This window comes from Monodelphis domestica, chromosome 3 (genome assembly GCF_027887165.1).
Source record: "Monodelphis domestica isolate mMonDom1 chromosome 3, mMonDom1.pri, whole genome shotgun sequence".
Taxonomy (NCBI): domain Eukaryota; kingdom Metazoa; phylum Chordata; class Mammalia; order Didelphimorphia; family Didelphidae; genus Monodelphis; species Monodelphis domestica.
The window spans coordinates 519,578,986-519,646,613 of NC_077229.1; the positions used below are offsets into that span (position 1 = coordinate 519,578,986).

General features: G+C 39.7%; 1 protein-coding gene and 1 long non-coding RNA gene across 5 annotated transcripts; one reads left to right on the forward strand and one right to left on the reverse strand.

The window, feature by feature from the left end:
* Nucleotides 1-569: 569 nt before the first annotated feature.
* OCLN (occludin) lies at nt 570-60,372 on the forward strand. Of its 4 annotated transcripts, none has more exons than XM_007486267.3 (9): nt 570-1,536; nt 10,268-10,392; nt 12,112-12,802; nt 14,704-14,865; nt 37,815-37,960; nt 48,117-48,323; nt 52,287-52,458; nt 53,021-53,062; nt 59,106-60,372. In XM_007486267.3, the coding sequence occupies exons 2-9, from the start codon at nt 10,343-10,345 to the stop codon at nt 59,205-59,207; spliced, it is 1,572 nt and encodes a 523-aa protein (XP_007486329.1). In that variant the 5' UTR covers nt 570-1,536; nt 10,268-10,342; the 3' UTR covers nt 59,208-60,372. The 4 variants fall into 4 exon arrangements, with proteins under 4 accessions (XP_007486329.1, XP_007486327.1, XP_007486328.1 ...); XM_007486265.3 differs by lacking the exon at nt 570-1,536 and adding an exon at nt 1,550-1,873; XM_007486266.3 differs by lacking the exon at nt 570-1,536 and adding an exon at nt 1,950-2,065.
* Nucleotides 15,346-22,738, reverse strand: LOC103104144 (uncharacterized). The gene is made up of 3 exons (XR_463705.2): nt 22,622-22,738; nt 17,924-18,092; nt 15,346-15,736 (listed from the first exon to the last, which is right to left on the reverse strand). It is a non-coding gene; the product is annotated as an uncharacterized LOC103104144 (long non-coding RNA).
* Nucleotides 60,373-67,628: the final 7,256 nt, after the last annotated feature.

Here is a 67,628-nt window from a genome sequence, read left to right on the forward strand (position 1 = left end):
ATGGTCCAACCCCCATATTTTCTAGATGAGGACCCTTAGTTCCAGAGAAGTTAAATGACTTCCAAGGTCATGCAGATAGTAAGTTGCTGAGTGAGGATTTAAATTCTGGTCCTGTGACAGTTTTTCCACTGTATATTTTAACAAGTACAAGGCTGGGCAGAATGAATTGGGGTTAGGGGTGGGGCAGGGAAAGGTTTTTTAAAAATTGACTTGGAAGACTGCAGGAAGGGATCAGGACCAGTTTATGGACTGCAGAATGTCTGAATGTTAAGTGAAAAAAAAAATGATGGAAGAATAGGTTGGAATCAGACTTTAAAGAGTCTTAAAAGCCAGCGTGAGAGATAGATAAAGGGAAACCAAGGAAGGATGTTGAATCAAGGGAATCTCAAAATCAGAACTCTGAATGTGGAAGGTAAATTTGACAATAAGGTAAAGAATGGGGTGGAGAGGACAGAGAGTTGAGGAAAAGAGACAGCATCCTAAAACAGAAGACAAAATATAGTGGAAAGATCCCTGGATTTGGGGTTCAAATACCTGGTTTTGAGTTCTGGCTCCTCTTTTGCTACTCTGAGGGTACTAGACAGGTAACTCAAGAACTGTTTCTTCATCTATAAAATGAGCCGATTGGTGAATAGATAGATGATTTCTAAGGTCCTTTCTGTTTCTAAATCTTATGCTTTATGAGCTCAGAAGGCTATCAGAACAGTCCAGAAAAAGCACTAAAGAGAGACCTTGAGCTGGAGTGAAATTGGGTTTGTAAAGAAGGAACAGATGAGAAAGAGCTAGTATTAGTAGAAATCTCCAGAACATGGCAAGTCATTGGATAGGAGAGGATGGGAGAATCAACTCCTGGGATTTGCAGCCTAGGAAGAAACGTGGTGCCACCAACAAAAACTGGAGAGATGGGAGGACGTGCACCCGATGACTTCACTTTTAGAGTAGCATAATAATCTACACTCCTGCCTTTCCCCCTAAAGTCCTCAAAACAACTATCTCCCTTAGACAAACCCAAACGTTTTTATTTCCTAAGTTCCGAAAACGCACAACTCTGTCGGTGCAATAATTCACTACAAAGTCATATCAAACACCACAGGATCTTGGTCTTAGAAATGAGATCGTGAAGAAAATTTAGCTTAAACGATCCCTTCGCGTTACAGATTATTAAAGGGAGTCGCAGATAAATGCAGTGACTTGCCTAAAGCCTCACAGCAAGAGGCAGAAAAACGGACCCTCACAACACCGCGATCTCACCCTCGTTTTTAAGAATAATCTCCTGCAAAATTCTTCAGCGATTTGGTGCGTCACCCTCACACACTTGGCTTCCAGTTCAACAGTTTCTTCGTGGCCACCAATTCTTTGACCACACTTCGGGGAAGGTTGGGGAGAAGCAGCCCTTTTCCAACCGAATTGCATAACGAACTCGACCCGAGTGAATTCTGGAGGCTCACACCCTTCCAGGAAAACTAGGGCTCCTGGGGAGATCACGCCTACAGCTCACCAAGCCCCCTTTCAGAGCGCAACAAGACTCCGCCTTAGGTAAGGAGCTTCTACGGCCGCCCCAATCCCACCAAAGCGCTCAAACCTGGAGGGGGATTCGTTCCGCCAGGCGAAACCGAGTCCTGTCTCTTTAAGCTCTCTGGACTGATGTACAGAGAGAATTACCTGTTTGTTCCCGCCCGCCTCCTCCTTCTCCTCCTTTCCCCCTCCTCCCTCGAGTTTCAGGTGAATGGGTCACAGGAGGCGGCGGCGGCGGCGCCACACCTGCTCCTTCTCGCCCCCTCCCCTTCCCCTTTCCTTCTCTTCCTTCTTCCCCTTGCAATATTCGCCGCGAAGGTCCCTCGAACCTCGCGCACGCCAGAAGGCTGCGGCACAGGTGGGAACTGCCTTGCGGAGGGAAAAGGGCTGGCTGGGTTACAGCCAGGGGGAAACCCCAGTTTAGGAACTGGAGCTGCGCATGCCCAAGGGCTGGGTGTGGGGACTGGGGAGTTGGAGGAGGTGGTTGTAGCCTAGCCTATTCTCCCGCCGCCTGCTCGCGGGAAGAGGACCCAGGGAGAACAGGAGTCAGGTGCGCGGGGGGCAAGTCAGCTCGCTCTCCTGGTGCGCTGCTAGTGCGCCCAGCGCGGGAACTGTGAAGACGGGAGGGGTGGGAGTGGGTCGTATGTGCGAACCTCCCTCTTGGAGGTGGGAAGGACTGAGCCTGCTTCCCCTAGGGAGCTGGATCGGCGGAAAGGAGGGGAGGGGGGATTTTTGTGCCTTGGTTTCAGCCCTGGCCTGAGACTGCAGAGGAGGGGGTGTTGGACCGGGATTTAGGGGAGCTGAGGTGGCTGGGGGCTTGAAAAGGAGCCGGAAGGGGATGGTGGGAGAGTCTCTGGGAAGTGGAGGGCTGGGTTGAGGAAGCCCACCCATCCGTCCAGAGCTAACTTACCCCTGCGGTTCTGGGTGAGTGTGTGTGTTTAAGCGAAAACTCTGTGTGTGTGTGTGTGTGTGAGTGTGTGTGTTTAAGCGAAAACTCTGTGTGTGTGTGTGTGTGTGTGTGTGTGTGTGTGTGTGCGGTTCTGGGTGAGTGTGTGTGTTTAAGCGAAAACTCTGTGTGTGTGTGTGTGTGTGTGTGTTTAAGTGAAAACTTTTCACTTTCCTGGATTCTTGTTGTGGTTTTCTTGCAACAATAAGACTTGTTTGGGAGACTTCGCAGGAAGAGGCCTCTGTCCAACGGGGTGCAGCGTAGGACTCATGGGGAGCAGGGGTGAATTGGCGGACTTCTTTCAGTCCTTGTTGGGACTCAAACGAAAGCCGTGGAAAGGAGACCCAGAGGGGTTTGCAGAACCCGAGGAAAGTCCTGAATGTTTGGTCTGGTTTTCGTTTTGGGGAGGCGCAGTTCCTGGGCTCTATACTTGTAGCAGCGGAGGTGGCGGCGCGCTTCGCCCCTAGAAATGTACCACAGAAACACTGAATCAGGATTTTGACTAGTTATTCAGTGTTTGAGTCGTTGCAGTTTCTTGTTACTGAAGCCCAACGAGGTTATGGTTTGGGGTTGTTTTTTTTGTTTTTTGTTTTTTGTTCTTTTGTTAATTTGTGTGAAAAGAGATTTAATTTATGTTTACATAGCTGATCAATTGAGTGTAGATACTGTTTCACTTTGGGGGTGTAGACACTGTCCTCAGCGCCTGACTCTCAGAAAGTGCTTATAAATGCATGATTGCCTGGGTCGGGTAGAGAGAACATCTGTGAATGGGACTTGGGAATCTCCACTTATTATTCCCAAGATGCTCACCTTTTCTCTTATTTTACAAACGGTTAAAATTACGTTTCTCTCTGTAACAGGGGTGATTCTTTTAAACCAAAATTGACTTGACATAAAAATAGCTGTATTGGTAGAAAGCCAGGTCCCAAATGTACCAGTGTAGCACTTGAGTTATATTCTGTGCTAATTTTTCAGGATATTCACATGTGCTTTTCTTTCTTTTTTTTTTCGATTTAGAGATATAGCTAGTATTGAGTAGTGGTTTATATGCTTCCATATAATACTGTGATATATAGTGTTTTCACTGTAATTTTCACAGAAGATTTGAATTGGCATTTTAAAAGTACTAGGCAATTCCCCCTCCACCCCCCCAAAAAAAAACCTCAGGCACTTAAAAGATTGTAACCATAGTTTATGATAGAATCAAGAAATCACTCACTGATCACTCAGCCAGGATTTTATTGAGCACCTACTGTGTGTCAGGTATGTGAGGATACAAAGAAGGGAAAATAGTCATTGTTCTCCAAGAGTTTACAATTGTAATGGGGCAGACACATGCAAATGACTAGATATTTACAAGACTTATATATTGTATGCATAGTATATGAAAAAGGTACTCTCTGAGGGAAGGCATTTAATTGATGGGCACAACAGAAAAGGCCACCTGCAGAAGGTGACAGTTTTACTGAGTCTTGAAAGAAGTCATAAAAAACAAGAGGTAGAAATGAATTAATGAGAGTCTTCCAGGCCTGGGAGACATTGGGTACAAAGGTAGAAAGGGGAAATAGGTGTGTCCTGTTCCAGGAAGAGCTAAGTTAGCCATTGAGACTAGATTGTAGTATGTGTGAAGGGGACTGAAGTCTTAAGATTTTAAAGCTAGAGAGGGTCCAAGTTGTGAAGACCTTTAGATAATTGAATACATTATATTTGATTATGGAAGTAATGGAGAATTACTGGAGTTTATTAAGTGCTGTGAATCAGACCTACACTTTAGGGAAGTACTTGTGGCAAATGAATGAAAAATGAGTTGGAGTGGATCAAGAAAGATGCAAGATGCAATGAGAAGGCAATTACTATAGTGTAGGTGGGAGGTGATAGGGCCTGAACCAGGAAATTTGGGGTGTGAAGGTTGAAACAAGATTGGGCAGTCAATTGGATGTCTGAGATGAGTGAGAAGTTGAGAATATCAAAGCTTTGAGCTGGAGGGATGAGGGAAGGCAGAGGAACTGAAGTGATCTCAATGGGTTAAAAAAATTGGAAAAGTATTCATCTCTGGCAGGAATCCTTTTCCTTAAATAAACAAACAAATGCCTATTAAATATCTTTTTGGAATCAACCCACTCTTCTAGCCTGAAAATATCTTTTGGATCCTGACTATCCTCTAGGATTTTAACTGTCCCTCTTAGCTTTGTGTCACCCATAAATTTGATAAGTTTATTTATCAAATTCTATTAATCATTGATAAAAAATAATAGACATTCCAGGGGCAGGCACTGATACTTGATATTCCACTGGAGATGTCAGGTTAACATCAAACCATTTGTTTATTACTCCTTGAATCCATCTCTTCAATCATTTCTCTCTTGTCATTCTCCTATTTAGCCTGTATCTCTCCGTTTGTTTGTTTTTTCACCAGAATAGTGTGACGTAGTTTTAAAAAAACACTTTGTTGAAATCTAGGTAAATTCTATCAAAAGCATGCCCAGATCTACTGATTTAGCAATTGTGTTGAAAAATGTTGGTCTAGCATGAACCATTCTGGACAAAACAAAAGAGTCTTTTATGATCATGCTTCCTTTTCTAGATATTAACTATCCAATTATCCAGTAATACATTCTACAGTTTTTCTTAAAATCAAACTTTTAGCTTTTAGTTTAAAGATCCCATTTTCTCTTTTTAAAATTGGGACATTGTGATGCCTCTACTTTGCTCTATGAGTTTTTCAATAAATATCATTTGCAATGATTCAGTTGGCACATTTGCTAGTTATTTTAGAACCAGGAATGTAATTCGTCTGGACCAGATGACTTGAATTCATCAAAGGCAGCCAAGTGATTTTTCTTATCTTTTTAGATCAGCTGTCAAAGTGATCTTCCTAAAGCCCTGCTCTGACTATGGCAATCCTACTTCCTATTGGCTCCCTATTACCCCAACGATCAAATAAACCCCTTCATTTCACTTTTAAAACCCCTTGAAGCACCTGACCTTTTCTTACCTTTCCAGGCTTCTTACACTTTACTCTCCTACATGTATGGTTTGGTCAAGTGACACTGGCCTACCTTGCTATTCCTCATATGAGATATTACATTTCTCTAATTTCTCAACTCCATGGGTTGTCTAACTTTCCTTGCTTCCTTGCTTCCTTGCTTCCTTGCTTGCTTGCTTGCTTGTTTGCTTGCTTGTTTCCTTCCTTCCTTCCTTCCTTCCTTCCTTCCTTCCTTCCTTCCTTCCTTCCTTCCTTCCTTCCTTCCTTCCTTCCTTCCTTCCTTCCTTCCTTAATTGGGGTTAAGTGACTTGCTGAGGGTCACACAACTAGGAAGTATCTGAGGCCACATTTGAACCTAGGACCTCTCATCTCTAGGCTTGGCTCTATCTACTGAACCTACTTAGCTGCCTTTCCTTTCTGTCTTAGTATCATTTCTAAGAAAGAAAAGTGGCAAGGGCTAGGCAATTTGGGGTTAAGTGACTTGCCCAGGTACACAAAGCTGGAAAGTGTCTGAGGTTAGATTTCAACACAGGTTCTCCTGAACCCAGACTTGGTACTCTATCCACTGCCCTATCTAGCTGCCTTTTTTTTTTTAATGGTACCCATTTAAAATGGATTTTTATTTTTCAGGACAAAAATTTCATTTCTACTTGTCTACCATACTGATTAAGTACAATGTTGTTGACTTCCTTCCATATGCACACATTCACATATTCAGAAGGTCCACATTTACATAGTAACTCACAAGTTAGACTATCATTGTACTAATCCTCTAGTATAGGTTTGAGTCAGTTTTGAAAAAGATGGATTTGGAAGGATCAGCTCTCTCTGGAATGCTCTGCCACCTGGGTATTTACCAGGCATGCCTTCTGGCATGCTCTCTGAACTCTTTCACAAAGCTTAGTAATGATGGGATACAGGACATTTTCCATTTTTCTCTGCTAATGCTCAAATCCTTCCCTCTCAGCAGTCAGACTCTTATGGAGCTAGTTGGTTATTTAGTTACTGTTTTGCATTTTGTCTCTGTTTTGCTTACCTTCCTCACCATTTCTGCCTTGGGGTTTCTCAGCCTCTACTGTACTCTTTATGTTGACAGCATAAATTTCAAGGGAGTTTTGGGAAGATACCTTGTTTCTCTACTCCTCATCTTCACCCCTGTCTTTCTCAGCTTTTGTAACCATATATGCTCAAGCTTGTTTACTTAAATGGTCTTTGTCTACAATGATCATGCTCTTATCCATGAAGATGCCATTTGCATCAGTGCCAAAGAGTATTTCAATCTAAGAGACAGCCTTGGGGAAAGAGAAGTTTCTGTGAACTCAGATTTGCTTAGGCTTTGTCATTGTTCTCTCTGAATAAGTACACCAAGCTGGGAGTCTGAGTAAAGGTCTATGTCTGCTTGGTAGGATTGGTGGCAGGGATGTGTTGCACTGGGCTCAAGTCAGCTTTCAGGACCTCATTGTTAAAGCATCAAATGCTACAACTTAGGGCTTGATTCATTGTTTTATTGATTGTCTGCACTTAAGAAAATCAGGAAAATCGCAGATCAAACTTAAAAATGTGTTGTGGACATACTGTGGGTTGTTGTTTTTTTTTTCCTGAAGAACTAGTAGTTAATCATTTACCTGTATACCCCTAGATGGTGGATTATATTTCTACCAGCAGTTTCAAAACCAAGGAAAAGAGTGACAGCTATAGCATGTCCTGGACAGCTACCCTGTAAACAACAGCCTTATCAGGACTGATACTCTTTTGTTAGGGTTCTGGCCATTGAAAATATAGAAGTTTCTGAGTCTTGGGGATGTAAATGGAACCACCCATTAAGATAATGTTTTGGATCTATGACAGGGTTTGGCTTCCCTTAGGACTTTTTTCGATGTTCCACGGAAGAGTTTAGTATCTCAAAATGGGCACAGGTGATAGAGGTATAAAAGTTGATACCTTTCATAGAGGGAGTCAATCTCAATGTTGACCTTGGTTCTGGAAGAAAGAGTACTTACTGCAGGTTCACAAACTGTGCTCTTGTTCTCATTGATTTCTTTCTGATGCCGGTACTTGAACTCAGCAATGCAATGGTTGACCATGTGGGAGACCAAAGGCTCTCTACCTAAATAAATGTCCCCAACTGTGAATTTGACCTCAAAGATTCTGTTTTCATTGAAAGTGCCACCACCACAAGTCAAATATTAATATATTTCTCTTGGCTCCAAGCTTTGTGACCAACTTAAAAGCAGTAGCGACAGCAGCTAGCTCATTGATGAATGATTCAAAAACCCTTTGAGACCAGCAATAGTTCTAGTATCTTTGGTGGATTGATATTGGGAGTCGTTGAAGTAGGCTGATATTGTGAACACCTTATTTGTATTCAGCTCCTATTCTTATAATTAATTTTTTTTGATTCTGCTTTTTTTCTACTCTTCTGCTTTATATACTGACTCTTCTTTCTTGGACTCCGAAGCTCTGTTCCTTTTATACTTTTTCTTTGAGAGAGTTCTTTTATTTTTATATGTTTAATTTATCTCTACTGCTTCTCAAATCTATATCTTATATATAGTCTTCTTACCTTAAGTTCATATCCTCATCTGCCTTTTGGACATTTCCAACTATTACCTTAAACCGAACGTCTAAAATTAAATTTGTTTCCTTCAATGAAGCAATTCCCTCCCCTTCCTAATTGCTTGGATATTATCAATGACATTGCCATTCTCCCAGACCCTTGGAAGTGTAATTGTCATCTCTGATTTAAACTTTTAATCCTTTGTCCCCAGCTAGGTACCAAATCCTAATGATTTTTGTTTGATTTTTTTCTCAAAAGTTTCTTGGAGCATTTTTTTTCTCATTGCTAGTTCTTTTTTCTCTGCACCTTGAACCTTTTAACACTTCAGAATGATTGGGGCAGCAGCCTCTTGACCTCTTTCAGTCATAGTCTCAATGCTTTCATCATACCATGTCAGCCTAATTTTCCTTAATCACTACTTTCCTTAAGCCCTTCCCTTCCTCTAAAACCTTCCTTTCCTTATTTCCTATTGCATCATCTTTGACGTCTTGTTCCTAATTTTTTGAACTCACCCTTTTTTTTTAAAAAATAAACCCTTACCTTCCATCTTGGAGTCAATACAGTGTATTAGCTTCAAAGTAGAAGAGTAGTAAGGGCTAGGAAATGGGGGTCAAGTGACTTGCCCAGGGTCATACAGCTGGGAAGTGTCTGAGGTCAGATTTGAACCTAGGACCTCCCATCTCTAGGCCTGGCTCTCAACCCACTGAGCTACTCAGCTGCCCCCTTGAACTCACCTTTTTTATCCAACCTTCCTCCCTACTATTCCTAACATGTGCCCTTGCCTTTTTCAGACTAGTCTCCTATTGACCCACAAACCATCCTCACTGTTTCTGCTCGGGCCACAAATGTTCTCTCTTCCTCATGTCTAAATCTTCCCTAAGTTTTTAGACTGAGTTGTGGTTCTAGTTTATCCTTAGTAATTCTAAACTTCATTTACTTGGTTTTGTTGTGATCTCCCATTACCTTTAAGAATCTGCATCATGCCATTTAAATATTTATATATTACTTTCTGGTTTTCCCAACAGTGCTTATTGAATTTAAGTCATCCTCTCAGCGGTTTGAGTTATTGAGTTTATTGAACATTGCCTGTATTGCAGTTGCTTCTTGTTCTTGCTTAACTTAGAACTCTTCAAGAAAAGACCACTCTTCTGGGTATTGTAGAAGGAGCTAATTTCTTAGATTGAAATTACACTAGATGTTCTTTAAGGTCATTTCCCTCTCTGACATTCCATTACTGCCTTGTATTATTTATTCCTGGTTCATATGTGAATTAGTTTTGTCTTTGCCACTGGAATGGAAGTTATTTGAGGAGTAGCAGCCCAACAGACCTTAGCTCTTTTCTAGGGACATATCCTAGGCTTCCAATAAATGAATGATAATTAACTGAAAAATTAAAATTCCTTTCATTATGTGTGGGCCCCTCTACACTGTGTACTCTCTTCTCTCATGCTTCCTCTTTATGTAAGTCTCCATGCATGTTCCCTATGTGTATTTGTGGGATAAACCTCAGATTAATGGGGAAATGGTTCATTGTTCTCTTAAAAAAAAAAAACAACCACGAAAGAACAGATCATTTCCTTTGCTCAGGAAAAAATTACTTCTATTGTAGAATTCTGCTATAGAGATTTTTAGGATAAAGCCAAGCAATCCCTATATCAAAAGGAGTATATATTTTTGAAAACAAATGACTATAGGAAAATACATGCATAACTGAAAGTGTACATTTTATCTATTGGAAAAATTTATACTTTTAAGGAATTTTCATACCCATCTTTCTTTCTAATAATCGAATACAAAATAATTCTCACATATTTTGATATAGCCTAAATTCTCTGTGGGTGGATGAGGGACTGTGGAATGCTTGACCTAGGGTTGTAATTTACCATTCCAACCTATGGCAAAATGGGAAATGGGAATACTTTATTACCGCTCTCACCGGGTTGTTGCTGGGAAAATGATTTAAAATATGGTATAAACATGTGGGATTGTTAATATCATTAGTAAAGCGTGAAGTAAAACAATTCCCCTAGACTTTGCCATTTGAATTGTTAGTAATAGTTGAAGAAAGTAAATGATGAATTACATTTTCAAGAAATTTAGATCTAGAATACTTGGTTACTTGGCCCTTATCTTCGGGGATGGGCATGTAGCTAAGCTTCTAGTATTAAAGTAATGTAAGTCTGTGAAAGAAATCCATTTTAAAATGTATTCATTCATTTATTGACTCATTTGCTTATTTGTTCCTTTTTCTTTTTCTTTCCAGATTGTTTGTCTTCTCTTGGAGGAGGTTAAGAAGAAATCTTCATTTTGAAATTTTTCGAGACCCTTGATTTTCACAATGTCGTCCAGACCATTTGAAAGTCCTCCTCCATACAGGCCAGATGAATTGTAAATATCTCCTGACATTTTTCTTAATAATTTAGCTCTCCACAGTCAGGGAGGATAGGTAGTTCTTTATGTAGTGAGTAACAGTTTGTCAGTGGAGTGTGGCTACTGCACTTAAGGTTTTTGACAATTGGCACACTGTAATACCTTTAATAACTTTGCTATTAAAGGTTAATATGAATTTACTGAGTGACATTATTTGTGTTTTCTACTATTTGTGTCTTATTCACTGCATAGGTTTACTACAAAAAAATTTTAATGGAAACTGGAGGAACAACAAGTCTGACAATGCCCTAAATTATTTCCAAAAATATATAGTTGGGGATTTGTGCTGACCATTTAGCATGTGGAATTTTCCTTGTTTCTGTTGGTATTGTTTTTCCTTTGGATGGATTCATTAAAAGATCATAGCACTGTGTGACCCTGGGCAAGTCACTTAACCCTCATTGCCTAACCCTTATCACTTTTCTGCCTTGGAGCCAATACACAGTATTGGCTCCAAGGTGAGGGTTTAAAAAAAAAAAAGATCATAGCATCATGATTTAGAGTTGGAAGAAGCTTCTCATGCCATGTAGACCAACCTTCTCATTTAATGTATGTGTGTAATATGATCAGCTTCGGATTCAGAAAGATGGTCTGTTTATATGAAAATTAAACCCTTGGGAGATAGTGGTAAGGAGGCCTGGAATTGTCTTAAGACTTGATTTCTAGTCCTAGTTCTGCCATTTAATGGCTGTGACCTTGGTAGGTAAGCCTCAGTTTCCTCATTTTTAAAATAGAGGTTTGAAAAAAATTTTAATTTAATTAAATAAATCAAAATTTTAATTCATAAAAATCCATTTCCTCTCCTCATCGGAAAAAAGGAATTCAAAGAATCTTGTAACAAATATGCATCCAAAAATCATACGTGTCAATCTGCACCCTGAATCTGTCACCTTACTTTTTGTCCTCTAAAGCCATGGTTGGTCATTGCATTGATCAGTTAAGTCTTTCAAGGTTATTTGACTTTACAATGTAGTTACTATATAAATAGATCTGGTTTTGTTCATTTCATTCCCTACAAATCTTTCCAGGGTTTCTTTAAAACCATTCTCTTCATCATTTCTTTTTTTTTTTAAACCCTTACCTTCGATCTTGGAATCAATTGTGTATTGGTTCCTAGGCAGAAGAGTGGTAAGGGCTAGGCAATGGGGGTCAAGTGACTTGCCCAGGGTCACACAGCTAGGAAGTGTCTGAGGCCAAATTTGAACCCAGGACTTCCCCTCTCTAGGCCTGGCTCTCAATCCCCTGAGCCACCCAGCTGCCCCCTTTATCATTTCTTATAGCACTTTAGTATTCCATAATTTGCTTATTTATTTATTCCTCAAAAAATTGATATCCCATTAGTTTCCATCCTCTTCTACTACAAAAAAGAGCCACAATAGATTTTTCTGTATGCATAAATCTTTTTCTTCTTTCTTTAGTGTAATCTTTTTAGAGTAATAGGGAAGTTCTAATGCATGGCCTGCTTCACAGATATGGTTAACGGGGGGTGGGGGGGGTGGCTCATAACTAATTAATTCTACAGAATGATTTTTAAAATAAAATACTGTAATCTTATATGATAAGCTTTATCTGGGATTGTATTTGGTGTTCCTTCTAGTCCCTCCATCCTGTGTGATTTAACTGGGATCTTGCCAAAATCTCAGGAATGAAAGTGTTTTTTAACCAATTTTATTGCAGCAAACCATCTCATTATGCACCAAGCAATGATTTATACAACGGAGAGATGCATGTCCGGCCAATGCTTTCTCAGCCAGCCTACTCTTACTATCCCGAGGATGAGCTGCTTCATTTCTACAAGTGGACTTCTCCTCCAGGCGTGATCCGGATTTTGTCAGTCCTCATTATTGTCATGTGCATCGCCATCTTTGCCTGTGTGGCTTCTACACTTGCCTGGGACAGTGGATATGGAAGCCCCTTTCTGGGAGGCGGTCTAGGAGGCTACCCTTACGGAGGAAGTAGTGGCTTTGGAGGCTTTGGTAGCAGCTATTCCTATGGCTATGGCGGCTATGGCAGCTATGGCTATGGAAGTTACACTGACCCAAGGGCTGCAAAAGGCTTCTTCCTGGCCATGACGGCATTTTGTTTCATTGCTGCACTGGTGATATTTGTGACCAGTGTTATGCGGTCGGGAATATCCAGATCAAGAATGTACTTCTTAGTGGTGATCATTATCAGCGCCATCCTCGGCATTCTAGTATTTATTGCCACCATCGTCTACATAATGGGAGTCAATCCGACGGCACAGGCTTCTGGGTCGATGTACTCAGCTCAGATATATGCTCTCTGCAACCAATTTTATGCACCCACGACAACTGGACTCTATGTGGATCAATATCTTTATCACTTCTGTGTGGTGGATCCCCAAGAGGTATGGCTACAGATAAGTGTATTTTTTTTAAACTACGAGTCATTCATTATTGGCAAGTTGACATGAATGTTTTTGGAGTGATGGGTCGTGTTGGGTTTTGTTTTTTTTAACTTAGAAATTCCCTACCTTTCAATCTTTTATTCATTTGGAGTTTTGAGGGAGGGGAATACAAACATGTAAAAGTTGTTTTTTGTCTGTATTCTGCCCATTTTAAAAAACATTACTTATACGTAAAAACAATTTTTAACATTTTGAGTTCCAAATTCTTTCCACTTTCCATCTTTTCCCCTTCCCTGAGATGGAAAGCAATCAGATGTAGATTTTAGAAAACATATAGAACCTTGTACAATATCAATCTATTGTTTTCAACAATAGAATGTTTGTGCAAATAGGGGTTTTATTTCTGCTGCTCAACAAACAGGAATAGATCTGCTCTAGCAGAGCAGCTGGAGGTTTGGATGTGCCAGAAACATCTCAACACCCCTTCCTCCTGCCCAGAGGTTTTCATGGCCGAGCCCCCCTCTGTTTGACAGATAATACTGTAAAATGGAAAAGGATCTTTGCTTTCACCAATGGGGTGAACTCTCAGGTGAGGGAAACTGTGCACCACCTTCTTCTTTCTGTAGATTAAGATCTTAGAGAATTACCCAGCATGCTGACCCTTTCAAGAACTTGCCCAGGCTGGCACAGCCAGTATGTGTCATAGGTATGCCTGGAACCTCAGATTTCATGGCTTGGAGGCCAGCTCTCTCCCCCCAAGGCAACCCTGACACTGAATTCTGGCTCTCTTGCTTAGTATTTCTAAGAGCTTGGGGGAGTTATTCCTTCTACAGCAAAATGAAGCGATTCAGTGAGAGGATCTCTGAGACCTAGTTACAGATCAGGCATGTAGAAAGACTGGCTCTAGCTCCCTTAGGCACTAAAAAGCACTGTGGATGCCACAGCAGTGGCATGACCAGGTGCTCTCCGCAGTATGAGACCACTTCTTTATGGTGCTGCTTTTTGAGTGGAAACTTGGTACTCTTCATCTGTTGTTTGTTGTAAACTGTGGTAGCCTGTGTCTTCTGTGTGAGAAGACCCTGTATTTCTCCTTGTAGGATCCCTGCCATAGGAGGAATGGTGGTATAGGAAGATTATCCCAACTGGACACTCTTTCTATCAGGGGAAAACCGAAAAGCCCTACCATTAAGAATGGAGGCAGATTTGTTCTCTCCATTTTGTGAATTTGGGTCTTCGTTTAATAGACTGTCCCCTTATTAATTAATTAGCAAGACCAAATGAAATTACACTGTTGGGGAAGTTTTGATCATTCACATATACACTTTTGTGCCATCTATGAAGAATGACTTTGTTAAGGGAATAGTATAAATAAGATTATATGGGTATAGTATAAACAAGATTATAATGCTTACTTTTCCTAGAAAGATAAGCTTTAGAAGTATATATACAGAGGGCAGCTGGGTAGCTCAGTGAATTGAAAGCCAGATTAGAGATGGGAGGTCCTGGTTTAAAATCTGGCCTCAGACACTTCCTATCAGTGTGACCCTGGGCAAGTCACTTAACCTCTTTTGCTTAACCCTTACCTCTTCTGTCTTGGACCCAATATATAGTATTGATTCTGAGGTAAAAGGTAAGTTTTTAAAATATAAGTGAATGACAGATGATTAAAGGACTAATTGCATACATAGTCTTATGCAGTCATTAAAGCAGGTCCTATGAATTATTATATGTAGGTGAAATAAATAAAAACATTTAGTAAATATGAATTAATAGTCTTTTAATATTGTTCTTAGCATATCAATAAAGTTGGATTTTCGTATTTTATGGAAAGTAAATAGATTATTTTAAATCTTCCAAACAGCCAAACAGATTAATGTTTGACTTTCTTTTAACCCTTTTAGGCCATTGCCATTGTACTGGGATTTTTGGTTATTGTGGCTTTTGCTTTAATGATATTCTTTGCTGTGAGAACCCGAAGTAAGATGGAGAGATATGACAAATCCAACATTCTATGGGACAAGGAAAATGTCTATGAAGAGCAGCCTCCGAATGTAGAGGAATGGGTAAGTGTAAATGAAAATTAGCACATTTTTGACCCTGTTGACTTCTTTGTTATATTTGATTCAGTGCTGTTTTGTTTTCCTTTGTTCTCAAAATTGAGATCAATTTCTCTTACAAACATACCTTTATTTTTATCATTTGAAAAGGAAATGAGGGGGCAGCTGCAGGGCTCAGTGGATTGAGAGCCAGGCTGAGAGGGGAGGTTCTGGGTTCAAATTTGGCATCAGACACTTCTTGGCTTTGTGGCCCTGGGCAAGTCACTTAACCCCCTTTGCCTAGTCCTTACCACTTTACTTCCTTACACAGTATTGACTCTAAGCCAGAAGGTAAAGGTTTAAAAAAAAATGGTTAATATCAAGTGGCAACTGCCTCAACATAGCATGATAATCCAGATTCCCATTTCCTTTTTGTAAAGGAATAGATCTGTAAGCAGATTAGAAAATGGCATCCAAATGAATGTAACAGAAATGATTTCAATTTATTTGAACATTGCAGAAAATGTCATTTTTTTCTCTTTCTTTATTTGTAAAAATGTTTGCAAAATGCATTTGTGGAACATAATTTTACATGTACATTTTCGACACAAAACCATAACAATATTAAAAAATAGTACATGTCCGTGGCTGTGATTGTGGAGAGATGGTGTTGGGCAGGATGGGTTTTGAGGGTAGGAAGGGCTTCGCTATTTCCCTAGGTGTAGAGAAGGACTGCAGTCCTTGTGGCATGTGCGGGCGGTCTTCCTTTCCCCCAAACCCTTTGATGCCGGAAATCTGACCTCGAGACAGTATTTCTTAGGAACTCCAGCTCTGATGGTCTAGATCCACAAGCTAAAAATAGACGTCGTGGGATTCAAATGTGAACGTTTGCTCCTACCTGGTGGAAACAAAGAGGCATTCAGGAGAAGTGGGTTTCCATAGGGGCGTAAAGAGAGAAGAAAGATTTGAAGAACAAGATACAGTTGGCCCTCGCTATATTGTGCTTCATTTACTGAGGCTTCACTGTAGCGCAGGGTTTTAAAAAATATGTATCTAATTCTGTATAGTGGAGTTACACTTACTGTGGCGCACTATTGGCTGATGGAATGAAAGGTGACCAAGCGCAGTGCTGTGTTCCGTATTCTGGGCACTGGTTGGCTCAGTGACTAGGTTAATAAGAGTGTGGAAAAGGTTTAGAGGAGAGTGGGAGGGGTTGATAAAGCCTTAAAAATATATAAATAATAAAATAAATATAACACTGTTACTTCATGGATTTTCCGCTATCTTGGGGGTCTCTGGAACATAACTCCTCCCCCCGGCCCCCAGATAGGTGAGGGATCACTGTATTTACGCAAGAGTGTAGACCCAGGTAGAACCTTAGCAGAATGAGAAAACTGGGCAGCTCAGGGAGTGCCAAGAGTTGGGAAGGCGCTAATAAAAGGGAGGTAGTAGGGATGGTCAGAAACCAAACCCAGGATGGACTGGGAAGCTGACAAGATACCTTAGAAAGAATCTAAAAGTCCAGAGATTCAAGATCTTGTCCCTCCCTGCTACTAGCTCTGTGTATGATCTTTTTTCCCCCCTAGTCTGTTTCATTTTTATTTTTATTTTTGTTTTTTTTTTAAAACTCTTACCTTCCGTCTTGGAGTCAATACTGTGTATTGGCTCCAAGGCAGAAGAGCGGTAAGGGCTAGGCAATGGGGGTCAAGTGACTTGCCCAGGGTCACACAGCTGGGAAGTGTCTCAGGCCAGATTTGAACCTAGGACCTCCCGTCTCTAGGACTGGCTCTCAATCCACTGAGCTACAAAAGGAAAGCTGCCCCCTATTTTTAGTTTTTATATATATATATTTTTTTAAAATATATTTTTATATATATATTTTATATTTTATATATATATTTATTTATATATATTTATATTTTATATATATTTTTTAATATATTTTTAATATATTTTTAAAATATATTATATATATATTTATATTTTATATATATATATTTTTCCATTTGAATTAGTTTATTTTCTGTGTATGATCTTGAAGAAGACATTCCTCTACTCTGGGACTCCTTTCCTTCCTCTTTAATGAGCGAATTGCGCTTAGGGAATCTTACAGCTCCAAAAATCTTTGATTCTGGAGGCTTTTTTCCCCTTAAAGAAAGACTAAAACCTAGATGGGGAGACTGCCAATTTGTGGTACGGCATGAATGAGGAAGTCTTCTAAGGTCCTCGTGTGTGTGGGGCCCTTCCCCTACTCCCTCTCCTAGAGCTCTTTTCTCTTTTTTTATTCTTGGGTTTGTTCTGTATCTTTTATCATAAGTGCTCCACTGTGGGTTCATCCCTCTGTCCAGCCCTTTGTTATTTTTTTGCACCTTTAGAATTTCATTCCTGCTATAAAAAGTCATCTTGTTTTATAGAGAAACTAGTATAAAGCTAGTAGGGAGTGTTTTCTTTTGACCTTTAGCTCTAGGCAAGGCCTCTGTAGGTGGAATAGGACCAGCTATTGTGAACTGCCTGGAGAGGGATGAAGTAAAGGTTTCTGCCCGAGAGTTTCTGGGTGTGTCTTGTATTTGTTTACTGGTGGCTGGTTTCAGGAGGTATGGGAGGCCAGTTCCAATGGAGGAGCAGCATGGAAGTCCCAGTGAACTTTGTGCTGTCATCTGGTTTACTGTCAGGAGAGTTTAATCAATTATTAGAACTTGAGAGAGTGGAGGGAAAGATGGCCGTGGTAAGAGAGAACATTTCAGATGATAACAGGTTACTTTTAACTGTGATATGATGGAGAATGCGTCGTGTGCTTTACAATTCCTTGCTATTGGATTTATAGAATAATGTCTTTACCACTACTGGGAGCTTGGGTGGTGTAGACAGATGCTGATAATTCTCATTTTAAGCAGGAGGACGGACAGGAATGTGTCATTTTGCCTAAGCTTGCCCACAAAGATGGTCATTTCCAGTTAGGTCACTGGGACCTTTCCTCCCCCCCCCCCCCCCCCCCCCCCCCCCGCTCTCTCTCCTAGGCCCCTTCCTCTTTATTTTTGGCTTGGTTCTGTATCTTGTATTATAATGCCCCAATGACTGCACTCACAAAAGGTTCTTTGAAATCAACATTTTCGTCTCTGCAGCTTTGATGTCAGGTGTCTTGATTTGCAGTAGATGTTGCCATTTCCCCGAATTCAAGGCTTTTGTTGGTTGATTTGCTTCTGTGTAAGTTTGTCTTTTCTTCCTTGTTAAGGTGATCTACTCTTCATTTAGTCCTAATATTACAAAAGATCAAGAGAACGTGTCAGTTTCTGAAGGGAAAATAATACTTCATTCAGGAAATATCTTTGGTGCTTGTTCAGTCATTTTTCTGTTGTGTTGAGGGCAGAAATGTCTTACTTTTTTAATTAAAAATCTTTATCTTTGTTTTATTCCAATAACAGATTTACACCAAAGTTTTCCAAAGTTACCTGACTCCTATTGTCTTCTTTCCCTCTTCTCTCTCCCCTTCTGGAGTTGACAAGCAATTCCTCTGGGTTATACATCTATTATCACTCAAAATATATTTCCATAATATTCCATATTATTTTGTAAGAGAATCATCTTATAAAAGCAAAACCCCAAATCATATACCCAAATAAACAAGGGATAAAATGTTCTCACTCGACTTTGCGTCTCCCAGGCACTTAGCACAGGACACCACTTAATAAAGAGTTGCTGAATTGAATCAGAGATATCCTGTTCAGTCATTTTCAGTCAGGGATGACTCTGTGTGATCCCATTGGGGGTTTTCTTGGCAGAGATACTGGAGCGGTTTGCCATTTACTTTGTCTAGCTTATTTTACAGATGAGGAAACTGAGGCAAACAGTTTACATGACTTGTTCAGAATCACACAGTTGGTAATTATCTGAGGCCAGATTTGAACTCAGGAAGAGGAGTCTTCAGACTTTAGCCCTACCATTCTATCCACTACACCAATTAACAACAACTATTTTCAGCTAGTCTACTATGAGCAGGGTAGTATACGAGGTCCTGGGAATATAAACAGGAACTGAGATGGCAACGCTACTTAATTCTTGGGAATATGATATGAGAATATTGGAAAGGTAGCTCTTGGCTCACAGATTTGTATAGCTTCATTATTTATAGTAACAGCAACTGGAAGCAAACTAAATGTCCAACAATGGAAGGGATGATTACTTTGTGGTATTTTAATGTAATAAAACTATAATGTAGTTAAAATGAGCAAGTATAAGAATATAAAAAATAAGGAAAGGTTTATGGAAAGACCTGAATGAAATAAGAATATACTTTTTAGGTTCACATATAAGGAAAAGCGAATGGGAAGGAATGGACAAATTACACTGTTGGAAACTTAGAAAATGATTGAAAAGTTAGTAAAATTTACTTATTGAAATTCTTTCACTTAAATGAAAATTGTTGTAAAGCAAGTTTAATTGGTCATAATGGTATTGAAAATTATTTGTAATCTTTAAAAAATAAAGACAAGAACCCCCATACCATCCTCTGAGAGAGGCAGTGTGTTATTTAGTGGATAGAATATTGAACTTGGGAGTCAGGATGACCTAGATAATTAGTAGCTGTGACCCTGAGACAGTCATTTAATGTCTTGAGTGTCAGTTTTCTCATCCATAAAATGGGTATAATAACAACACTTACCCAACAGAGTTGTCATCATCAAAATAAGCAACATATATATGTATGTATGTATTGTGTTTTGTAAATGTTTCTATGTTGTATGTATATTACTTCCCACCCCCCCACATTTATCTTCTGTCTTGGAATCAATACAGGTATTACTTTCAAGGCAGAATAATGGTAAGGGCTAGGTAATTGGGGTTAAGTGATTTGCCCTGGCCAGGATCACATAGCTAGGACATGCCTGAGGTCACATTTGAACCCAGGATCTCCCATCTTTGGAATTGATACTCTATCCACTGAGTCACCTTGCTGCCCCTGATTGGGACTTAATATCTATGTTTTAGGAAGAATAATCTTTGAGTAATTTCTAGGTCATATTGGAAAGGAAAAAAAGACTGGTGACATTATTGAAAGAGTAAATTAATAGAGGTGACACTCAAATACTATTTGCAAAGTCTTTTACACAAATTTTCTCATTTAAGCCTCACGGCCGCTCTCTGAGAAACTTTCTAGTGATTTTACCTACTTTATAAATGAGGGCATGGAGCCCCAGGGCGAGGTTGTGAGCTTCTCATGGTCACCCTGTCAGGTGGCATGTGGACTTTGATTTTCCCTGCTCCAAGACCAGCACTCCTAAATAGTTCACATGAGTAGTCATGACTGCCTTTGGGGAAGTTGAGGGACTAGAGAACAAAGAACAGGTGACACTGAAGTAACCCAAATTTTAACCAGTAGTCTATGGAAATTATGGTAAGAATAATCAAGGATGACTCCAGTGTTGTGAGCATGGGCAATAAGACAGCATCATGATTAACAAAAGTCATTAAAACTGAAGATAGCGATGGTTTTGAGTGGAACCAATCAAATAGAAAACATTAAAAAAACTGATATCCTCTTTTATTTTCAGTTATTATAATTTAATTTTTCTCAATCGTATGTAAAAAAAACAACTTAAAGATTCATATTCTACAATTTTGAGTTCCAAATTCTCTTCTCTGCCTTTCCCCTCTCTGAGATATAAGCAAAACTGGTCTAGGTTGTACATGTGGGATCACGAAAAGCCTTTCTCTATGGGTCTTGTTGAATCAGCAAATATTTTTTAAGCCCTTCCTGTGCTGTGCCAGGGCTATAAAGATAAGACAGAAATAGTCCCTTGGAGTTTATATTCTATGGGGGAAGCCAACATATACATGTGTTACTGGTTACTGATATCCATCAGTATTCTTAAGTATACTTATACAAAGTGGATACGGAGCTCCCCTTGGAGGGGAGCATTCAGAGAGTCAGAGGTAAAGAGAAAGAATATTTCAGACAATTAGTCTGGTAGGAGTGCACTATAAAGTTCATGAAGGAAGTTAATGTATAAGAAGACCAGAAAGACTGGAAGGGGTCACTTCAGTTCAGTTCAAAGGGTTAGGCTTAAGGAATTTATAGTTACTCCTAAAAGTAAAAGGGAGTCAGCAATGTTTCGGAGAGAGGGATGACATGATCAGAAGTCTGATTAGCATCTATTTAGAGGATGGATCTGAGCAGAGAAATGTTTGAAGCAGGAAGATCAGTTTAAGAGGCTGTTGATTCAGACAAGAGGTGTTGAAGACTTGCTCATGGTGATGGCTATGTTAGCATCAAGAAGAAAATGTCCAGAATTGGTAAGGGGTGGAGGATGATGCAGACATCTACTAGAAGACTTCTGGTACCCTACTGCTTCTGTTTTTGGAAGTGACATTCAGGTGTAGTTGTCCGTCAATAGAACTAGAGAGCTATAGAAATAGAAATAGAAACAGAAAGAGATGGAGAGTGGGAAAAGGGAAAGAGTAAAAAGGAAAATTTGGATACTAATCCTTCTCCCTATTTATTGTAAGGAGAGTGTTTATGAATCATAAGCCATCCCACAAATAAAAGCTATTTGTTATTCTTATAAAAAGGTCACACAGATGATTTGTGGCAAAATAGGTACTTTGATCCAGGTCCTCTGACTCCAAATCTTCCACTCTTTCCACTATGCTATCCTGATGCTAAATTAACTTTATATATAATGTCGGGTTTTGGCCAATTACTCATTTTTTTCTGGGCAAAAAGAATTCAATGTGTTTGCATCCAGTTAGAGAAGTAAGACTGATTATAAAAAGAATCTATCAATTCTTTCTTCTTTTTGCCCTTGAAATTTATTATTTCCCCTCTGTATGGTGCTTTTAAATGTTTTCCAAGTTAATATCTATATATTCATTTCATATTTACAGCATAGACAGATGTGAGATTTCGTTCACTGACGTAGGGTTGAATTCTCAAAAGTCACTTCCTAGAATCCCCAGTTTTTCCTGGGACTCTAAAATATACATTTTGGATAGCTGCCACTAAAGTTCTAAGTAGTGTGACCCTACTATTTAGAATATCCCTATCTAGGGATAATTTAGGAAAATGATTAATATGAATTAGTGATTGATGTCCCAGATCAAAATGTGACTTTAATTAAAATAGTAGTATGAAGTTATTAAATTCGATACCTCTTTATTAAGCATCTGCTATGCGTAAGGCACAATTGTAGATGCTGGGGATACAAAGAAAAAATGAAACAGCATGCACCCTAAAGGGACTTACCTTCTGTTGGAGAAAAACTGTATATAATGCTATAAATTTTACAACTGTAAGGAAGGCGATGATTGAAATTCAGTTGTATGAGAGATGTTTTATAAAGTTGCTAAGTATTCTGTGGCACCAATTGCTGATTTGCAAATAACAGGTCAGTTGCTTAGTTTTGTAAGGGGTAAATTTAGGGGTTTTGACTAATATATTATCCTTATGGTCGCCAGGGATTAATTCAAATCCCAAATAAAATACTCAAGTCAGTTTGGAAATTTTATGGTGGTTTAATTAATATAGATAGAGGAAAGGAATTAAGAAGAGAGAGGGAAAAGGGTATAAGATTTCTTCGGCCTAGCCTGAGCAAAGGGGAGTTCAGAGATCTTCCAGCCACAAGGCCTCCTCTGAGATGAGGGGCCTTCTAGGAGGATGGTGGTTTTAGGAGGTAAAGGAAAAAAAAGAATCAGCCTAAACTCCAAGAGAGCTCAGAGAAGACACCTCTCCTGACCTACGATATTAAGCTTCTCCCAGTTACTGTGTCAAGGACGCTCACTGCCAAACCTGAACAATAGCTGCAGCCACGCCAAGATACCAGGACGCCCAGCATGCTGCCACCAGCCACCTCTCCACCACAAAGCCAGAGTCACCTCTCTTCGAAAAGACCCCTGAGAGAGGAAGTGATGCGAAATATATAGACCATTTTTACATCACTTCCTGCATCTCACATGTACAAATGGTAGCTTAAGCTTGACTTAGGATAGCCCAGGGGGGTCTGTCATTTGTTTCTGATTTGTCATTTGCAGCACATGTCTGTCATAGGCCATCCTTCTCAACACTTAATCCTTAAGTAGGGGTGTAGACATTCCTGTTTTGTTAGACTAAGCAGGGTGGAGTAAATCTAAAATTCACAGTTTTTATATATAATTTGTTGCTGAGCAGAGTTGAAACAACATACTTCGCTTTTTCGACTGCCTTTTGCTCCTGAGAAGGAGAAAGGGGAATGGTAGGGATTTACTTTGTTTTCTTTTGCGTGTGGAATTGATAATACTTTGCTCTCTATTGCCACTTGTTAAGAATAGAAAACAAAAGATACTTCTCTGCATTGCACTTGTTGTTGAGCGTGAGGGAAGAATGATATTGCCAGAAGAGCAGAGTTAGGGAAGGGTTTTTTTGGCCAGTCCTGGGACATGAGTCACTACCTGAAAGAACACAGCACTACCTCAGCTGAAGACATCAAGCCAAGTCTGAAGCTGGACGTTACAATACAGTAGTTCTTGAGAAGAAAATCCAGTGCTTGACACTGTGCACTTAATAAATGTTTATTGATTACTCCGTTGATTGAGTTGAGATGATCCAACTGAGCAGAGGATGTCCAATGAGACGTTAGCCTTACAAAGTATGGATCAGTCCAGCCTAGCCGTGGAAGTGTTTGTTAACACAGACGCTAGACTCATTCATATACCTTTTTTTCTGGCCGTTCGTACAATGGGAAGAGAATATTATCAAAGTCTACCATTTCAGAGAATGAGCTGCCCTGCCTACCTGTATTCCTAATACACAATGCTCTACAACCGTGGAACTTTTTAAGTGTGTACAAACTCACTATGGCCATTGGTAGGAGACTGTGACTCACTTTTATGGGTGGAATGGGTATTATGTCTTTGTCTCACATTTTATGTCGTTTTTTGTTAAGGTTAAATGATGGTCACTGTTGATTTATTCAATGAAAATATACTGACTAAGGCATACCACAAAACTAACACTATGTATGACCTACATTGTTAGTAGGAGTAATCATGCATGAGGGTCATCTTTAAGACTGCTTGCCAGCATGGAAACACATGAAGGGGAAACAAGAGTGAGGAGATGGGGAGACAAGTGGGGGGGGGGGAGAAAGTAGGATAAGGGGGGGGAAATGATGAACTGCCAATCTCATCACACTTTGGAGAGTACACTTTCTAGGTTGACTTGCCCTAGTCAGGTGCTTCGAAGAAAATGCAAAGTTCAGTCAAAATGAGCTCCACTGAAAGAGTACTAACTGATTTGGGATGGGTTAGGGAGAGGTTCAGAGAAACTTCTAAAGTAACTCACTCTGTCTCAGAGGAAGTTAGGAATTCTAAGAGGCAGAGGTGGGTGGCATTCATTCCAGCTAATGCCAAAGCATGAAGGTAGAAGAGAATGAGGAGTGGCTAGTTAGCCATTGTGTCTAGATTGGAGTATGGGGAGTAAAAGAAAAATAAATTGAAATAGAGGTGGGTGTCTAGTTGAAGGCTTTAAATGCTAGACTGAGAATTTATACTAGGGATAAATTTGAATTACATTTGAATTTTAATAGGGAACCACTGAATATTTTTGCATATGGAAGTGATATAATCAGGACTAATTAGGAAGGCAGATCATTGGCTTCTGGAGTCAAAGAACTATGGTTTAAATTACATCTGACTTTCAACCCACGTGACCTTGGGCAAGTCATTTTTACCCTCTCTGAGTTACATTTTCTGTATTAACAAACTGACAGAGTTACTAAGGACTAGATGTCCTCTGAGGTCTACGATTCTTTTGTACTTTTGATTCCTAACCTGACATCTCTGATGGATGGATCAGAGAGGAGGGATCAGAAGCAGAAATAATTAACTCTTCTATAAGAAGTGAAAACAGATTCAATCAGTAGTATGGGTAGAAATAAAAAGAATGCCTCGATACAATTATTACTTCGTCCCAAGCATATCAGTTTGAAAACTTACTCTGAACCTTTTTTTAGGATCAGAAACCCCCAAGTACATCAGATGGACCAACTTGCTGTGATTCTGTGGGTTTCCACCTCTCTTGTCTGGTTTCCTTAGGGGAGGGAAAATAAAAAACCACCAAGCACCCCAAACTGTCTGCCCAGTCATTGCTGGGGACTTCTTTCCTAGAAGATAAGAAAAGTAAGGAGACCAGAAACTCCATTTTCTATTGCCAAAGTGGAAAAGTGGACAATATAAATCTTGTAGATCCTGGCTTTGCAGGTGCTGGCTACATACGGGAATTCTCCCAAGTCAAGGATCAGTAGGGGTAGCAAAAATGGCAGGCTTATTTATTTTGCATAAAATGGCTAACTTACAAGTCCCTATTTGGCCTTAAACTAACTCTGATTAAATCCCTTTTACTTGTTCTTCCTTCTAAAAAAACCCTCATTTTAAGCAACAGGGAGTTTTTTGCTCTGAAATAGATCTTCTAATACATACCCAAACAGTACCCCTAACAGAATAATTTATCCATGTTGTTATAGAGGAGAGTTGTGACAATATGACCACATTACCATTATAACTCATTGCTTTTGTTGTTTCTTGTGGTTGAATTATTTACCTTATTGTAGCCATTGTATATATTGTGTCATAGTTTTTTGTTATATTTATATGATAGTTTATTTATTAGGTTGCCAAATCTTTCCCACAACATCTCATTGATAGTCACTACCCCAATTCAGGTCCAGAAAGCTCCTCAAAGAATTCACATTCTCATAAGAGAGACAGCAGACAATTATATACAAAGGAGATATTTGAACTGAAAATGAGAGTTAATCCCAGAAGGAAATCAGGATTAATTTTCCTTCCCTCCTCTTGAGAGCCCACAAGCAGTTCTACTGGGTTGTACAATTATTATCACTTGATACCTATTTTCCCATTATTCAGACAATGAGGTCTTGTAGGATATAAGAAGTATAATGTGGTAGGAGAAGAGTAAGCTTGGAAAAGTAAGAAGGAAGGAGGTTGGTTACAAGGAGCTTTATTTTGTTATTTACGAGAATCTTTAAAAAAGCCAAAGAAGGATTTTGTATCTGATCTGATCTTGGATCTTAGTCCAGGGAGCCTTTGAAGTTTACTGAGTAGCTGATAATATTGTCATACAGTAAATATTTTCCTGTAAATGGTCTATCTCCCTTTTTTTTTTATCTCTTTGGAATAAAATCCTTGCATTGGCATTCCTGAGTCAAATGGATAGGCACAGTTTAGTGACTTTGGGGATATAGTTCCAGATTGCTTTTTGGCATGACTAGAACAGTTCAATTCTCCATTATGCCTATTTTCCTCACAGCCCGTCCAGGATTTGTCATTTTCCTTTTTTGTCCTCTTTGTCAATCCAATGTATGTGAGGTAGAAGTCGAGTTCTACTTTGTATCTCTCTCATTAGTGACTAGTAATAGCTTTTAAAAGTTTCTTCATTGAGAGCTTGGATTTCTTCCCCAGATCTAGAACTCTCTTTTTCAGATTCTTTAACCACTTATGTATTGGGAGATGGCCTCTGTTTTGTTTGTATCCATTCCTCTCATATCTTCCATATCAGATCTTTATCGGAAGAATTTGTTACTAAGATTTTCCTTCCCTAGGTCACTATTTCCCCTCTAATTCTGAAGTGCATTGCTCTTGATTGCACAGTATCATACACTTCCCCCCCAAAACCCTTGCCTTCTCTCTTAGAATCAGTTCTAAGGCAAAAGAGCATCAAGAACTAGGCAATCTGGGTTAAATTACTTGCCCAAGGTTACATAGCTAGGGAATAGCTAAGGCCATATTTGAACCCAAGTCCTCTGGACTCCAGGCCCAGCTCTTTATCCACTGAGCCACCGAGCTGTACCTAGTTCCATTAAATTTAATATACTTTACCTTTGTTAGATACACTGAGCAGTTCTACACATTCTGACATAGTAATCTGGAAAATGCGTGAGCTCCAGTTTCAGCAACTGTTTGGTTTTGTTTTTTTCCTAAACCCATCTCCATAGCATAAAGGAGTCCCAAAATAGTAGCAATAGAAGAGAGCTTAAAGTAGAATTTGGGGGTCAGCTGGATAGAGTACCAGGCCTGGGGTCCTGGTTTCAAAAAGAGCTTCAGATACTTCCTAGCTGTGTGACCTTGGGCAAGTCACTTAATCCTAATTGCCTAGCTCTTACTGTTCTTTTGGCTTTGAACTGATTGGCTGGCTCTCTTTTTAAGAGGTGAACTCCCTTGCCCAAGGCCACAGGTAGTTTGTGTACTCTCTGGCCTCTGGATACCAACTCCAGCCTTCTCATTTTCCCTTTCCTTTCCCTTCTTTTCTTGTTATTCTACATGACTTTTTAAAAGCTACCAAGAGAAATAGAGAAACAAAACAAAGACTAGCGTCTGGGGAAAAGAGGAGAAAGCTTGGACCTGGTTGGCCTGTGGATGGCAAACCACAGGAATAAAACCAGTGAAACGTGCTTCTCTTGTTTTGCTTTGGTGTTTTTGTAAGTAGGTGGCAAGTGGCCAACCTAATTGATTCTCCACCTAAGTAAATTCATCTGAGAAAGGTCTAAATCTTTTGTTATTAGTATGAAACAACAGTTTACCTGGTTGCTGCCCCCGGGGCTTGAAAGCCTTGGGCATCCAACTCTGTGACTCTACTCTACCCAAAAGGGGGAGTGGTTGTTGGCTAGGCTGTGTGTGGAGCCCTGGACTGTGCTTGATATGATGAGCACATGCGCTTTTTAGTTCTGGTTGTTCTGCGAGTAGTCATGCTCTGGTTTGCAACCATTTATATAATGTTTCATCTCTGTTATCTCTTTGGAGATGTTTTATCCCTTTGAAACTAGGAGTCATTGCTGTGTGAGCATCGAGTTTGAATGAGGTGTTCGAGTGGGGAGTAGCAAAATTAAAGGCATTAAAAAAACAAACCCTTTTCTTCTGTCTGGTCCACAGCCGAAGAGCCGAAGGAGCCCAAAGGGTTAGGCATTTTAGGTTAAGTGACTTGCCCAGGGTCATACAGCTAGGCAGCATCTCAGGTCAGTTTTGAACCGAGGACCCTCCTTCTCCAGGTCTGGCTCTAGCCAGTGAGCCATCTAGCTGATTCTAATTAAAGGCATTTTGAACCACCTCTGATCCTATTTCTTACAAGTCTCTCGCCATTCCCCTTTTCCTCCCACTCTTTCTCCAAACTGCTCTAGGCAATAGTAAAGAACTCTTCTTGGACCCCATACATGATTTCTGTTTGAAACTGAAGCCGGAACTTGGGTGATGTAAATTCTTGTCTAAACTCCAAAGTGGGGGCGGGGTGGGGAGGGCGGACCCGCAGGGGAGGGGTGGAGTAGATTGTTGGGAGGAGTGGGGGATGGAGGCAATCAGCAGGAGACATCAGCTGCTAGTGGGGCTGGCTTTTTGTTTTGTAACCCGCACCAGCATTCCCCAGTGTGTGTTCTTTTTAAAAAGTCTCCTGGGGCATGGACTGCCAGTGTATTAGCATATCACTTCTTAAAAAAAAAAGAAAGAAAAGAAAAAAGTAGCTGGCATCTGAGTTTAGGTCACCGAGGGAAGAGAACAGTTTGTTTATTTGATTTAGTTTGTTTTGACAGAGAGCTACAGTTAAGGTACACAAGACCATGTCAGCTCAAACAACATTGGACATTGAGAAAAGGGGGGAAAGCTGGGAGGAGCCATTGGCAGCCAAAAGAATTTATTTATGGGGGGGGGGGATTTAATGAATTAATTTAGACTATTTTCCCATGGTTATATGATTCATGTTCAAACAGATCATATTTTGAGTGTCCATAACGCAAAGGAGGAGTCTAGAGGCAGCATGAAAAGTTGTTCAGTCATTTTCCCATTGTGTCCAACTCTTTGCTACTGCTTTGAGGTTTTTCTTGGCAAAGATACTGGAGTGGCTTGCTATTTCCTTCTCCAGTTCATTTTACAGATGAGGAAACTGAGGCAAAGAGGGTTAAGGTCCTGCCCAGGGTCACACCGCTAGTAAGTGTCTTGAGACCAGATTTGAAGTCAGCAAGGCTTATCTTCCTGACTCCAGGCTCCACACTCTGTCCACTGGGCTGCCTAGCTATCCAAGCATTAAATCCCTAACCTCAGACTTGCTGTGTGCCTATGAGTAAGTCACTTGACCTTTCAGAGCCTTGGCTTACTTAGCTGTGAAATGATGACAGTGATGGCACTTGTACCAACCTCTTCATAAGCTGTTTTAAGGAAAGTTTTTTTTATAAATCTAAAAGCTCTATAGAAACATGGGTCGTAATTGCAGTTATAAACTTAGAAGGGCAATAAAGAAGAGAGTTATGTGCTATAGATTAAAAGCTTGAATTCTGCCATGCTGGCTTGTTTCTTCTTAAATTATCATATGACTAATAACATGTAAATGTATATCAAACTTGTATATAGGATCCGGTGGCATTATGATTGCCATTCTTTGCCTGGTAGTCTTGTCTCTTGTTATAGGGAGGTTTCTGGAGCAATGAGCCTTCCCCCCCCCCCCCCCCCCTTATAGTCTCTTGTATTTTGTTAAATATTTCCCAGTTATATTTTAATCTAGTTCTGGTTGTCCTCAGGACTGTTGGAGGCCACAATGTGAACAGCAGTGTTTGACATTGTTCTCTCTGTGTTCTTATATCATGTGGCCTTTCAAACTATTATCCATATCGAACTAAATTCACTTCCTCTGTTAGTGTGTTAAGATGGGTTGGCAGATCTGAGCCAAGGGTGTTTGTTGGGCACTGCTTGAAAAGCTCATGGCTCCAGCATTCGATGAGTGCTCAGAGCTAAACTCAGTTACACGGCACCTGTATGACAGAGAATTGTGATGGTTTCCTGAATGTGGTCTCATTGCTATTTTAGAGCCCTGAGTCTTGAGGAGGAAGGTAGTAACACTTAAGTAAATGGTTGCTGAATGACAATGAAGTTCCATGGTTTCTTTCTTATATTTAGTTCTATGGTATCATCAACATAGACAACCATTTCTGTACCTTCCCATCCTCTATGATTCTTGCCTCTGTCTTTCTGTCATTAACTAAGTATATATACGTGTATTTATTTTGATGGACTAAAGGAAGGCACGCCTAGATTCCCTCCTTGCTTGTTATAATCTGGAGAATGCATGTTTTTCCCTTGAGTGAACATTAATTTCTTTGAGGAAATTTTGAAGAACATTCAGATACCTTGTCGCAGGAAAACCTTTGAAAGCTGTATTTTGTTCTAAAGAGCCAGATATTTCAAAAAGATCAATGAACTGCAAAGAACAGCATTTTATATTTCCTACCCTTCTCTGTCATGTAATTGGGAAGATGTGGTCTCTTGTAGAAAATATCTCCTTTCATTTTGAAAATTGATCCCTGAGATTATTAGTTAACATCTATGAGAGAATGAACTGGTCACAGAGACCTATTCAAAAACAAGTTGTGGAGATGCTAGATGACAAAATGCATAGAGTGCCAGCCTTGGAATTGAGAAGACTTGGGTTCAAAGGTGGCCTCAGATTTGTGTCAGAGTTGTTTGCCTAGCTCTTGACCTTCTGTCATAAGTTGTTACTAAGAAAGAAAGAATTAAAAAAAAAAAAGTCAAACTAGACCCATGATGGCGAATCTATGGCACACGTGTCAGCACTGACAGACATTGTCATTTTCAATGATAGGAGGCTGCATACAGGCTCAGCATGCCTTGGGGCCAAGAAGCGGCCCTGCAACTGTGGCCATGGTTATGCCACAGCCTGACCTGGCAGGAGGGCTGCTCCACATGCTGGCTGCTGGGCTCCCATGGGGGCAGGGAGGAGGAGTGTACATGAGGAAGGAGCACAGTTGGGCAGGCTGGCAGGCGGGCAGCAGCCACAGCTCTGGGAGGGCCCCAGGGCCAGCCAGCTGGGGAGGGGTGAGGCCTGTGGATGACTAAGTGGGGCTCCGGCCCACTGTGCAATGGAGGACTGCCTGGAACCCATTACCAGACACTTTTAGCACCCTGAAAAATATAGCAATGGCTTTACTCACAATTTTTCCCTCTACATACTTTTGTGAGACCTTATTCTCAGCGTTAAATAATATCAAAACCAACAAAAGAAACAGATTGACAGATGAAGTTAGTAGCACTTGATTGGGCTTGAAATGTACAAAATACCAACCTTCAATTAAAGATTTAGCCAATGAAATTCAACAACAAAAAAGTCACTAATAGGCAGGTTAGTTAAAGAATTCCCCCTCCCCCTCACTTATCTTAGTTCACAGCACCCCACACAAGTTAAATAATATCAAGACCAACAAAAGAAACCGACTGACAGATGAACAAAGAAGTCATTAAGTAAGTTAAATAATTAGTTTTTGTTTTATTAAATATAGTTATATGTTGCAATTATACATTTTTGTTATTTAAACTATAAATATCATGAAATTGTGGTTTTTTTCTTGAAGTGACATATCACCCAAGTTATGCTCGGTTTTCTGGTGAATTTTGACACACTAAGCTCAAAAGGTTGCCCATCACTGTATTAGACTGTCAATTCACTAAAAAAACTCCTTACCTTCTGCCATAGAATCAATACTAAGTATTTTAAGGCAGAAGAACTGTAAGAGCTAGGCAATGGGAATTAAGTAGAAGGGTGCTCTAGATGGTGGTTCCCTAGAATTCAGTCTCTATCTCTGGCATCTTTATTGTTATTATTAGCTGTGTAACCCTGGACAAGTCATTTAATCTTTCTAAGACTAAATGTTCTAATCTGCCAAATTAAAATAATGATATTTCTAGTAACTACCAAACAAGGTGGCTATAAAGTTAAATAAACTAATGCATGTTTTAGAAAAAGAAAAGAAAAGGAAGAAAGAAAACTGACCGCTGAGAGCTCTTAAATTTTTGCTATTCTAGAATGATTTTTTTCTGGATAGATTTAATCTAATTTAACCATTATTCCCAATTTGATATCCTTAAGCATCATTCCTAATTTTTCTCATTTTTTTACATAGTGTATATAACCTGTCATGGTCAAATATGGTGGCTTCACTATTATTTTGGCAGACTTATTTAATTTTGTCTGTTTGTTATTGACCTTCCAGTTTTACCAACAGATTCCTTTGGTTGATCTATGTTGAATCTCAATAAAGAACTCTGCAGATTCATTTTATCTCATTTACTTTTTAAACAATTATTGAAATTACACATCCACTGATGGGGTGGGTAGCGTATAGTTAATTCTCTTACTCATACCTGCTTGGAAAACTTGTAGAGACTCTGGAAGACATCTACCTTTACAAAGTAAGAAATATTAGTAATAGATGACATTTGCATATTTCTTCTTTGAGATTTAAAAAGCACTTCATTAATATTATTTTATTTGACCAAAGATGACGCTAGAAAGAGCAAAAATGGAAGGAAATATTGAATGGATTTGGAGGCATTTACTGGTTGAGCATCTGAAGGTGTAAAGTATCAGAAAAACTGGAAAAACTAGCCAAACCACTTACTGGTTGGAGAACTTGTGCTACAAGGACATGGAAAGCAGTTGGGGCATTCAGGTTATAAAATTAGAGATGATACTTGGAGATTAAAGCGCTCCTCCCTCTGGCACCCCATATGTTCAGCTGTTTTAATTGCCAGGCTGAGAAACTCAGCTTCGTTTTCTTTTGACTGCCCAGGAGACTAAACAAAGGCGCATAATATTTGAAACAAATGTGGGTAGTAATTTTGTGTGGAGGAAACTTTCCATCCAAATGGTAGGCTTCCAGGCAATACTATTTTGCTCGATGTCTTTACCTCAGTGAGAGTTTCACAGCTTGGGTGTGGAACAGATACAACCTAAACACACTAGTGTAGTGGGAAAGGGTGTTTGTTGAGTTTGGAAGGCACTGAGTTCAGATACTAACACTTCCACTTCCTACCTGGGGGACATTGGACGGATTACTTAGCCTCTCTGGACTTCTGCTCCTCCTCTCTAAATTAAGAGGCTTGGACTAAAAGACCTCTAAGGGACCTCTCCACTCCGTCTTAATGATCCATGATCCTAGGACCCAAAGCAAAGTGGATGAGAAATTGGAACAGGGCTGTATGGAATAGCCACCATCCAGAAAACATGTTCATGGGTGTGTGTTAAAAGCTAGCAACCCCAAGCCATTTGGGATGGAACGCTTTCCTTGAAATAGAATCATTTTGCCTCCTTGCTAGATCACTTAAAAGTGCTTCTAGGTTAATAAATCCATTCTTCCTGTGAGGAAGTAACAAGGTGGGGAAGGGAAAACAAAGATCTCGCTGGCCGTCCCTGTGAGAGTTTCCACTTTGATCAGCACTAGAGCTAGGTAGCTGGTCTAAGTAGAAGACTAACTGTGACTTCTTGAGGAAGTCCATTTATTTATTGCTCAGGGCTCAGGCAACTAACTCTCTGTGACTCCAGGCAGAGGGGATCTCTATCCTTAGGCAGTTTCCACACTCAAGAGTTTCCTGTTCTAAGGAGATCATAGGCAGTGATTTGAGGAAGAGGAATGGAAATCCACCCTGGAAGACAAATATGGGGTTTATTATTATTGTTGTTTTTAGTACTTTTTTTTAAAATCCTCACCTTCTGTCTTAGAGTCAATACTGTGTATTGGTTCCAAGGCAGAAGAGCAGTAAGGGTTTGGCAATGGGGGTCAAGTGACTTGTCCAGGGTCACACAGCTGGGAAGTGGCTGAAGCCAGATTTGAACCTAGGACCTCCCGTCTCTAGGCCTGGCTCTCTATCCATTGAGCTACCCAGCTGCCCCCTAGTATGTTTTCTTAAGAAAGAATTCATATCCCTTTGCATAGTTTCAGGGAGAGTCTGGGGTTTTTTTTTGTTTGTTTGTCAGAAATCTAACCTCTAACAATCTCTTTTTGCCCCTCCTTTTCAAAATGAACATATTTTACTTTTTAATCATAATTCATTTCTGAATATATCTCCATACTATTCAGGAAACCATCCCTTGAAACAAAGGGGGAAAAGTCTAGTAAAATAAACTAATACGGTGAAACAAATCTGTCATTTTATTTAGTGGCCCACATGTTAATAATCCCTTACCTCCGCCCCTAAAAAGGATGAAGGGATCTTTTCTTGTCTCTTCTTCAGGGCTAAGTTTATTGGTCACTATAGTGACCCAGCTTTCAGTTACACATTTTTTTATTGTTCTTCATCCCATTTACATTGTTGCAGGCGTTATCTGTATTATTTGCCTCAACCCCTGCATTTTCACAAGCAACAGAATCCCAAAGAGAACAAGTGACTTCTGCAAGATGACATTTTTTGCAGGCTTCTAAGGCACTTTTTGCAGTAGTCTGAGTGAGGATACTCGAGTCACACATCTCTCAGTCTCTAGTTTAAATTAGGAAAGCACAAAGAACCATAATAATTGAGATTGAGATTGTTTCCAGACAAAAGAGGAAAAGAAGCCGTCTTTGGTAGCGTAGCCAGGTTATCCGTTTCTCCGTTTCGTTGTCTTTAAGTGATCATCTTAACGTGAAGATTATCCTCTAATACATTCGTTTCGTGTCATATTTTTGTGGTAAGAGTCCAGAGGGTTACGGATGTTCACATTCATCATCAGAGGTGTTCTAGTTGTATTTTTATCTCAAGATATTATCATATAATCTGCAAATGAGAATTTAATGAAAAGGCAGGATTGTTATGAACAAAGACGTATTTTACATGCCCTTGTTATCAAACTGTGCCCAGCCTTCAACCAGCTTTTTTTTTTTATATTAGTACATTTTAGAAACATTCAGTTCTTTCTCTTGATTCAAATCATATCAAGACATTCCTAGGTACTCCCCTGGATTTTGTGTTTTTGTTTTCTTTTTTAACCGTTACCCTCTATCTTAGAATTGATACAGCGTTGGTTCCAAGGCAGAAGAACAGTAAGGACTAGGCAGTTGGGGTTAAGTGACTTGTTCAGGGTCACACAGCTAGACAGATTGAGTCCAAGACCTCCTGTCTTCAAGCCTGGCTCTCTGGCTGCCCCCTCCCTTAGAGCGTTTTAATTCAATAACTATTTATGGCACTCCAAATTTTTATACAGAGATGTATATAACATCTGTGTCCCCAAAAAGCAAAGAAGTAGCTCCAGCGCGGCACTAAATGCACCAAGAGGTCAAATGAGGTGAGTGACATGAAGGAATTCTAGACAATTCAGAGAAATATTTGTATGCGTGGAATGGAGGAGAGCCAAGGAGAGGCACGTTGGAGTTTCTTGTCATAGGATTTGGACAGGCAGAGATGGAACTGCAGGGAGCCTTTGAGATTAAGAGGACAACAAAGACATGAAATGTTTCAGATCTTGGATAGGGAGTAACTTCGTTTGGCAAGATGTAGCTAGGCAGCCAGCATTTATGTTATTTTATTTTTCCTAGACGCATTAATTAAATGCTTGCTGTGTGCTAAATGTGAGGATGTGAAGGAAGTCAAAGGCTCCACGCTCTGGAGGAGCTCACTTCATTGCAGGTGAGCCTGGAGAGAGAAGTTAGGTTAGGGTGAGAGCCCTGGAGGAGGCAGAGATTTGGAGGTGATGCAGTTATGAAGGGACGTGAGCTGACCTGATTTAACTGGAAAGCTGAGATTAGTGTTCAGGCATTCTCCTTGGTCCCCTGAGCTTCAGCAGCTACAGGGCTCACCTTCCTTCCAAGCATGACTCAAGGGCCCCCTCCTTTGAGCCCTTTTCTCCATTTCCCCATTTGCTGTGTTCTCCCTACCACGCAGAGCCCTTTGTGTTTGCCTTTTTGTATTTATTGACCTGTGGCCAATAGAATTGAAGCCTTTTGGGGTCTGAGCACATTTTGTTCTTGTCTCTTGTATCCTTCAGTGCTTGGCCCATAATTGAGAGCTCAATAAATTCTCGTTGGGTTGAAAAAGATTTCATTTTCCTAATCCCGAGACTCGAATCAAAAGGAGGCTTGAGCTAATGCTGGAGGAAAGCAGTGTTCAGGGAAGCATTTAGTTCTATAAACAACAAGAGATGAAAGTTCTGATCTGTAAAGGGCCAAGGTACACTGAGCATCAGGCATGCCTGGCTTGGAGTCTAGAAGACTCATCTGCCTGAGTTCAAATCTCCAACGTTTCCCAGCTGTGTGACTCTGGGCAAGTCCCTTGACCCTGCTTGCCCCAGTTTCCTCATTGATAAAATGAGCTGGAGAAGAATATGGCAAACCAGTGCAGTATCTCTGCCAAGAAAACCTCAAACGTGGTCACCGCGTCAGACACCACTGAATAACAACCACTCTGGGCAACAGAAAGGACATTTTGCGTTCTGTTTTGAGCCACTGATTTTCTAAAATTATAGACCTGCCAAACGTTTGTAAGTGATCAAGTTGTCAAGATGTAACTGTGGGGGAAGTAAAAACGTTTAGAGAAACATGCCTTGTGTTTTTGAGACACGAGAGACCTCCTGACTCCTGATTAGACCTCCAGAGAAAGAGCAAGTTTCTGGCCTTGATCATTATCCCAGCGGAAAAAACATGTGATCTGGGTGTACTAAGAAATTCAATAGGAGCCAAGAATGGTCCTCATCCCTCCCCTGTAGCTAGCAGGGTCTAAGAACACTCCCTGGCAACCCCCACCCACTGGGTTCCCAAATACTGCCAAAAATCCACCTTCACAGGGGAAAGAGTTCATTCCTTTCTGCCTCACAAGAACAGTAAACAATCAAAGGCTTGCCTCCTCCCCTCCGCCAGTACCCCATGTGGCACTAAAATCCTATGTTATAGCTGTACATAATTTTTATTTATGGTACTGTAAGAATGTCATTTGTTCACTTATTATATGGAAAAATTAGCACTCACAGGGTGGTGTCCCAGGGACTGATCCTTTCCACAAAGAATGAGTCTAGTTCCTTAGACCTATAATAGAGAAGGAAATCCTGATCTTTAAACACTCAAAAAAAATTCTTTGATCTCTACCGTACTTTTGAGATGTAAATACTCTTCTCCCACTGTTTCCTGAGATCTAAGAAACCACGTCTGGATTGGACATCTCTATAGGAAGGAAGAATGTACTCTCTGATTACAGAAAGGAAAGAAAAACATGTAAACAAACCATTTTCCCCGCCTCCTAGAAAAAAAGCCACTTAGGATCTTTGTAAAAGAGAATTTTCTTCCTGATTCTCATTTTTTCTTAAATCCATTTTTAAAGGGTTCCTGGATTCACTTTCATGTCAGTACCTAAATTGACTGAAAAAGGCTGATCATTTAGATGATGTTTTCAGGTTTTCAAAGTAGGGTAGGGCATAGAGTTCTGGACCTGGAGTCAGGAAGGCAGGTGTTCGAATCTGGCCTCCAATACTAGTGGTGTGACCCTGAGCAAGTCATTTAACCTGAGTTTTACCTCAGTTTCCTCATCCACATAATTGGGATAATAAGAGCATCTTGTCTCCTCGAGTTGCTATGAGGATTAAATAGATGATAATTTCCTGGTACACAGAAAGTGCTGTTATTATTGTTATTGTTGTCATCATCATTATCACAGCAGACTAGAGGTCAATAGTATGAAATATTATCTCCATTTTACAACTGAAGAAACTTAAGCTCCTGGGAGTTGAATGACTTGCCTAAGGTGACACCGCTAGCATGGAGCTTATAATAATAGCAACATAGATTTGAGGGGCTTCCAAGGCCATCTGGTGGAACTCTCTTATAGATAAAGGAAGTCAAGACTTTGAGGGAAGGTCAAGAGACACTCACACATGTGTCAGAGCCAGTTTTAGAACTCAGTTTTCCTGAGTCTGAACCCATTTCTTCAGCCCTCCACCTCCTCTTCCTCCTCCTCCTATATCACACTGACAACTGAAGGCAGAGCGACTCTTGGTTAGTCCCTTAAACATATCTGTATGAGAACAATCGTGTTTTTATAAATATATATCTATATAAGATGGGTTTGTTTCCATTTTCCTCGAGTGTCCAAGGTATGGAGAAAACCTTACATTTATTTACATGACACCTTCCAGCATTTTTTCCTTCATTTTTTCAGATGCCTCTAATAAAGATGTTGTTTCTTAACCCCTTTAGGTGAAGAACGTATCTGTAGATACACAAGAAGTACCCCCTGCTCCATCTGACTATGTGGATAGAGTTGACGGTTCTATGGCGTATTCTTCTTATGGCAGAATGAATGAGAAACGATCCTATCTGGACTCTTCATACAAATCAACACCGTAAGTAACCAGCAGCCCCCACACTGATTTTGGTTTAGTAACTCTATTGTGGCATATGATATGTTACTTCAAAATTTATTCTGATATGTATCATTGCCAAAGCCTGTCTGTAACTATTTGGCATCTGGGTTGGCTTTCACGAATGCCAGTGCATTTCCTTTTGCATGGCATCATGGAGCAGTGACACTTGGGAGTCAGAAGACTTGGGTTCCAGGGTCCACTTGGTGCCACTTGCTACCATTTGACCTCAGAAAAGTCATAGAATCCCAGAATGCTAGAGCTAGAGAGGGCTTTAGAGATCATCTGATTAATCCTCCCATTCAATGTTGAGGGCATTGAAGTCTAGAGGGGTCCCGTAGGTAGGAAGTAGCAGAGAGCATTTGAGCTTTGACACTGAGACTATTGTTCTCTGTTCTATTTAATTTCCTTATTTAACTTCCTTAAGCCTCAACTCTTCATTTGTAAAATAACACAATTTGTAGAAAGGGAAATGCACTGGAGTGGTTCTCCATTTCCTTTTCCAGCTCATTTTATAGGGGAGGAAACTGAGGCAAGTAAAGTTAAGTGACTTGGCTAGGATTACACAACTAATAGATGTCTGAAGCCAGATTGTATATATGTGTGATGATGCTTATAGTGGTACCCTCTTTGCCAAGTTTTTGAGATTCTCAGATCAGAGTTGACATGAAATCCTTTGTAACCACTAAGCACTAGATGTCACTGTGCTGAATTATCGTAGTTGCTAGTTTTTCTCATTGTTGTCAGGACTCTTATAAATGAGGAGCTTCATGATTTGTACCTTTTTTAAGATTCTGACATTGACAAAACCTTAAAGATCATCTTGTCTAACACCTTCATTTTACAGATGAAGAAATCGATGCAGAAATTTTCATATTGACTCCCCTTATTATTATTATTATAATTATTAAACCTAAAGGTTGACTTAAATTATTCATATCATTTCTATTGCTTATATAGAAAGAGGTTCCTTTCCATTCTTCTATCCCTTTGAAATTTCATGGGATCATAGGATTTCGAGAGGAAGGTATCTCCTTATTTTGTGGAAAAGGAAGGAAACAGAAAGTTTTGTGTTCTGCTTCTATCCCTGTTCTTCTATCCCTGCATGTGATGGACACCAGATTGTGTGGACTAGTGGTCAACTGCTCTAGCAGGCAGGAAATCGGGGTTCTAGTTCTATCTTATCTGAACTCTGTGTGAACCATGAGCAAGTCACTAGGTCTCTTGGGACTCAGTTGCTTTCCTCATCTGTGAAAATGGAGGTCTAGGCGAAACAATCTTCAATCCCTATTCCAGCTCTGAATTCAGTGTTTCTGTTATGCCTGCCCAATTGGTCCAAGAACTGTAGTTTTCCTGTAGTTTGTTACCGGTTTCTTGCGTGGTCCCCTATTAAATGGTGCAAAAAGATGCTTCGGGAATTTGCTAGTATGCCCCTGGGGGTGGCAAGATGGCTCATTGCATTTGCTTCTTAGCATGGACATCTTTACCCACCAAGCAGCCAGCATTTCCTTCCTTCACATTGGAGAAATCTTATCTGACATCTCCTGATTTGAATTTTCTAGCAGAATTATGGGTGAATAGACTGAGAACTGAATCCAGCCTTAGAGTTTGTTAAGTCATTGTGCAAATGAAAAAACTGAGCTTGAGGAAGTAAAGCTGACCTTTCTGATGTCACAAGTGAGGAGCAAAGGTGGAATTTGGACCTGAGACCTTTGACTGAGCCCTTTCCTTAACATTGTGCTAGCTGCCCCACATTCAGCCTAGTGAGGAGTCATAGAAAGGGCCATTCTTCCAGCACAGGAGGTGCCAAAGCCATTAATCCTACCCTGGCCATCGGATTTTAATTATGGGATTCAACTAGAAACAATGACCTTTATTATAATGAATGGAATGGAATTTGGGAACGAAATAAACCTGCTGTCGACCTTAGTTAATAATCTTCTAGTTGTGTGCTCAGTAGCTCCTTCTCTAGGGATTAAAACTAGGAACATTTTGAGAAAAGACTTTCCTAGCAAATCTTTTTTTGTTCCCACTTTCAAATACCCGAGCACTAGGGCATTCGAGATACAAGAGTCTTAGGGTGCTAGGGGTGCACCTAGGCTGCCACCCTTTGTATGGTTTTCAAGCTGGTAAAATTCATTGATTAGGTGTCAGGTGACCATTGTTGTCTTTCATCTCTGCTTAGCTGCATGGGCATTCATGATGCCATTCCTTCCTTCCTTCCTTCCTTCTCTGTCTCTCCCCTTCCCTCCTTGCCTTCCATCTTAGAATCAGTACTGTGTATTGGCTCCCAGGCAGAACAGTGGTAAAGGCTAGGCACTGGGGGTTAAGTGACTTGGCCAGGACCACTCAGCTAGGAAGTGTCTGAGGTCACATTTGAACCTCGAATCTCCCATCTTTAGACTAGGCTCTTAATCTGCTGAGCTATCTAGCCACTCTGATGCCATTATTTTTCCAACGTTTTAAGGAGAAACATGCATTTTCTAATATGTACTGTATGCCAAACAGTACCAAGTATTAGAAATTCAAAAATAAAAATGAAGTTATTCTTTCTTTCAAAGAGTTTATACTACATCAGGAAGGTGATATGTAACTAAATAATCATGTTCAGCTAATATATAATATATGCACCTGTAGATGTATATATATTCGTTAATGTGTATATTTACAACACATTTAATTTTACATCTTTAATTATATTTACATTTAAATTTATAACACTTAATATGTTACATACCCACGTATGTCAGAGGTATATGTATATATTATATAGATGTGTATATTTTATATGTGTGTATATCCACATACTTATTAAGTACTATTCTCTACCAGGCAGTATACTAAGTGCTTTATAAATATTACCATTTTCAGTCTTCAAAACTGTCCTGTGAGGTAGGTACCATTGTTAATTCCACTTCACACTTGTAGAAACTGAGGCAAGTAGCGATTAAGTGACTTGGCGAGGGTCACCCAGCTCATCACTGTCTGGGGATGGATTTGATTTCAAACTCAGATGGTCCAGTGTTCTACCCCCTGGGCCACCCTAGCTCCAGGGAGGTTACCAGGGAAGGTTTTGTGTCAGAGGTAGAATGTTCTTTTATTGGAGTCATTCAACAAATGTATTGATCGAGTGCCTAGTATGTGTATAGTATTGTGCTCAGCCATGAGGGACATGGAAAGATGAAACAAACATTGCCTTTGACCTCAGGCATCTTCTAGACTAGTAGCACAGCTAAGGTTTGTATAAATAACTAGTAAGTCATATGTGATAAGGGTTCTAATAGAGGTGCAAAATGCTAGGAGGAGGAATAGCAGATTGGGGGAATTCTGGATCTCTGATACAATCATAGGATCAAAGATTTAGAGCTGGAAGGTGCCTCAAGGGCCACCATTGCCCTTATTTTACAGATGGGGAAAGTGAGGCATTGGGCGGATAACAGATGTCTCCATAGTCTTACAGGTCTTCCTGTAAGTCTTCCTGTAAGTACAGGTCTACATGGTCTTCCCATTTTACAAATGGGGAAATTGATTCCTCAAGAAGTCAAGTACTAGTCCATGTTCTGAACCTCTTGTTAATGTCAGAAATAGGACCAGGACTCTGATATACAAGGACTCGGTGCAGTAAGCAACCCTGTTTAAGCTCAGTCTGGTTTAGGAGACAAAGGAAGATACTTAGTTGAAGATGGCTACTCCACCTTTGCTAAGTGGGTCTAGGAATGTCTTAAATATGTCTCATTCCCAATTATTTCCCCCACACCCATGGTTGGATGAAGCAGAACAGGAAAATGTCAATGGTGATGGACTGCTTTGCAAAATTGCCACAGGTAGCATCCTACTGGCTTCTTTCTCCTAGACATTATGAGGGGTGAGGATATGAATGATGCTCTTGCAATGCAACATTGGAAAGCTGATGGAGCAAATAAGAAATTCAGTAACAAGCAGCTGTCTGACTGGTATTCCTTCTGCAGTCCATTCTTCCTAATAAACGCACTGCTATTATTATGTCTATCAAAACCCAGCGTTGAATTTCCATTACTTACCAAGTAAAAATTCCTGCTCCTGGCTTTCAGCCCACTTTTTCAGCTCCTATTTCCCATCTTCATGGGTTCTCTTCTACCAAACTCGATAATTTGTGTCCGTTCTCTCTATCTCTTGCCCACCTTCCTTCCCTCCCTCCCATGTATCTTTGCTCTCAGTATCCCTTCATGCTTTCAATAGACTTATCCTAACTCCCACCTCCATATGTTGAAGTCCTTTCACAGCTCAGCCCTCCTAGTTTACGTGCTACCACCCTTCCCTCCAATCCTTAATGCTTATCACACTGCTTTGCACACAGTAAATATTTAGTAAGTGTGTGTTTGACTAATTAAATGTCAGTGATAAAATTCTATGTTTTCAGCGTTCTATTTTATCTGAATAATCTGAAGATTATTTAAACTCCTTTTCCCTCTGGGATGCTCTTTCTTGAATGAAAGAATTTAAAAAGCCTTTATTGGGTTGCTAACTATGAGCCAGGCACTGTGCTAAGTGCTAAGACTATAAAAAGAAAAGAGAAGAGATGCCTGCTCTCCAGGGACATGTTCTATTTGAAGGACACAATATATGAAAGAAAGTTGAGCTTCAGGGTTGATGGAGACGTCTGGCCAATTCCATCTCACCAGAAGGAATAGGGTTGGCAATTCTCGTCTCTTCTCAGCTATGTGAGCAGTCAAGCAACCTGGTTGATTCTGGACTTCTATACTAGTCAATAATAATAGAGATCATCAAAAGGTTTTGTTAATGACACAGTAAAATCTGTCATTAGTTTGTTAGGCTAAAAGCTAGTAAATAAGATAAGTTGGAGGGCGTCTTTCCAAATCTAGGATAGTCGTAAAATGCCATTTGCAATTAGATGAAGCTGTGCAGTCCTTGGCATTGATAGCATTCTGAATTAGTAGAATTGGTAGATCTATGTATAGGTCAGAATCCATTTTTGTGATCAGATCACATGACTCTCCTTCATTGTTCTATACCCAAGCTACAAGAATCATCTTTAAAAAAACAACAAATCCTTACTTCTATCTTGGTATTGTAGGAGTAAAAAAAATATTCCTAGTATTGGAAAATGTATCAATTCTAAGATAGGAGAGAGATAAGAGCTAGGCTATTGGAGTTAAATGACTTGCCCAGGATCACCCAAGCTAGGAAGTGTCTGAGGTCCTCCTGACTCCAGGCCTGGGTCTCTGTCCACTGTACTACTTAAGTTGCCTCCATACTAGTCTTCTTGACCTAGCATTTCGGTCTTCTCCTAGCATTATATTCCATCAGACCAGGTTGATTCTTGTGAGTTGACATTGATAACTGCCCAATAAGTATAAGAACAGAGGAGAGACACAAAGGACAGAAGGGTAGAAGAATCTATAAATAAGAGAAGGGAAACTTTGGACCAGATTTTGTGCTGACGTGGGGATGATGAATGCTTGTTTATGTCGGCCAGGGAGGGAAAAATGACAGGAGGAAGGGAAGGAGTAAAAAAGAAAGAGACTCGGGGTTGGCTACGATAGTGGTGGCTGTAAGGAAGTAAGTTCTTTATGGAGTGATAACTGACTTTGATCTTGTGTGAACAAGAATATTTAAGGGTTATTGAAATCACTTGAAAACTTACTCTAGGTATTTTCTTTCTTCTCTTTTCCCCTTCATTAGGAGATTTAGTTCCATTTTATTTAACAGATATTTATTCGTTACCTTGTAGGTACAAGACAAGGCATTGTAGATGATATAAAGATAGATCTTGCTTCTTAGGAGAAGTTCTTATCATCTTACTGAAGAGGAAAATTATTCAACATTCAACAGATGCCCATTTAGTACACAGTAGGAGCAATGGGTAGAAATTACAGTCAGATTTAGGTTTCCTAAGGAAAACCTTTCCTAACAAAACTCCCAGAGTGCAATGGGTTGTTTCCTGTCATTCCAAGGTTTTCAGACTGGGGCTAAATGACCAAATATCAGAAAGGGAAGGGGGAAGTCTTAATTATGTATGGACAGAATTTCTTGTTTAGTTGTGTCCAGCTCTTTGTGACCCTGTGGACTGTTTGGCAAATATCCTCGAGTGGTTTCCCATTTCCTTCTCCAGTGGATTTCAGCAAATAGAGGTTAAATGATTTGCCCAGAGTCACAATGCTAGTAAATGTCGGAGGATGGATATGAACCCAGATCTTCCTGACTTCAGGCTTGGCACTCTATTCACTAAGCTACCCAGCTGCCTCAGTGGATAGTATTAGATGCCCTCTAAGGTCTCTGTCCAACTCAACAAGTTCCTGTCACTACATAAAATACATGGTCCATGATGATAGGCATTAGGGGAAAGAAATGAAATGAGGTTCCTGCTCACAGGGAATTTACAACTTAACAGAGGAAATAGGAGGCAGATAGAGCTGTATAATGTGGTTTATTTTGTAAAAATCCTTACCTCCAACTAAGAATCAATACTTAGTACTGGTTTCAAGGCAGAAGAGTGATAAGGACTAGACAATGGGGCTTAAGTGACTTGCTCAGGGTCACACTGCTAGGAAAGTGTCTGAGACTAGATTTGAACCCAGTATTTCCCATCACCAGGTCTGTTCTCTATCCTTTGAGCCAGCTGGTTACTCTAGCATAATACAATTTAAATAATTATAAGTGACTAGGAGGAATTGAAAGTGCTCTGAGATTGACTAAGGAGGTGGCATGTGATCAGGACCTAGGAGGATAGCCACTGGTAAAAAACCAGAGAACATTCCAGACTTGGCCAACAGAGAGCAAAGGCCCTCAGTGGATGTTTAGGTCATAAAAATGTGGAAGGATAAAATTATTCACTTACAAAAATGAACAATTTGGAAGTATGTTTTGCTTGTCAGCTCTGGGAGGGGGAAGGGAAGGAGGGAATCAATTTAGAACATATAACTTTGAAGAACCTTCAAATTTGTTATTACATGCAATTAGTAAAAAAAGAGTGGAAGGGAATAGGATGAAGTCATCTTGGACACGTAGGACAGGAGACTCAAAGAGAATTGACTAGAGTAATTTAATTAATTAATAATCAACTCAATGCTTATTAAATGGATAGTGGTGGTAGATATCTAGAAAATGGGCGTAATTCCTCTCTGGATTATGAGGATCCAGTGAGATAATGCCTATAAAGTGCTTTAGAAGTACCAGCTGTCATTGGGTTTGGTGGTTTTTTTACCATGAGTCTCACTATGAAATGAAATCAAATGTGATGGTATTCATAATCTTACCTAGCTGCTCTGTGAAACTGGGTAAATCACTTGAGCTTTGCCTTCATCCACTAGAGAAAGAAATAGCAAACCATTCCATTATCTTTGCCAAGAAAACCCGGTGGACAGAATTGGATACAACTAAACAACAAGTTCTACCCATACATAATTAAGACCTTCTTCTAAGATTTCCTCTAAGAAGGAAAAATGGATGCGAGTACAGTACTTCCTGGAAAGGCAAAAAAGGGCAATGGTGTTTCAAAGGTGTGGAAGAAGGGCAGCTAGGTGACCACCCAGATGATGGAGAGCCAGGCCTGGAGATGGGAGGGCTTGGGTTCCAATGTGGCCTCAGACACTACCCAGCTTTGTGACCCTGGGCAAGTCAGTTAACCTCAGCTGCCTCTCCCTTCCATTTCTTCTGCCTTGAAACAATATTTATTATCAATTCTCAGAAAGAAGGGTAAGGACTTAAAATGACAAAAAAATAAGAGATGTGGGAAGAATCCAGATGGAACGAGTTCAAGCTGACATCGAATGTGAAAGAGCTTAAGCTATAATCCCAAAGACTTCTGATAGTAGTTGATGCTATTCTTTTGCTCTTGCTTTTGCCCTGAAAGTTGCAGCCTTTTTTGAAGGTTTTATGGGGCCATTTTTGCCTCTCGAAGCTGTATCCAAAGCAAGTACCTGGGCATGTCAGGTACTGGAATCTGGAAGTTTGTTTCCTAATGACTCATGGGAAAAAACTTGGTTTCCTCTCCATCTTCTTACAGCAGGTGATTACAATGTGCAGGAATTCAGCTGTGGCGCAAGCTTAGGAGGTTTTCAAGTTTGGTGACAAACCAGAATGGAGTGCAGCTTCCACTGCTTGTAGATTCCCAACCCAAACACACCCAGAAACCCCATCCTTTTGAAAAAGAAAAGAAAAAAGAAAAAAGCCACCTTTTCCTCTGTCTTAGAACCAGTATTCTGCATTGTGAAGAGCAGGCAGTTGGGGTTAATGGAGTGACTTTCCCAGAGTCACACAGGCCAGATGTGAGCCTAGATTTAAGAGCCACCTGAAAGCCCATCTTTTTCAAAGCCTACTTTAACACCTCTTTTGACTCCTAAGTAATGGCTGAGATGGTCTTTTGTTTAGCACATTTTAAAGTTTAATTGAAGTCTTTTTTTTAATATCTTTTACTGAAAGGATCCCCAATATTTAGCAAATGGAATCGTCCATATATTTCCAACAAACTTTCTTTAAAAAGGAATGATAAAAATATAGGGTGCCTCCTCTCTGACTTCTTTTTTTTTTTAAACCTTTACCTTCCGTCTTGGAGTCAATACTGTGTATTGGCTCCAAGGCAGAAGAGTGGTCAGGGCTAGGCAATGGGGGTCAAGTGACTTGCCCAGGGTCACACAGCTAGGAAGTGGCTGAGGGCAGATTTGAACCTAGGACCTCCCATCTCTAGGCCTGCCTCTCAATCTACTGAGCTACCCAGCTGCCTCCTCTGACTTCTTTTTTAAATGAAAGTACACCCAAATTTCATAGGTGCATACTGATTCCTGAAAGGTCTCTGGGAGTTGCTTAGGCTGGAAGAAAGATTCCTGTCCTGGGGTGGTGAGCCTTTCTGAATTTCCATGGGCTGGTCTGCCTTTGAAAGAATAGCCCTTGGGGAGTGGGGTGGGGGGGCTCTTCCATTCTGTAATGCTGTGCCTGAAGTAGACTTCTTTGGAGGAAGCTGAGTAACTCTTGGGGAAGAACTGAAGACCTTCCTTAAATGACCCAAATAACCTAAAATGAGAACTTTTCCAGTTCTGGAGGGTGCTTTAGGAGTTCTTGTTAAGGTAATGAGATTTAAGGAAGCTTTGATTAAAATGTAAATTTCCCCTCCTTTCTTTGGCAGAATCTTTTGTTTCCTTCTGCTCCATCCTGAGCTTTCTCTGAATGGAAAGCCCTTAGGTGAAAAGCCACCAGTTAACTCTCCAGCCCTCTCTGGGTCCTAGTCTTTCTTCCTTTTCCTTCTTTGTGTTTTCTTAAACATTCATTCTCCCCATGGCTATTCTGTTACCTTTTCCCAGATCCAAACTCCACATTGGCATTCACATTAAGAAACTTGGTTTTCCTGCTTTCCCAAGATCCCTTGGCATTTTGAAGTAATTTTACTTTCTGAGTGGGGGAAAAATAAAATACTTCAGTGACAGTGAAGGATGCCATTGAAAAAAATTATATAATGTTCTCCATTCTTTCTCATATATGACCAGACGTTTGGAATGATCTGTAATAATTATCGTTAGTTATGCTTTAAGGCTTAATAGCCTCCAGATTTTAAAAGAATTTAACTTGAAATGTAATTATAATTTTATATTAAATACTTTCTGTGAATTTTTAAATGCTCAGTAGTGGGACACTATGTATATTTTCCCTTTCCCTACCTTGATTTTTTCTCTTAAATCATTCTATGGAACATAAAAAACCTGTAAAATAGAAAAAGTGCTAGAATTTCCCCCAGCTGGCCTAGTGTAAGGTAAATTATTGACCAATACTCTTTCAAGTGAAACTGAATTTTCCTAAGATTAAATACCCTTATTTGTTTTATTTAGAAAAACTTAAGAGAGGCTCCTTGTTAAAATGGACCTAAAAACTATTACATGCATCAAAAAGTTCTAAGGGCTGCAAAGTTGGGCATCCCAAACTCCAGGGCTCTAGAGGCTCAGTGGACCATGCATGAATTCCTTGACTGAGTGAGCACACACAATTTTGGAGGTTTCTTTGGCATCTGTTCTTGCTGCCATTTGGATTGCGGAAGAGGGTAGGGACTGAAGAGTATTGCCTTCATTGAGAAGATCATTCATTCCATGAAATGCTCTGGTTTTAGCTGCTAAATTGACCACTGGCGGATGATGCTGCTGTTTTCTTCTAGGACCCCAGAAGTGGCCAAAGTGCTTCCGGTGACTTCACCCGTGGATGATTTCCGGCAGCCTCGGTACAGCAGCAATGGCAACTTAGTTTCTACCAAGAAATCTCATGGGAAAGGAAGGACATTGAAAAGAGCTGACCAGGACCACTATGAGACCGACTATACAACCGGAGGGGAATCCTGTGAAGAACTGGATGAGGACTGGGACAGGTAGGTTCAGAGACAGCATTTGTAGAACACGCACCATTAGGGGTCCCCAGAACAACTCTGGAATTTCTTGCTGTTAGCTCAATGGAGCCCTGGGTTCTACTTTGACACACCAGCACAGAGTATTGGGAGAAACTTCATAATTAGCTGCCTTACCTTCCCATGGCAGCCTTCCTAATACTGATTCAGGTGATTTCTGCAATCTTCTGTGAGCAAATGGGAGGTACTTCCCCAGTTGAGAACACCAATGTGTTCCTATGCACTTGGAGATTTGGGGTGAGGCTTCCGGAGAACCCTGGACATGATCCAATGCCATTCTGACCTTGTTCAAGTCACTTAACTTCTGAGGGACACAAGGAACTCTCTCAAACTGTTAGGTTGCACAATAAATAATGATGGTTGGGTTGGTGTAGGAAGTTTCCTCATCAGGAGTTCACTAGAGAAATGAAATCACAAGTCTGGCCCCATCCCAACCTCCTCCCACTCTGTCTCCCCAAATAGCAAACATTCATTAAATATAGATAAATGGGGAAAAAATGTACAAATGTATGAGCTCATTTGTGTTCCAAAAAGATCCCTGGATGTAATCCCTAATATTAGGGGAAAGTTGTTTCATCTCATTATAGCCCCAATTCCTCATTTTAAAAATGATAGGTTTGGGGGCACCTGGGTGACTCAGTGGATTAAGAATCAGGCCTAGGGACAGGAGGTCCTGGGTTCAAATGTGACCTCAGACACTTCCTAGCTATGTCACCCTGGGCTTATCACTTAATCCCCACTGCTTAGCTCTTACCACTGTTCTGTCTTAGAACCAATACACAGTATTGGTTCTAAGACAGAAGGTAAGGGTTTTTAAACAAAAGATGATAGGTTTGGGGACATCAAGAGAGCACAGTGGATAGAGCTCTAGACCTGGAGTTGGGAGTTGGGTTCAAACCTGGCCTCACACATTTCCTAGCTGTGTGACTCTGGACAAGTGTCACTTAATCACAATTCCCTAGCCTAATATCTTAAACTTCATAGGTATATGTCTATGCATATAAACCGCAGCCAAATAATTTGTGAATTCATACTCTTGTCAACATGGCATCTAGGAACCCCAAACTTGTACCCTAGTAAGATCTGATAAACCCCAAGTTTTGGGACTAGCTTGTAAATTGGAGACCCCAAAGCTTGTCCTTGTTCCCTTTTCCCATGAGAATCCACCCTGAAGGGAATCCCAGGCTAGCAGTTTCAGACTGAGTGGGGGACCCTCAGGGGAAAGACAATCCACTTCAGGTGGGAGCTAAGCCCAAGCAGAAGTCTAGTGACTCTTCCTCTCCAGAAGCCTTTCCCAGTATATCACGCCCTCCTTCCATGGATCTAACTTGGGACCTTCAGCTTGCAAGACTGATGCGCTACCTACTGTGCCAAAGAGTCACTCTTCTTCATCTTTAAAATGAGTTGGAGAAGGAAATGGCAAACCACTCCAATATTTTTGCCAAGAAAACTCAAAATGGGGTCATGGAGAATCATTTGCAACTGAAACAACTGAATAATAATAGTATCTAACTTCTGGTCAATCAAGAGATGGCATCTCTTATACTTCTCTTTCTTATGTTCTCTTCTGTTTACTCACACTGCTACCACTTTAGTGCAGACCACTCATTATCTTTTGCCTTAGACTACTGCAACTGTCTTCTAATAATTCTCCCTCAATAGAACTCTTCACTCACCAGTCTGTCCTTTACACCACCATTAAATCAATATTCCTCAAGCTAACTTAAGCTGTTGTTACTCCTTTTGAAATTTCAGTGACCCTCCATTTGGCTTGGAAATTCTAGTTTTGTCTTTCAAAGCTCATTACCTTTATGGCTCCAGTCCCGTGGTCTTCATGGTGGTTACCAGTGGTGTTTATTCTATCTCTACCTACACACTTAAAAAGTTAATGTTCTGTCTCTCAACTTCTTGAATCTTCCTTTTGAAATTTTGAACTCCCTTCAAGGCTCAGCTCAAATGCTAATGTCCTCCTCCAGTCTTTCCTGATTTCTCAAGTTGTTAGTATATATCCCTTCCCTTTAAATGTTTAGATATGTAATTATATTATATGTTTTACATAAAACATATTCGTTATATATTACATATAATATTTATTATTTATTTTATATTTCCAATATTTACTTGTGAACATATTATTTTGTTTTATAGAATGTAAGCTAGGGCAGGGACTTCTTCTTTGTCATCCCAGTGCCTAGCACACAGAGTGGCATATAATAGGCTTTTATGCCTAAATGAAGTAAACTATCCTGTATATAAGTGCTTTTTCTTTGTTTGCCCCTCATTAAGAAGTTTGACTATAACACAAGAGTCCTAGGATGTGATGCTTTCTTACAGGATAGGGGTAATCCGGGGTTCTCAAGAGCTCCGCTGGTTAGCCCTTACTAACAGAAGAGGCTTCCAACACAGGATTGATTACAGACTCTGTGTCAGTTGTCACAGTCATGTGAGAATTAGAAGCAGAAATTGATGAGCTTGAGTTTGGGGAAGCCCATAACCCATCTGGCTCCAGGGTGATGACTTGGGGGGTCCAAAAGAACATTATAGGAATATCATCTCAGACACTATCTGCTAGTCTGTAGAGGAGCTGTGATATAGCCACATCAGTGAAATCATCGCTCTTGAAGCACTGAAAGTATCTTCAAATAAGAGGAGACACACAGATGAGTCCCTCCTAGATGCCTTCCACTGGAGCACAGTTCAGGCAGCTGCTACTAAACTTTGAATGGCTTTGAGTGGACCCTCTAGTCAGAGTTCAGAGTGGCTGGCCACGGGGCGATAAATTACTCATCCACAGAAACCCTTGAAGATCATCTGTTAAACTCTAGGGAATACGCATTTATAAAAAGCCAGGCACTGTGCTAAGGGCTTTTTTCCTCCCTTGTTTAAGCCTCTCCTTTCTGTCTTAAAATTACAGAGGTCAAAAAGCAATAAGGGATAGGCAGTGGGGGTTAAATGACTTGTCCAGAGTCACATAGCTAGGAAGTGTCTGAAGGCAGATTTAGCCCAACAACACCCATCTTGTAAAGTTGTTGTCAGGATCAAATGAGATAAATTTGTAAAAAGCATTTAGCAGGGGCAGCTAGGTGGCTCAGTGGATGGAGAGGAGAGCCAAGTCAGAGACAGAAGGTCCTGGGTTCACATCTGGCCTCAGACACTTCTTAGCTAGGCGACCCCCATTGCCTAGCCTTTACTGCTCTTCTGCCTTATCATATTATTGATTATAAAGTGGAAGGTAAGGGTTTAAAAAAAAAAGATAGACCCTGTTATTATTTCCAATTTATAGTTGAGGAAACTGAGGCAAGTAGAAGCTGTGACTTGCCAAGGGTCACACAGTAATAAGTGTTTGAGGCCAGGTTTGAGCTCAGGTCTTCTTAATTCTAGGTACTGAGCTCTAGCCACCACTCTTTCAACTGAATCTAGAAACATTATAGAGAGGTGGCCATAGCTAGAGATGAAAGAGGGTACCCACACTTGTCTTTATTGTATCAAAGAAAGGTAACAGTCTTGAAGGTCCAGCAGCTTCTTTTTTCCCCCTTAAATTTATTTATTTAATTACTTAATTTAGAATGTTTTTCCATGGTTACATGATTCATATTCTTTCCCTCCCATTCTCCTTCCCCCCTTTGTAGCCAACGAGCAATTCCACTGGGTTTTACATGTATCGTTGTTCAAGACCTATTTCCATATTATTAATATTTGCACGAAAGTGATCATTTAGAGTCTATCCCCAACGATGTCCCCATCAACCCATGTGATCAAGCTGTTGGTTTTCTTCTGTGTTTCTGCTCCCACAGTTCTTTCTCTGGATGAGGAGAGCATCTTTCTCATAAGTCCCTCAGAATTGTCCTGGATCATTGCATTTCCAGCAACTTCTTTCAATTTGGCTTAAGAGTAGACAGATAATAATTTTCTCCCCTTAATATTTAGGGAGTACCCACCAATAACCTCAGACCAGCAGAGACAACTGTATAAGAAAAACTTTGACACTGGCCTACAGGAGTACAAGAGCTTACAAGGAGAAATCGATGAGATTCACAAAGACCTCTCTCGCCTGGATAAAGAACTAGATGATTATCGAGAAGAAAGCGAGGAATACATGGTGAGTTCCTAGAAAATAAAAACTCATTCACAAAAACACGAGAAATAGGGGAAATAAAGACCAGCTTAATAAACAAAAGAGGTTATACAAATTCTGATTTAATTGTATTATGCCAGTATCATTTATATTTATGTCCTAGTTATACCACCATTAATCTTGCATTTATTATCCAATTCAAAATTTTGGGAACCTTTACTTTACCATGTCAAGTCGTCTGTGTCTTGGGAAATCTAGGCATGTTGAAGACTGGTAAGACTTCAGCAGAGGAACCGTTCTTGCCACTCCAGCCTTGTGAAAAGTCTTCTAAAATGTAAAAAGTGCTATTGGAATGAATAAAAAGAGGAAAGGAATGTGTCCATTTGAGAGTTTTGCAGTTTAGCTTCTAATTGCCTATGTGGATGAAGTAAAAAAAATATCATTAGATTAGATAGCATTGTTTTCTTTAAAGTATAATTCAGGGCTTTAAGCCTCAGCCCAAATTATGGGGTTTGAGCATAATTATAATTATGGTTAAGAAAAATTCCACTATAAACACGCATTCTCCTGTGTTTCTTGTTCATAGGCAGCTGCCGATGAATACAATCGACTAAAGGAACTTAAAGCAGTAAGTATTATCAATGACAAAATTCCTTAATTTCTCTATCATCTGTTCTCTTCAAAAATTCAATGAAGTGGGGCAACTAGGCTGTACAGTGGATAGAGGGCCAGGCCTGATGTCAGGATGACCTGAGTTCAAATGTGACCTTAGACACATCCTACCTATGTGACCCTGGGCAAATCACTTAACTCCAGTCGCCTAGCCCTTGCTGTTCTTATCTTAGAATTGATACTGGGATACAGGGGAATCGTGCATTGACTAGGGGAGAGGTGGGGGGTGGGGGGGTAAGAAAAGAAAATTATCTTTGTCTCCAATGAATAATGTTTGGAAATGACCAAATAAAATAATGTTTAAAAAAAAAGAATTGATACTGGGATAGAAGATAAGGATTTTAAAAAGTAAATTTTAAAAAATTATAGGTCTGGACTATATAATCTCTGAAGTACTCTTCACCTACACTCTAATGCCCCCTGAGTTTTATGTTCTAGAATTTTGTCAGAAATAGAAGTTCAGTTCACTGGCCTATAGTTGGTGCCACCCCTTTCCATTTGCCCTTTACAAATCTTTAGCACCATTTGTGAAACTCCTTCAGAGATGACGGAGAGGGGCTCAGGCATCACGTCTGCTTGTTCTTTCACCATGCTAGGATATAGGTGCTTCTTTGGTGGGTCACTTGAGTTCAACTAAATATTTTGGTCAGTTTTCTTGGATTTCTACTCTCTCTCTACTATTTTTGTTCTACTCTTTCCATCACAAAGGAAGGAAAAACACAGTAAAAAGGAAACTGAGAACTGAACTTTCTTACCAGTCATCCATTGCCATCCTATCCTCCCTGGATAACTGTTTATCTCACTCTTTCTCTAAGCAAAGCTTTAAAAATACTTTTTGTAGAGAATTCTTTTCAATTATTTGTGGAAACCGTTTTTAACATTTGTCTTCTGACATTTTGTGATCCAAATTCTTTCCCTGCATCCCTTCCTTCCACCCTTCTAGAGACAGCAAGTGATATCCCTTTCTGTTGTTCTTGAGAGGAAATGGATGTAGCTGCTAAGAAGACATGGCTTGATGTTCTTCTTATGACACATACTAGCTGAGTCACTCCAGGCACTTGGTCTCTTGGAGTCAAACACAAATAGAAATGGGGAGGTGGAGCCACGATGGCAGAGTATCAGGATGGAAGGCTGGAATCCTTCTAAGAATCCTCTCAAACGGACCTTAAAATAGCACCTCAGAATGAATACTAGAGTCACAGAATCAATAGGGGCAGAGTGAAGTAGCTCTCCTTTAGGAAACAACTTGATAATTACAAAAATGAACAATATGGACTTATGTATTGCTTGATAATACATATATCATGTAGATTGAATCGCCTGCCAGCACGGGGTAGGGGGTGGGGGGTGTTAAGAAGTTAAGTTCGGTTATAGAACTTAGGAAGACTTGTGTGGAAATTTATTACATGTAATTGGTAAAAAAAAATATCATATATGTAATATAAGAGTTATGGAAAGGGGAAAAAAGAAAACAACTCAAAAGGTAGGCAGAAAGGGTCTATTTCAATGGGATAAGAGGGGAGCTGGAAGTAAAACTTCACACAGAAGAATGCCAGCTGCCCACCCTCCCACCACCTACTGCTCCAGGTTCTGAACCTGGGCACCAGCCACCTTCAAGGTCTTGGGAAGTCCCAAGCCCTGACACAAGCCTGTAGTGAGGCTTCTCTATCAGAAGACAGTCCATAGTGCAGTGGGTTGATGTAAGCCCAGCGTGAGGCTCCGAGCTTCTGCCCAAGCCAGCAGTGAATACCCAAGGACCAGGCCAACTCCAATGCAAGATAGTGCCAGCCTAAGGGGAGGCTCCAAGGCTCAGGACCTCACAGTGCTCTGAGCCCTGCAAGCCATCAGCAGTCCCTAAAGGAGATTGAGTCAGCAGTGGAAGGTGGCCTTCTGTGCTCCTAGCCCCTGAAACTAAACTCTACATAAAGATCCCCAGGGCTGCATATGGACTTAGGAAACCATATACTCTTTTATTTTTATTAAATAAATATTAAATTTTATTAAATTAAAAATAATAAAAAATTTAATATTAAATAAGAACACAGTAGCGTAGATATTTATAATCATAATAAACTCAATTATATTAAATATTTAAATTCATTAAATATTAAATAAAATACATTTTAAATTGGTTTGGGGGGGATACTAGTGAGTTGTGTTTCATCCAACCCCTTTCCTCTGGGGTTGGAAGGAAGGACTAGCACCTCTGGTGTGAGAGCTTGCTGAGGCCATTTCAAGACTGCTTATCCATTTTTGCTGTCCACCTTCATCACCCAGCTCTCACCTGTGACTCCAAAAAGCTGTAGCTGGCTAAACTAAGTTGAGGGTAACTAAAAAGCCTCAAACCCATCAGTGAGTTTGGGAGTGTCTACCCCAAGCATGTGAAGACTTCCCACAGCAAAATGGGCAGATGAGAACAATTTGTTTCAATGGCCTGATGTCAGGTGAAACAGGCTCCATGGAACACTTAAAGACTAGTTGGACATGGAAGATGCCAGTGCAATCCCCTGCTGCCCAGGGCATCATCAGTCGTCCTACATTTGTCTTGCCACTGAACTTGGATGATTCTGGTAGAAAGCGTGAAGCTGATGACTTTGCGGAACTCTGCCTCGCCTAGATCTGAATTCCTGTAGAAGTTAAGACATCACCTCATGATGTCAGTGATTCTCTTTGCAATGAAGGATGGATGACAATGACACTTTTTTAAGTTGCTAAGAAGGGTCCAACCTGTATTGGTAAAAAGCAGTTTGCTCATCTGAGAGTTCCCTATAAAAAGAGTAACTGTGTTTTTCCTATTCCATTGTTGTTCCTAGTATTTATTATCTTTCAATTCATAATAGATTGATGAAATTCTTATCAGAACATGGTATTTTTAAAAAATCATCCTTATTTTCCCCTTTTTTATTCTTAATATGTATATTTTTAAATCCATTCGGGTGAGATGTTTGGTTTAGTGGATAGGTCTATGAACTTGGAGTGAAGAAGTCTTGAATTTGAATTTTGATTCAGATATTTACCAATTCCGTGCTTCTTGAGAAGACATCTTTTCCGAGACTCAGTTTTCTCGTCTATAAAATGGTAATTCCATAGTACTTACATCAAAAAATGGTTACGAAATCCAATGTGTTATTGTCATATAAGGCTTTTCATAGCTCTTTGAATGTTCATGTTATAAAAGCTCTTTCAATATTATTTGCAGGACTTTAGACAAGTATGGCTTTTTGGCCCCTCTTTGATATGCTCCAACTCTTAAGAATCCACTCTTCCTTAACTGTGGTGCAGAAATTGAAATCCTATGGTACCAAATCTCAGTTGACACCATCTTTTTAGTTAACAGTTGACTTCTGAAACCTGACCACCTCTTTTCAGTTCCTTACTTTCAATCAAGAGTAGTGATAAAATTTTATTTGACTTGCCCCCTTTTCAAAGATGCTCATTTTTCTTGCCCATGATTTCAAAGTCTTTAGAAAGTTCTATTCTAGGTTCTTTTGGATGGTATCATTTGTTCTGCCAAAAATTTTCAGTAATGACTAATAATTTCTGACACCGAATATGACCAAGAAAGTCAAAAGACAACAGACATCTTATGACTGACAGGATAATAAATAGCTACTTTGGTTCCCCTTGCAAAACAACCTCCACTATTTCTCTTTTCCTATGATCCTTTTTTGAAGATCTATCACCTGATAAGCCTATGGGTCCATACTATATCATAGTTCCTTTGGAGCACAGGACTCTGATTTCTTCTTAATTCAATTTCCTTTATAGAAAGTTTCATTCCTACTCTTAAGTTCAGATGTTCTTTCTCTCTCTCTTTCTTCCTCTTTCTCTTTCCTTCCTTCCTTCCTTCCTTCCTTCCTTCCTTCCTTCCTTCCTTCCTTCCTTCCTTCCTCCCTCCCTCTCTCCCTCTCTCCCCCTCTCTCCCCCTCTCTCTCTCTCTTTCTCTCTCTCTTTCTTTCTTTCTTTCTTTCTTTCTTTCTTTCTTTCTTTCTTTCTTTCTTTCTTTCTTTCTTTCTTTCTTTCTTTCTTTCTTTCTTTCTTTCTTTCTTTCTTTCTTTCTTTCTTTCTTTCTTTCTTTCTTTCTTTCTTTCTTTCTTTCTTTCTTCCTTCCTTCCTTCCTTCCTTCCTTCCTTCCTCCCTCCCTCCCTCTCTCCCTCTCTCCCTCTCTCTCTTCCTTCCTTCCTTCCTTCCTTCCTTCCTTCCTTTCTTTCTTTCTTTCTTTCTTTCTTTCTTTCTTTCTTTCTTTCTTTCTTTCTTTCTTTCTTTCTTTCTTTCTTTCTTTCTTTCTTTCTTTCTTTCTTTCTTTCTTTCTTTCTTTCTTTCTTTCTTTCTTTCTTTCTCTCTCTTTCTCCCCCTCTCTCAGATTTTTTTTTAAGCCTTAACCTTTTATCTCAGATTAGATTCTGACTATTCCAAAGTAGAACAGCAAGCACAAAGTGTTAGGCAAATGGGGTTAAATGACCTGCCCAGTCACATAGCTAGAAAATATCTGAGGTCATATAGGAATCCAGGATCTTCTCCCTCCAAGATTGGGTCTCTTTCCTCTTAGCCACCTAGCTGCGCCTAACTTCTGCCTTTCTAAGGAAGGTGAGATTCTTCCTCTCTATGTAATAATCCTTTCTTAACCTTTGTTTTCTTCCTAAACATTTCTCCCTTTTTTTTTCAAGCAACACTTTATTGCCTTTGAGAACATGGCAAGTAGAACTGCTAGCCCTTTTTACTTTCTTATTTTAGGCAAAGACCAACTTGACCTCTGTGCATGTGGAAGTATTATTTAGATGCTGGCAGGAACATGTAGGACACAATCCACAGGTTACACTGGAGTGATCCTTGCCTTGAAAATTGCAAGAAGAAAGTTCCATAATCTTTTGTCTTTTTGGTAGCTCCCGATTGACTTTTGTGAAGTTGCTAATTTGAGAGATGTCACACTCAAGATTTCACAATATTGTGAACTGTATCTACTTCATTTCGCCTTGCCACTGATCCTCAGAAGCTTCCTTTACTCTCCTACACTCTATTTTCTGGCTTCACTTAGAAAATGAAGCTTATTTTATTTAGGAGTCGATGCAAGACACCGAGACAGACATAAACTAACATTTAGTCATCTAACAAAAATCTGCATACTCATTTCACTTTGTTGGTGCTCTCCTATACCTTCTTTGTGCTTGGTTAGATGTTAGACTCACCTAGTAGAAAGGAACTTTTAAAGCCTTTCTGGTTTTATCTCTTCCCTAGCCCCTTCCCGATGCCAGACTATATTGGATATCCCTGTTTGTGCTAACCTTGTGCTTTTGCTGATTGTCATGATTTGGGTGGTGGGTGTGGTAGGAGGTAAGGACAAACACGCATACACAAAGTTCTATCAAAACTCTTAAAGTTTTTATTGGAAATTCTCCCATAGTAGTCATTCCACACATGCCATTCATTTATACAGGGCTCTCACTGGATGCTCCATCTTAGTTCCTCTGAAGTTGATCTCAATTTAAGAATTGATGGGAAGAGGGTGGTAGGAGAGAGGATAGACCAAATCATATAATGCCTGTGTGATAATTATAGGTATAAACATTAATTATTTTAAAGTTTCGTTGTCTTTTGTTTTATATCAGAATCTTTTCCTCTTAAATCCTGTTCCTTTTGTATATTTTCTTGTATTTAAGGGGGGAAAAACTGAGCAAATTCAATAAATAGATTTAAGCAGCCATACTCTGACAGTATAGCCTCCATAGCACCCATCTTTATACCTGAGTTGTAAATGGAAATAATTTGTATTATTATACATGTTACAGTTGACAAGATTCTGACAACAAAAAACTTTAGGTCTTGCGTGCCCCCCCCCTTTATTTTTTAAATTTTCCATGATAGAAAACAAAAAGGGAAATGTATATCTTTATCTGCCCATCAGACCTATTCGTCTTTTAATGTTGGAGGATCTCTAAAGGAAGACCCCACAGGAAGCATTGGGTTAATTTTTCTCTGATTCTTTCTTTTTCTCTTTTTAGTCTGCAGACTATAAGAATAAGAAGAAATATTGCAAGCAGCTGAAAAGCAAATTGTCTCATATCAAAAAAATGGTTGCGGACTATGATCGACAAAAAACATAAAGAGACGGGGACAAGAAAGTTGGAGAGACTATGGGGTATTATATAGCCTTGCCTTCTCTTCAAATAACTTAACCAATGTTATCTGAAGACAAAGTATCTCTAGAGTGTAATCAATGAGAAGATATCTCTGTCTGTCACCTTTATAAAGTTTTGATAGCTAAAGTTAATTCAATTTAACAGCATCAGTGTTGATATCTTTTATAATTCTTTTTGATAACTCACCTTCCCATTCTGATATTAAATCTGGGTACTAGTATTAAGGACCAAACGCCTTTTGAAGATTTAAACCTAATGACGACTTCCCATGTCACCAGTGCTGTGACTTACACTCCATCCTCCTGAGACTTCTCAACTGAACAATGTAACCTCATTCAAAAACTCTGCAATGGAGTTGCTACTGCTCTGGTTCACGATTCAGGTGAACTCCATATGGTGACTCTGAATATATTCAAAATGAAGTTCTTTGCTTTAAATAGATTTCTGTCTACTGTGTATGCTGCGTCCTAAACAACAGCTCCCCTGATTTCTTCTGAGTGCTGGAAACTAGTTCCTGAGCTGATGCTACCGAACCAAAATTATGCGAGAATGTCAAGCATATGAAATGTTAAAGTGTCTATATTCTACTCTTGAAAATCAGGGCATTTAGCCTCCTGATGATGTAGGGTAGAGTTTTTGTCTTGTATTTTTGACTGTCATTTTCTTGTTATGGTTTACATCTTGGTTTTTTTTTATTTAACCAATTAGATGGTCTGTATAATAAAGCATAAATTACTTTTGTAATACAGTTATAACTTGAACCGTATCTTATTGGAACTTTTAAGCCCTGTACATAGTTTTTATTGTTTACTCAACCTGGTTAACGACACACCCTTTTTTGATATTATATGAGTGCTGATTGCTGACCATTATTAGTGCTGGCAAAAACCTCTTCCTTGGTGGAAGTAATTCTAGTGGTAACAGTGTGAAGCGGCAAATTCACACTACGCTAGTTGGTTACTCTAATGGTTAAGTTGCTGAATTTTTGGATATTGACAACAGATTGATGTGAAAACTGGAGATAATATGGTGTTTTGTGTAATAGAGATTTCCACTGATATTATTCAGTCAAAGTGTGTTCTATTTCTTTTTAAATTATGAGGATTTAAATAAATTTCGCTCAACTGGTCCTGCTTGCTATTCATCTTACACAGTGTTTAGAGATGCTCTTGTAAAAAGCCTGTGTTGTGACAGCTAGGTGACTCAGTAGATAGAGAGCCAGTGCTGGAAATGGGGAGTCCTGGGTTCAAATTTGACCCCAGATGCTTCCTAGTAGTGTGACCCTAGGTGAGTCACTTAACCCCAATCTCTTAGCCCTTACTGCTATTAGTTTCTATTTTAAGACAGAAGGTAAGGGGTTAAAGAAAAAGCCCATGTTTTAGGAAACTATCCTAAGACCATTAACCATTCAGCTTTAATCTTATAACAGAATCTTTAGTGCATTCAAGACACTTTCCAAGTTTGCTTACTAATGATAATGATGAAGTATCATTTCCAATGACATGAGTCAGTGGTAAGAGGATGAATGTATTCATTATTGAATTACTTCAAATTGAAGAAATTTCTATTCCTCTGTGTGCTCTGTACATGAAAGTCCATTCACTTCAAAAAGTATATTCATAGTTTAAGCTTTCACTAATTAAAATGTATTATTGTTCTGGACATAGAGTTCTCTTCAATCCTTTTTATCTTGATGAATTTTTAAAAACGAATACACTTGGAAGAATGACAAATGTTGGCGAGGATGTGGACAAATGGGGACACCGATATGCTTCGATGGAACTGTGAACTGCCCAACCATTTTGTATGCCCAAAGAGCTATAAAACCATGTATCCTTAGAGCCAGGAAGAGTTTTGTTGGGTCTGTTTCCCAAGGAGATTAGGAAAAAAGGAAAAGAACCTATATGTTCCAAAATATTCACAGTGGCTCTCTTTGTCAGGGCAAAAAACTGGAAAGCAAGGTGATGTCCATCAACTGGGGCATGGCTAAATAAATTGTGGTATGTGATTGGCACAGAATACTACTTCACTATAAGAAACAATGAGCAGATTAATTTTTTGTAAACCTGTGAAGAACTACATGAGACAATGTAGCGTGAAACAAGTAGATTCAAGAGAACATTATGGGGGCAGCTGGGTAGCTCAGTGGATTGAGTGCCAGGCCTAGAGACGGGAGGTCCTAGGTTCAAATCTGGCCTCAGCCACTTCCTAGCTGTGTGACCCTGGGCAAGTCACTTGACCCCCATTGCCTACCCTTACCACTTTTCTGCCTTGGAGCCAATACACAGTATTGACTCCAAGACGGAAGGTAAGGGATTAAAAAAAAAAAAGAGAGAGAACATTATATACAGATTTAATATTTGGAGAATAACTTGTGAATGTGCACCGTAACAATCTTGTTTTATGAAACCCCAAATTGGTCCTTGTCCCTGATAATCTGTCTTTAAGAAACCCCTGACTGACCCTTGTTTCAGACTGAACAATAAACAAGAAACTCTTTGATCGCCTTAGATAGGTTTAGCAAATATATTAAAATCTCAAGTATCCTTTTTGTCTTAATTTCTCCTTGTACCTAGGGTGTTCCAGGGTTCCCTAGCTTCTGTCTTTTGCATCTCAGCTTCTCCCAGTCACATTGACTGTGGCTAGTGCATCCTTCCTAAGTGGCTGGCAGGGTCTATACCCTTCCCCTGCTTCCCAAAATCTATATGAGCACATTGCATTCTGTAGTTTACAGGTCATCCCAGGACTGGGATTATGTGTCTTCCTACCTTAATTAAAGACGCTTTGTTAGTTTTGTATTTTTTTCAGATTGATAACTTCCAGAGAATGGCCTGAGAAGTGACATAAAAGACATAATCTACATATTTTGTTGGTTGGTGCCTTTTATGGTTTGGGGAAGGGGAGAAGGGGCTAAATAAAATAAATACATTAAAAAAGAATATTCTTGTTGACATTAGTATAATAATACATACTGGGTTTTTAAAGTGGATTTTTCAAGTCCCATAATTAGTCTAGACTAATTTTATTAGTCCTATTAATAAAAATCAATACAATGAGAAGAAACAAAATTCTAAGAACCCAATTCAACAAAACCAAGTTTTAAGTGTTAGCATTTCTGTGACAAAACTAGAAAAATCAGGCTTTATTATTAAAGTATTACATCCAAGGCAGTAGAGTTGTAAGGGCTAGGCAGTTGGGACTAAGTGACTTGTCTAGGGGCACAAAGTTAAGATATTCTCCAGTACAGATCTGATCCCAACTCCAGGCCTGTCAAACAAAAAATTTTTAAATGCCTTTTTGTATTAAAACCAGCTAATCCCCCTTTCTTTGTCTTTTCACATCTTCCCTTGTAATAAACAAAAACATTTTAATAGAACCAATAGATCCAGTAACCCTCTCTGATCATATTCCACGTCTTTTATTTCTACTCTTCTTGAGAACATACTATGTTTCATCATGCCTTCTTCAGAATCAAGATCGATCGATATAATTATTGTTTTCCTTTACATTAGTATTGTGAAACTCAAGTTAAAATAAGTGACTTCAAAGGACGTGAACAAACAATTCTTCAAAGAAACCACTTTAAAAAAAAACACTTCAATTATTCATAACCACATGAAAAAATGTTCCAGGTCACTAATAATAAGAAAAATGCAAATCAAAGCCGAAAAATGTACCTAACTCCAAATTAGGAAAAATGAACAGAAAATTGCAATAATATTGCAGGGATTACATTTTGAAAAGCAATTTGCAATTATTCAAATAAAATGACGAAAATGTCTATATGTTTTGATTCAGAGCCTCCATTAACTGGACCTATACTGCAAAGAAGCCATCAATAAGAAAAATAACCCCATGTGATCCCAAACATTGGAGACTATATACTTGCTGGCTATACATTAATTTAGAAAACTACATATTGGCATTATGTTTTATTGTAGTTTAAGTTATTTTTTAATATTTCCCAATTTTTAATCTGGTTCAGGATCAGGATGTTGTAGCCTTGTATTTGACAACTCTAGTATTGTTGTCATTGTGTATATGTATAAAGTTTTCCTGATTCTATAGAGTTCATAGAATTTTTCTCATGATTCTCTGAATTCTTTATAGTTATCATTTCTGACACAGCACCAATATTCAATTACATTACTATACCATAGTTTGTTCAGCCATTCCTTAATTGATAGATGCTCATTTTGTTTCTAGTTTTGTGTTACTCTAAAAAGTACTAATAATATTAACAATATGGAATTGGGTTTTGAACAATGTGTAAAAGTTAAAATTACATCTCAATAACATTATTATATTTTAAGAGATTTATTAATGATCATTAGAAATCAAGGGATAAAGAAGATACAAAATCAAGACCACATGCCCATGGCTGGTTGCCCATTTTTTTAGTCAATCCCACTCATCACCATCAATGTTGATTCTACATCAGAGAGCGGGAGCCTCCAAAGCCCACACCCTTTATCCTCTGTCTGCAGGAAGTATGTAATGACAGGAAGTCAGTGGGCTCTTGGGATATGTAGTTCTTTTTTGAGGGTGAACAGATTTTAAATCATATAAATGATACAAGTATAACCCAGTGGAATTGCTCATTGGCTCCAGGGGGGGGGGGAAGGAGGAGGGGAGGCAAAGAACATGAATCATGTAACCAGGGAAAAGTATTCTAAAGTAATTAATGAAAAAAGGAAAAAAAGTACTGCTATAAGTATTTTGTAAAAAAATAGATGGTTTTTAATGATTATTTTTATTTGTCTTTGACCTGCTCGGGATAAATAATGATGAGAGTAATCCAAAAAGTTATGGATAGCACCTTTCTCTGGTACCTTTTGTGGCGAAGAGTTGGCTAATAGTAGCCTGCTGGGCCTTTTGGCATCTTAGCATGACTACAAGCAAATATCTGTGAAAACTTGGCTACTCTCAGTAATGCAATGATCTAGGGTAATCCTGAAAGACTTATGTCAGGGAATGCTATCCACCTCCAAAGAAAGAACTGTTGGAGTTGTCTTTCATATCAGTGTATCTTTGGTTTTATTTTGGGATTGCATGGGGGGAAAGGGGTAATTTTTTAAAGGGTTGGACTTAATTATTTAAGAGTGGTTGCCAGGAATTTAATTAATTCCGAAGAGAGTTATTTTACAATTTATTTACAAAATATACACATGAAGAAGGAAATCAGAGAGAGGATAGGGTAAGATATCTAGCCTAAGCACTAAGTAATTTACTCTTTGACCTCCCCACTTCCCCCCAGGGGCAGGGAGAGTTAGTTTCAGCTAGCCTTGGCAAAACTGAGGACCCAGGGAAATCTCTCAAGAGGATAGGTCTTTCCTGAGGCCAGTCTCTTCAGAAAAAAACAGCAGTTAAGAGTCAGCTTTTCACTCACCATGTGTCAGTCCAGTCAGCAGATTCTTTATCAGCCTCCACTCCAAGTCAAACTCTCAGTAGAGCTCCCAGTAGAATTCTCTCTCACAGGAGGTTCCACTGCAAGTGAGACTTCCAAGTCAAACTGTACTCAGGTAGTCACTCCCTTTTAAAGGCACTTTCTTTTGTGTCACGTCCCCTAATTTTTATATCTACCAATTACAGTTGACACTTTTGCTTTTAGGACTGTCTGGGGCAGTCAGTTGATTTTGATTTGTCACCCACTATTTTACACCTTTGGTGATTAAATCTAAAAAATGGGCAGATCTCCCCACTACTTTAAGTAAGGTGTTCTAAAAATAGGCAGGGTTTACAATTTAATCTTCACAGGGTTTTGGTTATGCATGAGTTTGCTCTTATAACAATGGCCAATATGAAACTGTTTTGCATGACAATATAAAAATCAGAAAAAAAAACCTATGCTGAAAAAAATGTCATTTATTCTCTCTGAGGGCAGTTTTATCATATGTAAAATGTAATTAATAATACCTCCATTATCTATCTTATAAGGTTGCTATATCAAATGAAATAATGCCTGTAAAGGACTTTATAAGATGCTTTTAGCCTTCCTCTAAAAAAAAAAAATAGAACTTGCTATATACCAGACAAGGCACCAAGTGCAGATCCACCCAAGGAAAGACAGAAACAATCCTTCCCCTCAAGAAGATTGCATTACACAAGAATATTCATAGATGTGCTCTTTGTGGTGGCAAAAAACTGGAAAATGAGGAGATGCCCTTCAATTGGGGAATGGCTGAGTACATTGTGGTATATGTTGGTGATGGAATACTATTGTGCCCAAAGGAATAATAAAGTGGAGGGACTCCATGTAAACTGGAACAGCCTCCACGAACTGATGCAGAGTGAAAGGAGCAGAACCAGGAGACACTGTATACAGAGACTGATACATTGTAGCACACTAGAATGCAACTGACTTCTCCATTAGTGGCCATGTAGTGATCCTGAACAACTTGTAGGGATCTATGAGAAAGAGCACTATCCACATTCAGAGGAAAAACTGGGAGTAGAAACACAGAAGAAAAACAACTGCTTGATCACATGGGTAGAAGGGATATGGCTGGGGATGTAGACTCTAAATGAACATTTTAGTGCAAACAACAACATGGAAATAGGTTCTGATCAGACACATGTAATACCCAAATGGGAAGGATGGGGGGAGGGGAGGGAGGGAAATAATGTGATTCTTGTAACCAAGGAATAATGTTCTAAATTAACTAAATAACTTACAATGAAAAAAAAAACCCTTTTTCTCCTGTCTCCTCCCCTAAATTTTATGCTCCTCTCCAGGACTGCCCACTCAATCTATGAAATGGGTGTCACATCTTTTGTAGTTAGTTAACATGTTTTTGTGCTTAGTTAACACCTTTGTAGTTAGTTCAAATGGGTAGATCTACTACTTTAAATACTCAGTTAACACTTTGGGGATTAAAATCTAAAGTTAGGGGGTTTCAGTTTAATCTTCCCAATAAAGGAAGAGCTAGTACCTTCACTGTTACAATCAGGAGATAGCTACATCCACTATTTATCCTGTGTACAAGGGGGACATTAGGCAACCTTGGATAGGAAGGCATTAGCAGTTTGGGAGAACAGGATGAGACCAAGATTCCAAGTGCTTGTGGTGGGAAGGGGGAGCGCACCAAGGCATGGATGGAGATGAGAGATAGGGTAGAATCAGGAGGAGGCTAATATGGCAGGAGGGCAGGTTCTACTATCTAAGAACAGAGGTTAAAAGGATTAGGTAGCAAAATGGATGGAGCCTCCACAAGCCGCCTTAGACCCTCCCTAGGTGAGTGATCCTGGGGAAGTCACTTCACCCTGCTCACCTCAAGGTGCTGGAGAAGGAAATGGCAAACTGCTGCAGTATCTGCTCCTCCAAACCCCCAAAGTGGAAGAGTTGGGCACGCCAGAGACTGAAGTGACTGAACAACTAGAGGCAAGTTCATGAGGAGATTGGAAAGCCAAAGGGACGGCTTCATAATGGATCCTGGAGGAAACAGGGAATCGTTGGAATTTCTTGAGGAGGAGGAGGCTGCAGGGTCCCTCTGCATTGTAGGAAATGCACGCTGGCTGCTTTATGACTGGAGTAGGGAGAAGACTGAGGCAGGCCCCCATACAGGAGGTTACTGCAAAGTCCAGGTGTCCAAGGACCGAGCCTGGGTGGCGGCTGGTGGCACTGCTGCCCCACGTTTCTCAACCTCTTGGGCTGGTCTCTTGGCCAAAGTACAAATGTGTGGCGTTTTTCCAAGTTTGAATATTTCACAAGCTGAAAGTCCTTTTGCCTGAATCACTTTTCATAACTTGCTCCTGCCCTTCTGAAGCACAGTGACAGGTGTGAGATTATTAGGTAGGACTTCTTCCTAGGTGAGGCTTGCATTGGTTCTGGGAAGTGGTGTGGAAAAACATCTGGCATTCCAACAGAAGTAAACTTAGACTACAATTTATTAACTTCATTTACAAATTGATTTGTTTGCATAGTCAGTCAACAAACATTTATAAAGTATCTGCTATCTTCTGGGCATTATGCTTAGCACTGGGGATACAAAGAAACGGAAAAAACCCAACTAAAAAAAAACCAAGTCTCTGCTCTCAAGGAGCTGACAGTCTAAAGGGGGCAGATGTCATGTAAATAATGTACAAATTAGTTATAGACAAGATAAATTGGAGAATATCTCAGAAGGGGGCAGCTAGGTGGCACAGTGAATAGAGGGCCAGGTTGGGAGACCTGGGTTCAAATATGACCTCAGATACATCTTAGCTGTGTAACCCTGAGGAAGTCAAAGACTAGAGGGGGAGATCAATGAATTGGGGTTGCAACTTTAAAAATTAGAAAGAGAATAAAATAAAAATCCCCAAATGAAAACTAAATTAGAAATACTAAAAATTAAAGGAGAGATGAACAAAATTGAAAGTAAAAGAACTATTGAACTAATAAATAAG

What these genes read in the sequence shown, in the direction of transcription:
- OCLN (XM_007486267.3), top strand. Translation starts at nt 10,343, where the DNA reads ATGTCGTCCAGACCATTTGAAAGTCCTCCTCCATACAGGCCAGATGAA. An exon ending in CTCCGAATGTAGAGGAATGG is followed by an intron (nt 14,866 to 37,814) that starts GTAAGTGTAAAT and finishes TAACCCCTTTAG; the next exon opens with GTGAAGAACGTATCTGTAGA. An exon ending in TCTTCATACAAATCAACACC is followed by an intron (nt 37,961 to 48,116) that starts GTAAGTAACCAG and finishes GTTTTCTTCTAG; the next exon opens with GACCCCAGAAGTGGCCAAAG.